General features: G+C 38.8%; 1 long non-coding RNA gene across 1 annotated transcript; it reads left to right on the forward strand.

Annotated features, from left to right (window-relative positions):
- Window positions 1-9,152: 9,152 nt before the first annotated feature.
- Window positions 9,153-59,944, forward strand: LOC123630562. Its single transcript, XR_006732703.1, has 3 exons — window positions 9,153-9,577; window positions 55,310-55,359; window positions 59,279-59,944. It is a non-coding gene; the product is annotated as an uncharacterized LOC123630562 (long non-coding RNA).
- The last annotated feature ends 1,004 nt before the right edge of the window (window positions 59,945-60,948 follow it).

Consider the following 60,948-nt stretch of genomic DNA (forward strand, 5'->3'; position numbering starts at 1 on the left):
CTAGAGGAGACAATTCTCCATGTACCTCACAATTCTGTATCTCTTCTGAGCAAGAGGCCTTGGCATCTTTGTTCTGTTTGCACAGATGTCTCTATAGCTAATGTCTCCTAAGTCAGATGACTGATTTGTTGGTCGACCAGAGTGGTAAAGACAATTCTTTCCTTCCTGGAAAATAATAGGCAGGTTTTCTAGCATTCTCCCTATAAGATTGAGGGTTTCCTAAGCTAAGGGTTCTTCAGCTGTGACACAATTCCACTGTGTATGCAGCATCCACTGGAGTCCACATCTTCTTTGCCACATGGGACTTGGGAATAAGGGAAATCAATGTGAACATGAAGCTTATGTTGCCTGCTGTGCCCTGGGTAATGAAGTCTTTTGTCTCTGACCCAATAGTCTCATGTCTTCTGCCAGCATATGTGAAATGGCAGGCAGGCTAATGCATTAGCTTCAAGCAGAGTAAAATTTCAGACCTTTCACAATTCTTGACAGTCAATTTTCCTCTATGTAATTTAAGAGATTAGGGTGAGATGATTTCTAAGGTTTCTTTCATGTTAATCTTTCATATTCTAATGTGCTAATTGACTCTGTCATGTTCATCATTGTTGTAGAAGAACTCAACCATTTTTGTGCTTGACCTCCTTAAAGGATTGTTAACTAAACACTCCACAATATTCTGGCAATAGTTAAGATTATTTAAAATCACCTTTTGTAAATGAGAAAATGAAAATTATTTTAATTTTCTGGTACTGCCAATATAATGCATTGGCCATTTGGGAAATAAATCTGTTAACATACTGATTGGACTGGGAGTCATGTGTTTATCTCCCAGCTCATGGTTTGTTGTTTTTTTTTTGAGACAGAATCTCACTCTGTTGCCTTGGCTAGAGTGCTGCGGCATCAGTGTAGCTCACAGCAGCCTCAAACTCCTGGGCTCAAGCAATCCTCCTGCCTCAGCCTCCCGAGTAGCTGGGACTACAGGCATGCACCACCATGCCCGGCTAATTTTTTTCTACATATTTCTAGTTGTCCAGATAATTTCTTTCTATTTTTAGTAGAGACAGGTCTCACTCTTACTCAGGCTGGTTTCGAACTCTTGACCTTGAGCGATCCTCCCGCCTCGGCCACCCAGAGTGCTAGGATTACAGGCGTGAGCCACTGCGCCCGGCCCCAGCTCATGTTTTTACTGTAGATTTTTGTGTGTTTTTTTTTTTTTTTTTTTTTTTTAAGAGACAGGATCTCACTTGGTTGCCCAGGTTGGAGTACAGTGGTGTAATCATAGGTCACTGCAACTTCAAACTCCTGGGCTGAAGCATCCTCTTTCCTTAGCCTCTTGAATAGCTAGGACTATAGGTGTGTGCCACCATGCCTAGCTAATTTTTTTTAAATTATTTTTTTGTAGTGAAGGGGTCTCACTATTGCCCAGGCTGGTCTCAAACTCTTGGCCTCAAGTGATCCTCCTGCCTTGGCCTCCCAAAATGCTGGGTTTACAGGTGTGAGCCATTGACTCTGGCCTGTATTTCTTTAAGTTGTGTTTATATATAAGTGGCTGAAATATCCCACATCCTGTATTTTATTCAAACTTTTCCTATCTCACTTTAAAACATTAAATTTTCTATTGTGAATTAGCATTTATTAATTGATATTTTTTGTTTTATGAAAAAATGAAGTGATTTGGCAGGAGACAGAATTGCAGTCAATGGGGTAGGGAGCCTGAGAGGGTATCTGAAACTAACTCACAGGGCAGGCGAAGTGCACAGATGTGACAAGCAGCATTTCCACGAAGTTAGCAAAAGGCCACAAAACTGCAGAAGAGCCTGATTTTGCTACTTTACTATTTTCTTCAGCTATAACTGCAATTAAAAAACTCAAAAGTAATTTTATTGCATATGAAAAATTTACAGAGACTTCAGAAATAGCTAATAAATATTTTTCACAGAAAATTATATTTGGCTTAATCCTTTAAAATGAAAGCTTCAACATAGAAAAAAAATCTTAACATTCTAACATCAGAATTTGTGCCGCGTGTAAGCTTTGTGTGTGTGTGTGTGTATGTGTGTCCGTGCAATTCAAGTCAAACTACAGTGAAAAGGTGCCTCTACCTCCACCTGTGGGGACAGGTTTTAGGCAAAATGTCATTTATTTGGAGCCACCCTTTTGCCTCCTTTCTCAGCCTCATAGGACAATGATGATGATGATGAAGATGAAGGTGACTGATGATGACAACAATAGCCACAACATCAGCTGAAATGTATTGAGTCCCTAATGTGGATCAGGCATTGCTCTATGTGCTTTACTCATGTTTCATTCAAGTCTTAAAACAGTTTATGGGTTAAGTATTACTATTAAAGCCACTTTTGACCGCATAAAGAGATTATGTAACTTGTCCAAGTTCAAACCATTTTTAAGTAGGGTCAGAACATTATCCCAAACCTAAATAAATGACATCTCAGTGCACTGGGAAATTTTTTTTTTCCAGTTAAGAGGCACACAAGAGAGAGAGAGAGAAATCAATCAATCAGGAATCTAATTAGGAAAAATGAAACTAATTTAGATTTTGATAAATCTATCAAATGTTCCACTCATAATTAATTTAGCATGATGAGCAAAATAAGAAAAAGATCATCAGTTAAAAGAAAGATAGAGTTGAACAGAGAGTGACAGAGACTAGGAGCTAGAAGATTCTTTTGGGGCCCCAAAGAATCCTGCATCTCAGCCTCTCTGGCTCTGTCAGATCAGGCTTAGCATCATTTAACACATGGCAGATTTTTTTTCTTTTTTCATGATGTAAAGCCTTCTCTTAACTACACATTCCTCTTCAAATACCACCCTATTTCTCTGTTCCCCTTGCCAGACAAAATGCTCCAAAGAGCTACCTATGTTTACCATCTCTGCCTTCCTTAGCTTCAATAGATATCTCTGGTTCTTGTCTTACTAATGCCTTTCAGCATCATCTAACAAAGTTGATTATCTTTTCCTTCACAAAACACTCTTCCTTTTTTGCAACACCACACTTGTCTGATTGGCCTGCTTTCTTACCGGCTTCTCTTTCCCAGTCTCTTTTCCTGGCTTCTGCAGGAACAAATTCGACGAAGCAAGTTTATTCTCTTCATCTCTGTGCTAGCCCGTGGCCTGTGAGGGTACTCAGTAAATATTTTCTGTATATGTGAACTAATGAATGGATGGATGGATGAATAAATTAATGAACCATTCCAGTATTATAGAAGCACACAGGTGACAGAGTTTAACTTTGCCTGCAGCAGTCAGAAATTTTTCTGGAGAAGGTAAAAATTGACCTGTCTTGAGAGATGAGTCAAGATTTGTCTGGTGAACAAATAAGGAATTCATTTCTATACATGAACATTCTTAGAAAATTATCTTATAGTGTACCATATACCAGGAAACTATGGGAAAAGGTACTATTCCAGAAGGAGACAGTAAACTGAGAAGGAGAAAGATATGACCTTCAGGAGATCCAGCACAAATGAGAAGTAAAGGGAGCCCCACGGAAGATGGGCAAGAGAGAGGCTGTGACCTGGCCAGGCAGCAGGCCTAGAGATGAGCAGTCCAGATTGGATCAGGAGGGCAAAGTGCTGCAAGAAAATGAAACTGATGGAGTACACGTCTGCCAGGGGAACTGAGTCTGCTAGGTCCGCAGAAATCCAGGTGATATAGGCAAATCTTAGGCAAAATAAAAAGTTATACCAAAAAAAAAAAAGAGCATCATGACTCAGGTGTGAACAGTGTTTAACGTAGTCCTAATAATGCAATACTGAATATTTATTTGATTAAGATTTTTACCTTTATTGGAAGGATGAAAGAAACGGGAAAAAAGTCTGTCCTTTGGGGAAGGATAAGCATGAAAGGGAGCTAAGTTTTCATGCTCTACAGAGGAAATTCAACAAATAATGGCTAAATTTGAAAAATTATTATAGCATTATGAATATATTAGTTAGAGATAAAGAGTTAAATGCTAAAAGAAAAAGCCAAAATAGTTGGAAATGATTGTCTCTTTGGAAGAGAATGGACAAGGGAAGGGGTCAAGTGATTACTGCTTTTCATAATAAACGATATTGAAGTGTTTTGCTTTAAAGTATATGTTAAAAAGAATAAAATTAGGGAGAAGAGAGATTAAACAATGTAATTAAAATAAACAATTCAGTATTCCACACTAATTTCTGGGTATGGATGCCAAAACCTTTACTTTAATGTTGGAAAGTTTTAAAAAGAATTGGTGGAGAGGTTGAGAGTTTTTATTTAATTAATCTTTATGAAAATAAACTTTGGTCAGTTGATGTGATCTCAGAATTTCTTCTTAGAAGGTGATGATGTGACCACAGGCAGACCTAACTGGAAGAATATCATGGCCCTCACCTGTGTCAAAATTATATTCCTAAATGTCAGTTGGTGAACACAGTATTGCTTTCAGGGGTATTTGCATTTGTATCTTGTTGGTAAACTCAGAGATCACATTCTTAGTCCAATCTGGTTCATAAATATAATAAATGTTACTAAACATATTAAACATTGTTGAAGTCAAGCTTGTGGGATAATGTGTTTTCTTTTAATAAAAACCCTTTGGAAAAATCATTCTTTCTGTGAAGAACTCTGTAATTTCATAGCTTTTATGTTACAAAACTCATTTTTAATGAGGGAAAAAGTCATTCAGCAGAGATGACCTATTAAATAAAAGTATAATATCATTCTGTGAATAAATATCCAGTAGTGAGATAGCTGGATCGTAGTTTTTATATGGTAGTTCTTTTTTTTTTTTTTTCTTTTGAGACATGGTCTCACTCTGTTTCCTGAGCTATCACGCAGTGGTGTCATCATAGCTCAGTGCAAACTTAAACTCCTGGGCTCAAGCCATCCTCCTGCCTCAGCCTCCCGAGTAGCTGGGACTACAGGCATGCACCAAGATGCCCTACTAATTTTTCTATTTCAGTAGAGATGGGGGTCTCACCCTTGCTCAGGCTGTTCTCAAACTTCTGACCGTAAGTTATCCTCTCTCCTCGGACTCCCAGAGTGCTAGGATTACAGGTGTGAGCCACAGCGTTTGGCCCCTCCCTGCTCTTTGTCCATTTCTTTTCATGAGAGAGTGTAGGCAACAAACAGGTTACACCTTCCTAAATATTTGTGTGACCACAAAAAGTGTTTTGTATTTTTTAACTTTTCTCCCAATTTGATAAAGTTTATTTATTTAACAAACATCTGTTGAACTGACCTCCTCATTCAAGGAATAAGCCAGATCCCCTGAGAGCTGAGGCTAAGGCAATGAGTGTCTAAAACCACAAGGACAGGTCACTTATGCCCACTCAACTAACATTTGTCACGCATCTGTGATGTACGAGGAACCACGGAAGATATAAGGTTGAATCATGTGTAGTCCTTGCCTTCAGGGTTAAATCTATTAAGGAGGCAGTATACTTACAATCTTAAATAACCTGCAAGGCAGCTGAGGATTAACATTCTCAAGGATAAATAAGTTACTATAGGAAAGATATTTCTGGTGGAGGTCATTAGCTGCTTCATGGAAGTTTTGTTTTATTTTTAATTTTAGTTGTTTCTTTAAGATTCAGATCAATCACCATATCCACTGAGAAGCCTTCCCTGATCCCCCTACTCCTGGCCACCCAGTTTTCTGTGACCTGAGATATCGAGGTTTATTTCAGCAATTAGCACATTTAATCATAAGGATTTATTTGCAGGTTTTACTTCCCTCACTAGTCTGTGACCAAGCTGTGAGTGTGAGTGTGTGTACGCAGTTATTTTAATAACACAGTGCTTGGCACCCACTTGCTACATTAACAAATAAATGAATACATGCCAGCAGAAGTAGTAGGGGGAGAGGGCAATCCAGATGGAAGGAATGGCATGAACAGAGGCAGAGGGAGACAGAGGAAATACATGCCCATGTTGAGCACTGCCTTCTTCACAAATTCACTGGACTTTGTTCCCACTTTAAGATATACCATTAAGGATGCCCTTCAGCTGCAGGTGACAGAGCCCAATCCCAGTGTTTCAAAAAAATAGAGGGTATTTTCCCCCCTTATCAAAGAATCTAGATGTAGGCAGCCAAAGGCTGAGTCATCAATGACCCAGTCTCCCTTCCTCTTTTTATTCCACCATCCTTATTAAGTAGCTTTATTCCCAGGATTGCTTCATTGTCACAGTCCAAGTTCATATTTGCATTTTAAGCAGGACAAAGAGGCAAAAGAGGGCAGCAGGAAAGAAGAGTTATGCCTATATCAGGAAAGCAAAACTTTCCTGGGAATACCAACAGATTTCTGCCTATGTGCCACTGATCAAAACTGTACCTATGGCCATCTCTAGCTGTAGGGGAGGCTGGGAATGTTGATTTTTTTTTTTTTTAGTGGGACACTTTGCTGTCATAAACATATTTGGAGCTCTGTTAATAAAGAAGATGTGGGCCAGACACGGTGGCTCACTTGCCTGTAATCCCAGCACTTTGGGAGACCCAGGCAGGAGAACCGCTTGAGGCCAGGAGTTCAAGACCAGTCTGGGCAACATAGCGAGACTTTGTCTCTACAGAAAATAGAAAAATTACCCAGGCATAGTCATGTAAGTCTGTAGTCCTAGCTACTCAGGAGGCTGAGGCAGGAGTATCACTTGAGCCTAGGAGTTTGAGGCTGCAGTGAGCTATGATGGTGCCACTGTACTCTAGCCTAGGCAACAGAGCAAGACCCTGTCTTAATTTCAAAAAAAAGGAAGAAGAAGAAGAAGAAGAAGAAGAAGAAGTGGAATATGAACATTGAATAGGACTAACAGAATCTGCTACAAAGAAAAAAGAAGATAGTGAAAAAAGTTCATTACTGACTAGAGTCCAGGGTCAGAGGCAGCACTTATTTTCCTGTCCCATCCTAGTTCTGGAGGTCACTTACCAATGGCTCACAAACCCACTGGGTTCACTTCCACACATTCAAAGTTCTTTGTAACTGTGTGGCTATACACCTGGTCTAAAAGTCATTATGGAGGGATTAAAAACTCTGCACTGTCTTCAGGGAGTAGTTTGAGGGTTGGCTCATTGGAGCCTCTTTTTTAATTCAATATCATACATAATGGGACAGAGTATTTGTGTTCCTTTTAAGGAAGTTATTTCTAAGCTCCTACACCCCTGAACAAGAAGCAGCACACAGACCAAAGCTGGAAGAAAGAATAAAATTCCATGAACATGATATTTCTCCAATTCAGGGCATGAGTCACACTAGGCAACCATTGACATTTTCTGATTACAATTAGACTTCCGTATTATTCAAGAAGCTGGGTCATTATCCTAACTTCCAGAATGGAACCTAAAACAATTCCTTTTTCAAATGTGATATTGTTAGTCTGGGGTAAAACTAGTTTGTCTGGCTTCTTGGTGTATATCAGCACTTTTTCTAAATTCAGAATATTTGAGACCCCCTAGGACTTTCGATTATGACACTGCAAATTATTTCAGTGTTCAGATTCTGGACAAATCCTAAAATAATTATAAACTCTGAAAAATGTCACAATACAATGAGTGGACATATTTCATTTCACATGTGTGGATTCTTGCCCCTTGGACTCTATTATTCTTTAAGTGTTTCCTGTGTTTCTAGACAATATTTATGGCCCTTTGAACCCTCCTAAGGAAAACATTTATTTACAGCAGGAATAGAGTAAAAACAGGTTGCATTGTATTTCTTTTTTTTTTTTTTTTTTGAGACAGAGTCTCGCTTTGTCGCCCAGGCTAGAGTGAGTGCCATGGCATCAGCCTAGCTCACAGCAACCTCAAACTCCTGGGCTTAAGTGATCCTACTGCCTCAGCCTCCCGAGTAGCTGGGACTACAGGCATGTGCCACCATGCCCGGCTAATTTTTTCTATATAGATTTTTAGCTGTCCAAATCATTTCTTTCTATTTTTGGTAGAGACGGGGTCTCACTCTTGCTCAGGCTGGTCTCGAACTCCTGACCTTGAGCGATCCACCCGCCTCGGCCTCCCAGAGTGCTAGGATTACAGGCGTGAGCCACCGCGCCCGGCCCATTGTATTTCTTTTGAAAGTGATGCAGTTCTCAGGATGCTACTGAAGCATCATGAAAGCTTATCAAACGATTGTAAAATGTATTTTATATGATATTTTGAACGATTACCACACTACTTAGTGATAATGCCATGTACAATTGCTTTTTGAATCTGTTCTAAACATGTGCCGTAGATTTTTTCATAAGATACTGCTCAATATGTATTTTTGGGCAAAAAGAAGTATTTGTTACACTACTCCCTCCAAACAGAGCCTGAGAATGAAAAGCTGTTAACTGTCTAAGCAGTGTGTGATTTAGCACCTAGCTTCAAAATGCCTGGGTTTAAATTCCATCTCTAATACTTATAAACTATGTGACCTCAGGCAGGTTTCTTAACTTCTCTGTGACTCAGTTTTATCCTTGTAAAATGGAGGAATTAAAAGTACTGATGTCATTATGTTGTTTGAAGATAAAAACTGGAATAGCAGATGGCACATCATAAGTGCCATATAAATTTTTGCTTCATAAATGTAGCGTTATTATTGGAAAGTATGGAAATGGACATGACTGGCTTATAGCGGTCCTTGACTCTTAGTCCTAGCCACTGTGGGGGAGCAAAAACCATCTCCCACGCTTGCCTGGCAAACATGCTGGAAGCTGCCAATTTCTGCCTCAGGACAGGCTCAGGCTTCACTAGAATGTAGTCTCCCACGCAGTCTTCTGAAGGTAAATTTGGAGAGACGTACATGGAAAAAGGGAAGTAGGGATCATGTCAACAGTTTAGTTGAAATCCAGCATGAAAGAAATTCCAGCACTTGATTCTTGCCTTCAAAGTTGGAGACAAATGATTTAGACATCTCCATTATTCAGATATGAGTATGAGAACACAGAGCTAACAGTGGCTTAAGCCATAGCCGTCTTTTGTTATCTTGCATAATCAGCAGTCTGGAGGAAGATAGTTCCCTATTAGGGGCAGAGGCTTAATGAAACCATCAAGGTAGCAGGGTGTTTTCTCTTTCTGCTCTGCTACTCTGGGTATGTTGGCGTTGGCAAATGACATTATACTGATAACTTGGCTCCTACAGCTGTAGGCGTCATATCCCCACTACTGGCATTCTAACCAAGAGTAAGGGCCAAGTTGGGGGAAAAGGATTTCTTTCTTACTTGAAAGGAATTTTTTTTCTAGAAACCTCCCAGTAAACTTAGCTTTCAACTTAATTGCAGGAAAACGGTCCCTTGGCCGTGGCTAGCTTCATGGAAAGTTGGGAAAATATATGGCAAAGCGCAGTGAAACTGACATGATTGGCATCTATCAGTCACAGTTGATCATGTGTGCCTGGACACATCATCGTCCCTAATAAAATAGGTGTTCTGTTAGCAGGGAAGCGGGGGCAGCTGTCAGTCGGTCAATGACCTTTCTGTCACAGAGCCTGGAACACTTACAGAACTATATACGAAAATCACATCCAAGTAGATAGTCAATTGATAAAATCAGGAATAACTCTTAGGCATCTTAAGAAACAGAGAGACAAACGGAACATTGTGGAATCACAGAGAAGACAACAAGGAGCAGGTAAGACTTGCATTTAGTCTTAAATAATGAAGCTAGCCTACTGCTGGAGGACCTTGCAAGCCTCCAATGTACCAATTCTGACCATATGCATTTGGTTATCCTGTGTGCTCAGTGGATGTTGCCTCTTTCAACTCTGTAGACTAAGCCAGCAGCCTGTGGCCATCCTTGAACTCTCCCTTATCCCCCCATCCAGTCAGTCACTCCCTTAAATAAGGGGCTCATATCTTGTCTGCATTACAGGCTTCCCTATGTCCAATGTTTTCCTCTTCAACACAACTTCCATTCTCTACCAAGTGATACAACATAGTGGTAGTCCCTAATTACATCTTTCAATCATCCTCAGGACCTCTCAGATAAAACCCAACACTCCTTTGTTGTTGTTGTTGTTGTTTGTTTTTTGCTTGGAGTATTTTTTTTTTTTTAAGAGACAGGGTTTTTGTCACCCAGGCTGGAGAGCAGTGGCATGATCATAGCTCACTGTAGCCTTGAACTCGGGGGCTCAAGCGATCCTCCCACCTCAGCCTCCTGAGTAACTGAGACTATAGGCACATGCCACCTCACCCAGCTAATTTTTAAAATTTTTTGTAGAGACAAAGTCTCACTATGTTGCCCAGGCAGATCTCGGGCTCATGGCTTCTAGTGATCCTCCCACCTGGGCTTCCCAAACAACTGGGATTACAGGTGGGAGGCACAGCACCTGGCCAGCCAATGCTCCTTTTGCTCTTGCCCTGTCTCTCCTCCCCTCTGTCACCGTTTATCCAGCCATACCAATCCTCTTGAAGTCGCCTCTAGGTGTGGAGTGCTCTCTCGCTCCACCTCTAGCTCATGCCACTCTCTTTCTGCACCGAATGTGGTTTGTGAACTTCTTCACCTGGTAAATTCCTATGTATTCTTGAATATTTGTCTCATGTGTCATCTTATCCCTTAGATTGTTAGTTCTCTTAATTCCTTATTGCCCTGTTTCTAACCATAACTCCTAGCAAAACCCTTTATTATAGGAAAAAGAGAGTTTTGTTGAGAACCTATGTGCCAGATATTAGATGGGGTGCTTGTACAGATTATTTCATTTAATCTTCACCACTGTAAGGATTTTACAGACAAATCGTATGTAGCAAAGGGTGATCCCGTTTGAAACAGAAAGGGTAACTGGACTATTTGAGATCCGTACAGCAAAAGGTCATGGGAATGTTTTTCCCAATAACATATGCTGACAATCACCATTTACTTTTTTTCAAGTCAGAAGTTGTGACATACTCCAGGCATAATTTCTGCAGGCTATACAAACAATTGTTGGTCACTTTCTCTAAGTCTGTTTTCAGTTGATCTTCATATGTCAAAGGACCTCTACTAACCCCTTTATTGACTGCTGAACTTGATTGTTAATTACCTCCACCAGTTTTTTGAAGGCACTCACTTACCATCAAAGGTGCATTTTAACACTTGTGAAACTCCACAGTGGTGCCTTGCAGCGTCTCCAACACTATCAATTTCGGTGCTATTCATCAGCCTTTAAAATTTGTCCAACTGCTCGACGAAACATGGAATAATGGCAGAAAGAAAGATCATGACAGAGTAAGCAGACTAATTGGCTGGGAACATATGATATTGCTTACTCTATGTGCTGGTTGATGGATCATGAGAAAAATATATATTACTTTTACTGCTCAGTGGAGTAATAAATGCATTGTTCTCTTTAAAAACCCTATTTTTGAAACAGCCTATAACAAACCAACACTATATAAGACAGAACTAAACGAGGAATGTTGTGCTTACAGGAGATACAACTGAGTCAGAGAGGCTGGGAGCTGGCCCAAGGCCACTTTCCTAGGAATCAGTAGAGCCAGGCTTTGCCCCTAGGTCTGCCTTGCTCTGCAGTAAATATTCTTTTGACTACACCACACTATCTCAATATGGCATTTGACACATGCTGTTGTAATCACTACTTTCTTTCTTTCTTTTTTACTGTCTCTTCCCTTTGGGGTTGATCAAGGAAATCATGACTGTCATTATCTTTATGGTAACCCAGAGGTGCATTCTTTAACATCTGATCCCTCTGTTAAAACACATCTTAATATACATCATTATTGCACCATGTTTATGTTTTACTGTGACAGAATTAATTAGAGAAACTATCTTGCACTAGTGCAGGAAGTAGCACTATGGCCAAGAGAAGCAAAGGAGAGTTTCTGCACAAGTCTGAAAAAAGACTCATATTTTAGGCTACTTGATACCTGAATTGCCAGTTAAGTCTTTCAGTTGCAACTAGTATATTGAAGCAACCTACAGGATGTAATCCTAATTTATCTTCAATTAATTTATTAATTTATCTTCAATTGCTTCATTAGATTTATTCATTGGAGTTACTCCTTTCACTTTCCCTGAATGAACGTAATGAAATTTTTTTCTTTTTGAAACTGAGTCTCACTCTGTCGACCTGGGTAGGGCACAGTGGCGTCATCGTAGCTCACTGCAGCCTCAAACTCCTGGGCTCAAGGGATCCTCTTGCCTCAGCCTCCTGAGTAGTTGGGACTACAGGCACGTGCCATGACACCCAGCTAATGTTTCTATTTTTTCAGTGGAGATGGGTCCTTTCTCTTGCTCAGGCTGGGCTTGAATTCCTGAGCTCAAGCAATTCTCCCACCTCAGCCTCCCAGAGTTGTAGGCGTGAACCACCATACTGAGCCCTTGAATGAAATTTTGCTTGCACTAAAATATTTCTGTCCACCTGTAGGTAATCCAGTCCGAATATATCTCTTTAATCTCATTTAATGCAAGAAAAATCTCTTATCATTTTTTCTTGATATTGATTTTTTAAAAAATTTTAAGTATTATGGGCACACAATAGATGTATGTCTTTATAGAGTACATGTGATGTTTTGATACAGGCATGCAATGTGTATTAATCAAATCACGGTAATTGGGGTATCCATAATCTCAAGCATTTATCATTCCTCTGTGTTAGGAACATTTCAATTGCATTCTTTTAGTTATTTTAAAGTATATCTTAATTTATTGTTGATTATAGTCACTTTGTTGCACTGTCAAATATTGTTCATTCTAACTATGTTTTTGTAACCATTAACCATCCCCATTTATTGATTTTTTGAAGAGAGTAGACCAGTTGTCTTATAAAATACCCCTGTATTCTGGATTTAGGCTGATTCTTTTCTTGTGCCATTTAAAGTGATCCTCTATTTCCTGAATTTGCTATAAACTTGAAGTTACTTCTAAAGGCTTTATTTAATTTTGGATAAACCTTCTGGGCAAAAGTAGTTCGTAGGTGGTGCTCAGTGCTTCACATTTCACCCCCTTAGGAATACATGCTATTAGACGATGCTAAGTTTAATCACTTGGTTAAGGTAGTGATCTCCATTATAAAGGTTCATTTTTTTCCATTTTCAATGAGCAAATAATCCGCAGAATGCTATACAAGTATCCTGTTACCGAAAATCATTTCACTGAAAGATTTTAACATCTATTAACAATCATTTTCTGTATCATTTATTTTATGGTTGCTTGGATTGAAGATTTTCCATTTTTATAATCTTTTTTAAAGTTATTAGCCAGTGTTCTTCAGAAAAAAGAATTTTCCTTGCTCCCAAAAAGTCAAGATAGATGTTTAATTCTTTTGGTTTAACTACCAATTTTCAGAAAAAAGAGTTGGTATAATAACCACCTCCAGTGATGGTAAACAAACTTCTTTCCTCTTCCTCTCTCTTACTTTTTCTTTCTACAATTAATTTCACCCATTATAATTTATAGGTAAAATCATAGGCTAAAAATTTCCCAAAGAACATCTCAAGCTGTATACTTTTGACAGGACTCATTGATAATTAAATCCTCCTTTGCCTCCAGCATAATATATCCCAGACTGATTTTATATGCTTCCTGCCCCAGACTCTAAATCCATTAATCTTCAAGAAGACCAGGTTCCTTTTAGTAAATTAATAATAAGGTAGAAATTTTAAAAACTGCCTACAAATGAGGTATTTATTTGGGCAAGTAATACGGATATTTGGGCATTAGTTGCATTAGTTGTTACTAGGATGTCATTGCTTCTTGGCTTTTTCATGTGGGTGTTTGTGTGTGTGTGCATGTATTTTTTCCCATGATCCAACATTCAGTATGATAATTTAACACGTGCTCCATTTTTGGAACAATAAAGCCAATTGTTCTGTACTTTAACTGAAAATACATTTTAAAAATATTTACTGTTTCCTTTAAGAGTTTTCTAAATTAAGAAACGAAAAAAACGAACATTATATATAATGAAATACAATTAGTTTCCAATATTATTACCTTTCTAGGTAACAAACTTAATCTTTTTAGTTGCTTTAGTATCTTCTGTTAAATCTACAAAGCTGTTTTCAGTGATGGAGGAAGGATTGCTTTTTTTTTTTTTAACTCCAGGCATGCTTACAATATGCAGCTGTACAATTCTTCGAGATGATTGGTCACTTGTTCATCAAGATGCATCTCTCTGTAAGAGGATTCTACATGATAGGTGATGTCAAGAGGAGGCCTGGTGCTCAGATTCTCCGAGTCTCCTGGAGCTCCCTGATCAATTTGGTGATTCCATGAAGTTTCCTCTGTAGCACTTCAGTGTCTTCCCTCAAAACTTTCACCTGGAGCTCTGTATCTCACTGTACTCAATGCCATGAACCTGTCCTGATTATTGGGAGTTTGAACAACTTGGATCAATTTCTGTAACCTCCATGTCTTTTGATATTTTGTGTCCTGTTCTGGCCTTCGTCTTTAGGTGATGGTTTCTCCAACTCCTGGAACATTCTAGAGTGCCTGTTATTAGAACATGCACTAAATTATCTATATAGCATATGGGTAATCTTGGCATGTGGCCCAAACTCATGAATAATGAGATCTCTCTCCCTCATAAATCAAGGCGATTATATCAAAATGATCGCTATTGATATTTTCAAAGACAGTATCACTGTGTGCTTCATAAAAACTGAATATCACTAGAGTATCACTTTCCTTCTTTCACCTTCTTGCAAGTTAGTCACTCCAGATTGAAATCTTCCAGTTGTCATTCCCAGCCTTACAGAGCAGGAGCCTGGTTCTCCTACTACAGGATTCACAGAATGGAAAAGTCCCATTGTCTTTACCCCATCTGTTTCTTTTCCTTCCAACTCTGACTGTTAGGAAGTTTTTTTTGCCACTTTTCCTCCACATTTCTTAACAATGTGTTCAATCTGCTCCTGTTCTTTCCTAAATTATTGCCTATAAATTTATCTTCAAGATATTTTTGTCCTTTTTAATTTATTTTATTTTAGTTTGTTTTCCTTACTATAAATTCTGAAGACATTGACATCAGTATCTTCATTATCTCCTATCCTCCCTGGTCTGCTGGGTGTTCCTTTATGTTTCTGCTTTTGAGTTCTCTGCCAGTTTGCCATGAAGTCTACACTCTGTATTCTTTGGTTAAGAGCTTTTATCTCTGCTTGCAATAGTATCTTGCATCTTTATAATATATGTTCTCTGGTTTGTGGTAAACCAATTATTAGTACACATTAATTCGAAGTTATCCTTTAGTTCCTCTATAAGACATTGTTCTTTATCTTCTCTCGTTAGGAACTAAAATCCAGTGGCTATTTTAATGATCATGGAGTAATTAGGAACAATAAAATCAGTACCAGGAAATGAACAGAAATAAACAGAAAGTAGGGTCCTTTCTTTGCAATGCACTCATCTGTTAATTCAAAGCTTCTAGAAGGGATTTTGCTCTCACTGCTCTGCTAAGGAGTCTTACTGGAGCCTGGCAAAGAAGGTCTTTCCAGCCTCGTGGTTGTTGTTGTTGCATATGCAATTGTTCTCCTTTCTGTTTATGCCCCTGCTCTTCTCTCCAACCCTCCCCCGCCCCTCTTCTTCCCCTGAGACTTGTCTTTTTCTTTTTCCTTTTGTGGGCCTGGATGTGTGTCATGATTATTTTTTTGTCATCAAAGAAGCTTGAATCATGTGCTAAGCTGCAATTGTGCCTTCTTTTTCTTTCTTTTTTTTTTTATTTTTTACTTATTTAAAAATATTTTTTCTTTGTTTTTTCTTTTTTATTTTCACAGCTCATTCAGCATCGGAATGTGTCTTCTTTTTCTTCAAAGTTTAGCAACGTGCCCACTCCCATGCTCCAAGACAGAGTGGCATATATTTTAATTAGGACCTCATGGCAACATTTCCAATTCAAATTTAATAATATAGATTTTTTCCTTTAACTCCTTTGATTTTATAATTGTATTTGCCTTTTCTCTTACATTGTAAATCTTAGTTTCTAATTAAATTAACACATTTTATTATTTTCTTTATCCTATGATATACAGAAAATTGTTTCAAAACTGCAAAACCAAATTTTCTCCCAATAACAAGCCTATGGAGTGAAGTTTAGAGTTTATTTCTAATTCTTTTTTTTTTTTTTTTTTTAGAGACAGGGTCTTGCTGTGTTGCCCAGTCTAAACTGGAACTCCTAGGCTCAAGTGATCCTCCAAGTAGCCCAGCTTTTATTTCCAGTTCTTTTTGTCCTTAGGCTATACCCTGGCATTAAATATCAGAGGCCTTTTTTTTTTTTTTCCCAAAGTGACTTGGAATAATTATTTCTCGGTGTGGTTCTTTCATCAATTTGATATAAAGTTAGGTTCATTCACTTTACTTTGTTTTCAGTTGTAAGGTTTGTTTTTTAACAGTGACTGATTTTGTGAATATATAAAATCTTTACATATATCAAAGATCAGAACTACATTCAAAGGCATCCTCAGAAAAGTCTTGCTTCCATCCTTATCCCCTACACCCCATTCTCCCCATTCTTATATGTAGACATTTTTAGTGTGGTTTGTTCCTCTAGCATTTGCTTGTTTTTCTCCTCCAAAATTAGATGCGTAATAGATATTCTTATTTCCCCTCTTTTCTTACACCAGCAATATGGTATTATCTGCATTGCTTTGCAACTTTAGCAAAGATGTAAAGCTTACTCCTTTTTTTCTTCTAAATTTTATTTTGGAAAATTTCAATCACATACATAAGTAGAACAGTATTTATGAACCCTAGTACACTTTTTATTCAGCTTTAACTATTATCAATTAGTGGCCAATCTTGTTTTTCCTATCTCCTTATCACCAGCCCTGTATTCTTTTGTTTTTAGGAGATTTCAAGTACCTTTTTTAAAATTAACTTTTTATTTGTAAAACAGTTTTAGGTTTACAGAAAAATTGCAAAGACAGTACAGAGAGTTCTCACATACTCCACATAGTTTCTCTTATTATAAATATCTTACATTAGTATGGGACATTGGTTACTTATTTTTAAGACCCTAGAAACCACCATTCTACTTTCTGTCACTGAAATTTTAACTACTCCAACTACCTCATAGAAGTGGAATCATACAGTATTTGCCTGGCTTATTTCACTGAGCAAAATATCCTCAAGGTTCATCCATGTTGCATTATATGTCAAAATTCCCTCCCTTTTTAAAGCTGAATAATACCCGTTGTATGTACATACCACATCTTGCTTATTCATTCATCCTTCAATGGACACTTGGGTTGTTTCCATGTTTTAGCTATTGTGAATAATGCTATGAACACAGATGTACAAATATCTCTGCAAGAACCTGTTTTCAATTTGTTTGGATATATGCACAGAGGTGGAATTGGTATATCATATGATAATTCTATTTTTAAATTTTTTTAAGGACTGCCATACTATTTTCCTTGGTAGCTCCACCATTTTACATTATCACCAACAATGCACAGGATTCTAATCTCTCCATATCCTTGCCAACACTTGTTATTTTCAGGGTTTTTTTGATAGAAGCCATCCTAACAGGTTTGAGGGTATGAGGTAGTATCTCATTGAAAGTTATGAAAAATGCAACTTAATGACATATATACATTAAGTTGCATTTTTATAATGATTTGTGATGTTGAGCATCTACTCATGTTATTATTGGCCATTGGTATATTTCTGAAGAAATATTTATTCAAATCTTTTGCCCATTTTTTTTTTTAGCTACTTTTTTTTTTTTTTTTTTTGAGACAGTCTCACTCTGTTGCCCAGGCTAGAGTGCCGTGGCATCAGCCTAGCTCACAGCAACCTCAAACTCCTGGGCTCAAGCAATCCTTCTGCCTCAGCCTCCCAAATAGCTGGGACTACAGGCATGCGCCACCATGCCCGACTAATTTTTCTATATATAATTTTAGTTGTCCATATAATTTCTTTCTATTTTTAGTAGAGACGGTGTCTCGCTCTTGCTCAGGCTGGCCTTTGCCCATTTTTGAATTTTTTTTTTTCTCATTGAGTTTTAGGAGTTCTCTATGTATTCTGGATATCAGTCTTTTCTTTCTTTCTTTCTTTCTTTTTTTTTGAGACAAAGTCTTGCTCTGTTGCCTGGGCTACAGTGCCATGGCGTCAGCCTAGTTCTCAGCAACCTCAAACTCCTGGGCTCAAGTGATCCTCCTGTCTCAGCCTCCCTAGTAAGTGGGACTACAGGTGCACACCACTACTCCCAGCTAATTTTTACTGTTTTTAGTAGAGACGGGGTCTCACTCTTGGTCAGGCTGGTCTCAAACTCCTGAGCTTAAGCAACCCTCTCACCTTGGCCTTTCAGAGTGCTAGGATTACAGGCATGAGGCACTGCACCTGGCCTCAATCCATTATTAGATAAATGATTTGCGGCCGGGCGCGGTGGCTCATGCCTGTAATCCCAGCACTATGGGAGGCCGAGGCGGGTGGATCATTTGAGCTCAGGAGTTTGAGACCAGCCTAGAGTGTGACTCCGTCTCTACTAAAAATAGAAAGAAATGATTTGGACAGCTAAAAATATATATAGAAAAAAAAATTAGCCAGCCATGGTGGCTCATGCCTGTAGTCCCAGCTACTTGGGAGGCTGAGGCAGGAGGATCGCTTGAGCCCAGGAGTTTGAGGTTGCTGTGAGCAAGGCTGATGCCACGGCACTCATTCTAGCCCGGGCAACAGAGTGAGACTCTGTCTCAAAAAAAAAAAAAAAAGAGAAGAAAAAAAATAGATATACGATTTGCAAATATTTTTTCTCATTCTATGGATTGTCTTTTTACTCTGCTGATATGATAGTACCTTTTGGTGCACAAAATTTTTAAATTTTCATGAAGTCCAATTTGTCTATTTTTCTTTGTTGCCTGTGCCTTTAGTGTCATATTCAAGAAATCACAGCCTAATTCAGTATTGTGAAGCTTTTGCCCTATGCTCCACCCCTATGTATTAATATTTTTTGAAGTAAATCCCATCATTTTAGATTTCATCTGTAAATATTTTAGCATCTCTAAAATTTGAGGATTCCTTTTCAATATCTATTGCCTATATGTCTATATCTATCTAAAAAACCACAACCCCTTTAATACACTTAAAAATTAGTCATTTTTTAATATGATCAAACATCTTGTAAACATTTGAATTTCTAATTATACAGCTGACTCTATCTGTTTGGGATCCTTCAGTGGCTGTGTTGCTGAAGCTCTCTCCCGAGCAGTCTTTGAAACAGGCAAGTGCATCTACCTCACTGTTGGATACTCTTTCCTCCAGCCACGTGGGATCTGGTGATGCCTCTAGCTTCTCTCTCCTGAGGTCCATTAGCACCTCTAGAGACCTTTATTGACAGATTCCAAGATGACCTCACACTGGGTTTTTTACACGCATCCTACATCGGGCTTACAGGAAACACCCTTTGCACATTTTGCCCTGAAAATTCTGAGCTTTTAGGCTACCCAATGCCATATTCTCCCTTTTGGCTCTTCTCTAAACAATGCTCCTTTGGATTTCTCAGGTGACAGCACTCGTCCCCAGGACCCCCACACACCACTGGATCACACAATAGGTTCTCCAGGGGGTTCCATGGGGCTCTCTCGCCAGGATTGAAATGAGAGCACCAGTTTGTACCTTTCATGCGAGAGGTTTAAAAAAGTCTACACAGATTTTATTCTGAGTTCTAGAGGATGGCCTGATTTATAACTGTCTTTGTTGTGCAATATCTCTTGTCTGAGTTCTCCGCAGAAATTTCCATTTTAACATCTTCTTACATACTCAACCGCCCATATGGGCAAATCAAAGCTTGTTTGAGTTGCATGAAGTGATATCTTTATTTTTCACAGTTGTACACTGAGGTGGCCAAATCTGATGACTGATAAATGTTACATGCTCTTTAATTTTGCACTCTTCAATTTATGGTATGTGAATACTATGAATTTGCAAAGAGAATACTTAGCATACATTAAAGCATCTGTTAGGTGGTTTTACATTTGATTTTGCACTTCAAGCAGATTTTTCTCTTTCAAGTGAGCTCAAAGCCTGGCTGCCGTTTGTCCAGACGTGTAGGAACTTCAGTTCTCCCATCCTGTGCCTCATTCTTACACCTTGAATTTCTGATCTCAGGATGATAGAGTTTTTTTGTTTGATGTAAAAGGGGGAGCCTCATATTTTTCCCTGTTGCATCTAAATATAAATATTTTATTTATTTATTTATTTATTTTTGAGACAGAGTCTCACTCTGTTGCCTGGGCTAGAGTGAGGGCCGTGGCGTCTGCCTAGCTCACAGCAACCTCAAACTCCTGGGCTCAAGCAATCCTCCTGCCTCAGCCTCCCGAGTAGCTGGGACTACAGGCATGTGCCACCACGCCTGGCTAATTTTTTCTATATATATTTTTAGTTGTCCAAATAATTTCTTTCTATTTTTAGTAGAGACGGGTGTCTCGCTCTTGCTCAGGCTGGTCTCGAACTCCTGACCTTGGGCGATCCACCCGCCTCAGCCTCTCAGAGTGCTAGGATTACAGGCATGAGCCACCGTGCCCGGCCTAAATATTTTATTTTATAAGAGTATGATTACTTTGTGCCTAGATGCCTCTCAAGTGTACTGGTTACTGTTCTAGGTAATTCGTGAGGCCTCTGTATTGACAGAACGAGTCACTGATTGGTTTGACATTCTTATGGTGTAAAGTTTACTGTTTCCACAGTGTATCATTACAAGTACTTATTAGGAGTATAAGTACCTTTCACTTTCTTTCATAGAAACACTCCAGAATTTGCTTTTTCTGTAATAAGAATTAGTGATTGCTTAGAAGAATTTTTGTCTTCAAGCAAAAGCTTTTAACAGATTGCCCACATGGCAAGAACTGGATTAGGACTCAGAGACCTGAATTAAACTAAAGAATGTTTGCAAGAAACTAGAAAACTATGATTTTATTCCATTTTTTAATATTATCATTTTTAATAGTTTTAATTTTTTTTTTTGAGACAGGATCTCATTCTATCACCCAGGCTGGAGTGCAGTGGCATCATCATAGCTCACTGCAGCCTCAAACTCCTGGGCTCAAGTGATCCTACTGCCTCAGCCTCCCAAGCAGCTAGGGCTATGGGTGTGCAACACCACTCCCAGACAATATTTTTTATTTTTTGTAGAGACAGAGTCTCACTATTTCCCAGTCTAGTCTAAAATCTTTTTTTATGGATAAGCATATTCTTTTCCAGAATGCTTCAAACTATGCATTATTACCGATCATTAATACAAAGAGATGGCCGGGAGTGGTGGCTCACGCCTGTAATCCTCTGGGAAGCCGAGGCAGAAGGATCACTTGAGATTAGGAGTTCGAGACCAGCCTGAGCAAGAGTGAGATCCCATCACTACTAAAAATAGAAAGAAATAGCTGGACAACTAAAAATATATATAGAAAAAATTAGCCAGGGATGGTGGTGCATGCCTGTAGTCCCAGCTACTCGGGAAGCTGAGGCAGGAGGATTGCTTAAGCCCAGGAGTTTGAGGTTGCTGTGAGCTAGGCTGATGCCACGGCACTCTAGCCCAGGCAACAGAGTAAGACTCCAAAAAAAAAAAAAATAATAATACAAAGAGATAATCCAATAATTTGTCTAAGGCTTTATAGTTTTCAATGAACTTTCATAAATATAAAAATCTGGGAAGTTAGCCAGGCACAGTGGTTCATATCCCAGCACTTTGGAAGACCAAAGCAGGAGAATTACTTGATGCCAGCAACTCAAGACCAGCCTGAACCGCATAGAGAGACCCTGTCTTTACAAAAAATTAAAAAGTTAGATAGGCACAGTGGCCCTCACCTGTAGGTCCAGCTACTTAGAAGGCTGAGGCAGGAAGATCACTTGAGCCCAGGACTTCAAGGCTGCCACTGCACTCCACCCTGGGTAATAAAGTGAGGCCCTGTCTCTAACAACAACAAAAAAATCCAGAAAGTAAAAAAAAATTTTTAAAGACAAAGTGTTTATAGATCATATCAACTTAGTGAAACATTCTCTTGATTTAAAAAAATTCCAGTCCAACATTATAGAAATATATAACATAAAATGAAAATTATCTGTAGCCATTTTATAACCATTGTTTATAGTTTGGTATATAATTTCTCTGATATTTATTTTTTCAAACATGTACTTGTGATATTTTTCTCTTTTTTTAAACAAAGATAGGACTATATTATCCATTTTGTTTTACACCTTTTTTTGCATATATCAATAGGTCTTGGATGTCGTCCCATGTTTACATTATGTCAAATCTACTTTATATTTTAAATTCCTGCACAATTTATGGAATTCCTGAATTCCACAGTTCAATCAATCAATCACTTATTGATGGACATTTAAATTGCTCCCAGGGTGTCTCTAATATGAATAATACTGCAAGAATATTCTCAGACACATATCTTTGAATCTTCTGCATGCACATCTAAAGGATAAATTCCTGTTTAGGATAGCTGCATCAAAAAATAAGAACACTTTCAAATTTAAAATGTATTACCTATTGTCTTCCAAAACAAGTTATACTGATTTCCATTCCCACCAACAATGGATAATGAGAGTTTGACAAACTACTTATTTTCTTATTCTGTATTTCCACATGTATAAAATGAGTGGGCTGGACTCTATGAGTTTGTGTTCTAATTGCCTGACTGTCTCCTAAGGTCAGGTACTATAACCCACTCAACATTAAATTCTTACTGGGCAGCACATTGCCTGGCACATAGTAGGTGACCAATAAATATCTGTCACATGAATGCATCTGCGGATCAATGGTAATGATGACATTGAAGAAACACCTTAGTGTTCTTTCATGGATAGCTAAATCTGAAGCAGCATGAATGGCTACCAATAGGTGATTAGGATGCTCCCAATTTCTTACATCGACTTTTTCAAGTGGAGAATATAGTAGGTTGAAAACAAAACTGTTCCCTAATTCTTCCACAAAGGTAGGAAAAGGATCAAGAAACTCCTGTTGTTTTTGCACTATCATGAACAGAAGTAAGTAAACTCCTTATTCCAGTAGATCTTTAGGCTGCGGCCCCTCCCTCTGATTAAATTTGGGATTATTTGTTCAATTAGAGGAAAATTTTCCAGACACTTATTATGAAGATTTTAATAGAACTTCCTCTGTTCTTACTGACATTTTTAGATTTTCATACCTATTCTTCTCTAAAACAAATGGTATATGTTGGGTTTTCATGAGCATTTCTAAGAGCATATGGTAGAAATGCAAGCCAGCAATTAAATATATTCTCTTAGCTGAACATGGGAAAAATTGTAGGAAGGGAATGTTGTGCTGGAATTGCTTGGTGAGATCAGCAACGTAAAAAATTTTTATGACTTGGAGATATACACAGAATATATTTCTCCACCTTTGAATTTTCTCTATCAGAGGCTAAAATATGGTACATTGGAAAATGTATGCCATTGGAATCAGGTAGACTTGGGTTCAAAATCTTGGCCCTGCCACTTAGCAGCTCTGAGTCGGAATATATCCATTTCCTCATCTATAAAACAGAGATAATTATGCTGCCTACTAATGAGGATTATTATTAGATTATTATAAAAGTCAACCCTGGTTCATCCTTGAGGTCTCAACGTGGTCATCACCTCCTCTAAGAAGGTACTCTTGACTCCCTTCTCCCACAACATAAAGTAAAATGTCTTTTCTCTGTATGCATCTCCCCCACCTCCACTTACTTCCCACTCCACACTAGAACCCTGTGCTATCATTGCATTTCTTATTGCATTAAAATTTCATCTGTATATACCTGCCACTCCCACTAGTCTATGAGAAATTTATAATTTATATTTCTAACACTTCATAGGGTACCTGCCTATCAAATAGTATAGTTGCAGTCATTGTTTGTTGAGTGAATGAATGACATATTTCACGTGCTTGCACAGTACTTAAAACATTGAATGTATGCAATAATTTGTTATTTTCTGACTTCTATTGTAAATGGGGACCCCAAAGTTTTATTAAAAAAATTCTTCTCTTGCCCATGATGCTTTAACTAAAAAAGTAAGGTTAGAACTGTTTTTTGATTCATTCTGTGTAATTAGACACACTGAGGGTCACAGTTCACGAAAAGTTAAGATTTATCAAACTTGATGAATAACAAGATGAAAATTACTTTGGACCTTTAGCCATAGCCTATGCACATGCATCCAGAAAGAAAATTAATTGTTTGACCCTTTGTCCATATTTTTTGTAAATATATAACTTGGCAGTGTCAATTTAGATCATCAAAGCTATGTATTGGAGACCTTTTTGCATTTGTCTCAGCTGCCTTATTTCATTGCATTACAAATGATGTTAATTCTGTGTTTAATTATGCTTAGCATAATTTATATGCAATCTGATGTTTATCAGTTGGACACAACAAAAATGCTGTTGTTTTCTTCCCATCTTCCTTTTGCTTATCATTTGTTGATTTTTGAAAGCAGCTGGAGTTGTTCCATATGAATGGAAACAATTATAAGGCTGTATAACAAATGCATCTCTCTCTAGAAATCATCTTATGCAATCTTTGATTTTCAAAGAGTTGATGTACTTCCTTATGCAAATTTTTATCCTGATCTTTGGTATCCTCTCAGATCAGAGAAAAGTCTCCCCTTAGATTAAAAAAAAAGTCCACTTACCCAGCATGCATATTTCATCCATTGAAATGGATCCTCTGTCTATCCAAACTGACTACTACAGCCAGTCAGACATGTGTTGGTGTTTTTATATAAAAGCTTATGTTAATATAATGATTGGATATTTGTATCGTAGGTTCTCATATTTTCAATTATTACATGTGTCTTGGGAGTCAAAAAGAAAGTAGCTTTTGGTTAGTGTTTACTTTAAAGGGACCAATTCAGCTACTTGTTCATAAGAGATGAATTTATTTTCAAAAAATGTTCTTTCTTATTTTTTTCAGTGTAGTCAAAGCTACAATTAGCATAAATATAAGTATTGAAAAGCATTGTAATATGTGTGATTCTTTCCTATAAATTATAAGGTTAAAATATTTATGAAAAACATTTTTGGTGGCTATCAGTAGTTATTAAAAATTAACATCATTTCTGAGAGTAGTTTTGTAGGTCATTATAAAACATGTCGTTATGTTCTGATTTTTTTTGTTGTTCTAATGTTAATAGTTTATTTAGCAAGTGACTATTCTGGGTCAATTGCTTTACATACCTTACAATTAACTCATTTACTCCTCAGAATAACCCATTTAAAAGGGGAGGATCAAAAAGGTAAGGACTTTGTTGAAATTTAGTAAGTGGAAGATGCAGGGCGGGAGGGCACGATTGCCTGCGCTAAATCCTTACGTGTCTGTTGACGGTGCCCAAGTCCCTTCACGCATTCTGCCACCAGGGGGACCCAGGAGACAGGGCCCAGGGGCTCCAGCCAAGCGTCCACTCTGTTCTGAACATTACTTCCACCCAATCCTTGCTACGTTTCCTTCTCAGTAAACTAAACACATCTAGAAAAAGGAACTTTTTCTTTCACTTTGATTCTTCCCCATAAAACTCTATTTGTTCTAGCAAATTCTAAATGCCAGATTCTCTTCCATTTTCTGATGCCATCACGTTGGCCCCTCTAGGTCTCCAAAGGTGCCTCTCAGATAAAAGATAATTTGGTCAAAGAAAGAGAGAAGAAATAATACATTAAAGGTCTCAACAATTCCTAACTCTAAATATTGTATAGGCCATATTTTGAAAGTTATAAACTCTCCAGAATTTTATAACCAGAAGGTTATAACTAGAAGGCTATAAAATCTTCCCCCTACCCCAAAGCCCTTAAAATGACTGGGGGTGGGGGAGAATACTTCCAATATGCACAATATATTATTAATAAGTATATCTAATATTATTATATAATATTTAATAGCGATGTATATCATTAATATATAAATTAATAAATATATTAATTATATATTTAACTGGAAGGGTTATATTATAATATTATGCTTATAATAAGTATTAGTTCCCACTTATACTTACACTTTCTCTGCTGGCTGGACAGATGAGGAACATACAAGATAATCAGGGAACAAGCAGCTACTCTGAAAGCCTGGCAGGTATAAGGTGCTCTGCAAGGATGATCTGGAACATAGAATAGTCATCCCCAGGAACCACTGAAGGACATACCTTTAGTAGTTTTTACCCCTGACAGGCCAAGCTGGGGTATAAAAATTTTAAAAAGATTTTAATTTAAGCCACTTGAGGCAAAGAGGTCTTATAATTTGTTTTTTTTTCCTTTATATATATTTTTTTACTATTTAACATTACTTATTGAATGCATCCTCTGTGCCAGCCAGGAAATGTGCTAGGTGATAGGGATACAAAGATAGGCAAAAGATAGACATGGCCCCATCTCCAGTGAATTTTAGTCTAGTGAATAAGGCAAATATTAAACAAATAATTGCATGATAATGAATGCCAAGTCTCAATAACAATTTGAAATCAAGGACAATTCCTTCATTTATTCAGTGTGCAAAAGGAGTGAGCTCATATACTGCTAATATTTATGCACCAGTCTCCATCCTAGATGCCCAGGGTATGAAGACATAGAACATGGGCATGCTGCCTTAAAGCAGTTTTCCCTATCTTTTTCAAGTCATGGCATGCTTAGCAGATGTGTTTTTTGCACAACGGGATAAATGGATGAAATTGCTTGTGGTCAGAGGCACCTGAATTCAGTGTCTGGCTACTCCAGGAGCTGAGAATAAAGATGAATCAATATCTTGCCATACTTATAACCCAACTGTGGCTCACTAGTTAAGAGTCTCTCAAGGTGTTCCATCATCTAGTGGGAGGAGGATGATATGCAGATGAATCATTATGAAATGAGTGCTTTTTTTTCTTTTTCTTTTTTTCTTTTTAATATGAAGGTGGGGGGAAGTGAGGTTCAATTTCCTTCTTTTTTTTTCCTTTTTTTGAGACAGAGTCTCACTGTTTTGCCCCAGATAGTGTAGTAGCATCATCATAGCTCACTGAAACCTCAAACACCTGGGCTCGAGGGATCCTCCTGCTTCAGCCTCCTGAGGAGCTGGGACTACAGGCATATGCCACAACCCCTGGTTAATTTTTCTGTTTTTAGTAGAGATGGGGATCTTACTCTTGCTCAGGCTGATCTCATACTCCTGAGCTCAAGTGATCCTCACGCCTGGGTCTCCCAGAGTGCTAGGATTACAGGTGAGAACCACCGCGCCCGGCCTAAGTGAGTGCTATAGCAGACATACCAACAAAAGGCTGTGAGGACATAAGGGAAGGAGACACTATTCCTAATGTGGAGGTGTCAAGAAAGTCTTCATGGAAGGGGGACTGACAGAGAATTTTTGTCAGGCACAGAGAGGTCAAAAGGCATTCCAGAGGAAGAGATCTGCACGCACAAAGATGTAGAGTTGTAAAAGTTAATATATGCTCAAGCAGCGTTTATGGTCTGTGCGTGGAATATTTGAGGAAGGGAATGTGATAGGAAGACATTGATAATAAGAGAGAGAATTCATATTTTGGAGCTCCTTTTACGCATATGCTTATAAAGGGTTCCATCCTCTCTTTCCTAATGTCTCATTCATTCATTCATTCTTTTGACAAATATTTATTGATTATTATGTACTAAACACTGTTTTTGGAGCTAACATTAGAATAAATACCTTGAGAAACATTAGTCCACTGCTCTGTTATTATATTATCAAGCAACGAATAAGGTGAGGCACAGAGAGTGTATTACTTGCCCGAGATATTATGGACCACTGGTTAGAAGTCATAGTTCTAAAGCTCACTCAAGTTTTCTGACTTCTGATTCTTTATTGATTCATGTGATGGCTGCAGAAATGTGCTGCTCAAATCTCCTTCAAGAGAAACTGCTTACGTGAAAAAAAAAAAGAGAGCGAGAAACTGCTGTGAGGAGCACAGTTGATGACAGCCTCCCACGGTCACCCTTTAAAATCCTCCACGGAGTTCATACCAAGACTACACTTCCTTCTGCTCTGCCCCCAGACGATGACTAAGTACGGTGGGGATAACAGTGTGGGATTATTCCAGGAATGGAGGGATTGATTCAACATTAGTAACTCTGTTAATGTAATTCACCTACGATGAGAACAAATAAGGGAAGTCATATAATCATCCCACTCAAGTACTGGAAAAAAATTCTTAATAAATTAGGGACTATAAGGACACATTTAAAACTAACAGTCATCATCTAAAAGTCAGCATCATGTTTAACGAAAACAGACTGGAAAAATACCCATTAGTGTCAAGAAAAATCCAGTGTCCACTGTCATGATTATTTTTTTAAATATGGTTCTGAAGGTACCTGACAATGCAACTAGAAAGGAGAAGAAATGAGACATGTATATTTGAAAAACAAAAGTAAAATTATCTTTATTTGCAAATGCTATACTTGCTTACATGGAATATACAAAAGCATCTACTAAAAATTGTAACAAACAATAGGGGATTTCATAACTAGTTGAATACAGTAATAAACAGTAATCAACAGCTTTTATAAGTACAGACAATAACCAATTGGAAGATATAATGGAATAAATGATTGTGCTTACAATAGCAACAAAAATTAATTTCTAGAAATAAATTTAATAAGAAATGTGCAAAATCTATATGAATAAATGAAAAGCATACATTTTTCTCAAATAGGAAGATGTAATATTATAAAGATACATTAGTTCTTCCTAATTTAAGTATTAAGCTTAATTTTATACCAACAAATACAGTAAAAGTATTATTTTTTCATTTGTTTCTGAAACTGGAAAGGTTGATTCATATGGAAAATAACAAAAAATAGTCAAGAAATTATTGAAAGAATAACATATTACAGCACCAACCCAAATCTTAAAATATGGAGCTCTTGGAATTACATTAATATAATAATAATTAAAATTATAATGTCAAACTTAGGAGGATATTCATTATAGCATTGTTTTAAGTAGCAAAAAGATGGAAGGAGTAGAAATATCTATTTTGGGGACTCATTAAATAAATTGTGTACATGCGTGGCATGAGATACTATACGAACTTCATAAAGAATAAAGCTCCTCTATATGTATTGCTTTGGGACAATATCCAATACACAATGTTAAAGAGTAAAGAATATTGTGTGTAATGCTTTTATTTGGGTTGTTTTACACACACACACACACACACACACACTTTCATATGCATTGAATATGTGTAAAACGCTAAACCCGTAAAGATGTTTATTCTAACGAGTGAAACTAGGAAACTAGAGGAAAGGAGAGAAGAAAAAGGCTAAATTTTTAATCTATACATTTTCATTAGAATTTTTTACTGATGTATTACATATATATAATTCTCACTGCAACATTAAGCATACGATTCAGTTTAGCTAATCCTTTCTTTGTACAAACTTTCTCTGTGAAGGAAGCAGTGTGTTTATTGCACCTGGCACAGCTCCTTATCTGGTCAGATTGGGAACAGTTTGCCGACTGGCTGCTTTCAACAGCGGTGGTCGAGGCTTTTTCTGAAGCAGGGAATCTGTGCCTGTACTTAATGGAACTCTGGTGACTTGACCTGTGTTTGTGATGCCAGCGATGAAAAACCAGAGAAGGATGAGTGTAAGACTAGGGATTGTGGTGTGTGGGGTGGGCACAACTCGTAGACTTCAGGATAAAAGGTAAAACTTGCTAGCAACTTTCACCCCTTTTATTAAAGTACTTATCTTTGCTGGAGAAAGGCATTCTGGATATCCACTTTGTATTCTGCAGAAGTAGAAAGAAAATCATGCCAGAAAGTTAACCAGAGCTTGAAGTTCTCTCTGGAGGAGCAAAATGGCTAAGAAAGCAAAGCAGTAATTTAATGTTTATAAAGACTGGACTGAAATAACTACAGTATATCAAAAGCAAATAACTGCTGAGGAAATTGGCATATTTTAATTTGGTTGAGGCTGTATTTTACATGTTCTGGGTATACTGTAATGTATGAGTTTGTGTGTAGAGCTTAAATGTATAATTAATATTCCTTTGAAGATAGTTCTATGCACATGATTAAAATTCATCATGGTATTAGCTTTCAAACAGAGACTTTTAAACAAGTTATAGTCAATGCTATAAATTAGATCTTCTCTGATGAGCTCTGAATAAAGGACTATAATTTATCTCAATGGTATTTTATGAGAGACATTTTAATTGCTGTGGCAGGTGAAAAGCACCACCTAGTATCTCGGCCAAACATTTCTTTTAATGAAATCATTTCCCCCCAGCCCTGTTTGTTGGTTTAAAGAATATTCTGTTTTATTGAAGATGATGTAAAAGTCTTTTTTTTTTTTACTCTTTTCTTTTTTTTAACATATCCACCTGACCAAGGCAAAAAAAGTCTTTATTTTATACATATGATTCAGCTTCACCTGGAATACCAGGCAAATCTACTTTGTGGAGAGTTTATTCCATAAAGGAGGCAAGGAATCTTTTAACATTTGTGAAGGGAGTGATAGGCTATTCCTTCTAAGTGGAAATCAAAGGGAAGAAATACCAAATTTTGTTTTCAATTATCTAAGAGTAAAGACCTGAGAATTGATTGCTGGTGAATAAATTATGGGTGTGGCATTTTTCCCGCTCTCCAATTATTTTCATTTTTTCTGATCATGTAAGTAATACATGCTTTAAAAAATCAAATTATAGAAATCTGTACTTAAAAAAAACCCTTCCAGTGATTCTTTCTCTAAGAGATAATTACTGTTAACAGTTTAGCATACATTCTTCCAGAAATGTTCTACACGAAATATTTTTTTTTCTCCTTAAAACTGTGTGTCTGATGCCAACAGGGTTTGAATTCTTCCTCCTCCGCCTGTATTTTATCAAATTTGCCCACCCCCGTAGTTTCAATCACTTTGTTGGAATGATATATTATGCAAATGGATCCAAAAGTCCCAGTTCCGGGGCCTAAGGACAGAATTTGTGCCAATGCATCTGTGCCTAAGAGCAGATTTTAGATCAGTGCCTGTGCCCAAGTAGGGACTGGGTGCCAACCTGTTCAAAGCTTAGGCGCGTACAGACCACCATATGAGTTAGGCTGCTGCTGGTGGTTCCATTTCCTCCATCCCAGCCAGGAGTATCTGCTTGAGTACAGCGCTGAAGGGCAGTGTCTTTATCACACTTCCTCACATTTAGTTCAGTGGATTAAGCAAGGTTTCTTACTTCAATTTCACCCTTGTCAGAATAATTACCAAGCTTATTCCATCTCGGGTTGTATGTTTCCCAGCTTCTAATGGGTGATTTTTATGGTTTAGTATTTGACCACTAATTCAGCAGACACTGCTGAGAGGCTTTAAAGAATGTCTCAGAAAACAATCTTTATTCAATGTGATAGGTCATTTGGAGTAAATATCCACCATGTATGAAGGGACTGAAATTAACAGTCTCAATGCCATGCTGTATTTAGTGTGTGATTGAATTTTAACATATCAAATAGATTTATGAAACCCTAATAAAAAATTCCACGGATGTTAGAATGTTAATTCTGAGAAACCTGGGTTAGAAGGCATCAGAAGCTGTCAAATATCTTATTGAATTTTGTCAACTTGCCCATCCTCCTTAATATACCATATTCAGCGCAGAAAAACAGAAAGTGTACGTAGTTAAGGAGGCCAAATTCATGTTTCTAATTTTTTTTCAAAGCTGTTTGTGATGTTCTGTCTTCAGACAGTATTGGGATAGAAGGTTTAAAAAGCCAGCTTTCCCTATTTACATGTTGGAAAATCTCGGATATCTTAGACAACATGAAATTTTTTGTATATATTTATATGTATAGAAAATCTATATATATATACCACCATTTATCAGAGACTTATCTTGCAACAGGTAATTTACTAAGTGTTCATATGGATTATATTGTAAACTATAAGCATCTCTCAGTCTTATTAGTGCTCACAAAGTAATGGTGAATCTCATATAGTACCCCCATTTTCATATAGAAATAGGCAAAAGAATATCTCTCAGTTTTTCAAATATTAATAGAATGGATGTAGGAAGATAACATTGTTATGATGGATTCCTGATAATCCTTCTACATCACTTCCAGGACTAAATTTGCTAGGAAGCTTCCAGACGCAGAGTCCAGACTTGTGACTAAACCTTCTCTCATTTAAATATTTATTTGTCTGTTGAGATTTTCAGGATGCTTAAAATTTAGAGCTGAAAAGAACTAAAAAAATGTTGTCTTTCTCATTTATTGATAAGGAAATAGAAGACTACAGTGGGTTACTCATTTATTTATTTATTCTTTCCATTGCCATTCACTAAAAGCAGACTACAGCCTTGATTCTCTATTGGATCCTGTAATCAAAAGCAAATAATTTGACTTAGTATAGTTCCTGGAATTTTAGAGTTGTTCCTTTTAGAGGAATACGGAGTTGAAGAAGCACTGGATCTATTGTCATGGGATTAGGTCGAGCCCTGATTTCACTTATGGGTAGAATCCATTAATTCACCATTAATTTTTTGAGCCCCTACTATATGTCAGGTATAGAGAAACACAGAGTAAAGAAAACGGATAAGGTCTCTGATCTCACTCAGTTTGCAATCCAATAGAAAGGATACTTGAAAAAGAAGCAAACACAAGAAATGAAAGAAAAACTACCAACTGTAAAACAAACAGGGTGAAGTGATAGAAGACTAGAGGGTGGGTTCTAATTGAGAAGATTTGTCTGAGAAGGTGTCATTGAAGAAGGCTGGGACCAAATGATGAAAAGGAGCAAGACATGACTTGGAATGGGAACTGGAGTCCAGGGAAAAGTACAGTGACCAAGGCAGGCAGAGAACAAAAGGCCATGGCATGGAGTTGAAATTATTAATATATTTGAAGAGCAATGAGAAACCAGCAAAGGGTGTTTAGCAATGGAAATGACATTACGAATTTTTAAAGGACACTCTGCCTGTTAAGTGGAGAATGCTTTAGAAGGGAGCAAATGTGGAAGTGGAACATGTAGTAAGGAGGTCCTTTGCACTAGCCCAGGTGAGAGACAACAAATGGATGACAGCAGCAGTGGTAAAGAACAGCATCTGGTCCAAGATAATTTGGGGAGCTGCTGTAGTTTAGATGTTTGTCCCCTCCAAATCACATGTTGAAATTTGATCCTAAATATTGGAGGCGGGGCCTATTGGGAGGTTGTTTTGTTGTGGGGACAGATTCCTCATGAACAGATTAAGGTCCTCCCTGGCGGTGGTAGTGAGTGAGTTCTCACTGTTAGTCCCCTTGAGAGCTGGTTGTTAAAAAGAGCCTGGCACCTGCTCTCTTGCTCTCTCCTGCTTCTTCCCTTGCCATGTGATCTCAGCACACATCAGCTCCCCTTTGCCTTTGGCCATGAATGACTTTCATGAGATGCCTGATCTTCTAGCCAGCAGAATTGTGAGCCAAATAAACCTCTTTTCTTTAAAAATTACCAGCCTCAGATATTCCTTGATGGTAACACTAAACAGATTCAGACAGGATCCATGTATCAAAACTTGTTCCTGGGATGAATGTGGGAAATCAGGGAGGTTACAAAGATGATAACCAGGTATGTGGCTTTGAACTTGAATGGATGATAGTGCTGATGCATTTCTGATATGTGGAAAACTGAGTGAGAATGGGGGCTGATTAGCCTCCTTAGAGGTCTTATACAATAAAAATATTGCATGACTTCATTTCTCTAAACACAATACAAAATGGCACCACCAAATTATAACATGCACGTAAAGATGTCATATCAAGTTTTAACCTTGATGACTACTTGTATGATTGTATTTTAAAATATTAAATATTAAATAATTTTTTTTTTTTTTTTGAGACAGAGTCTCACTTTGTTGCCTGGACTAGAGTGCCGTGGCATCAGCCTAGCTCACAGCAACCTCAAACTCCTGGGCTTAAGCAATCCTATTGCCTCAGCCTCCCCAGTAGCTGGGACTACAGGCATGCGCCACCATACCCGGTTAATTTTTTCTATATATATATTTTTTTTAGTTGTCCAGATAATTTTTATTTCTATTTTTAGTAGAGATGGGGTCTCGCTCAGGCTGGTCTCGAACTCCTGACCTCCAGCGATCCACCCGCCTCGGCCTCCCAGAGGGCTAGGATTACAGGCGTGAGCCACCGTGCCCGGCCTAAATAATTTTCTTAAAAAGTTATTGGAGGAGGAGTTTCCCTATTTTGTTGGTGCTTTATATGCAAAATCGGTCTTCTCATTTAATTACCAGGCCCTGGGAAAAATCAAGAGTTTTATTGTGATATGTTGTGTTTGAGCTGTGTGTAAAACTGCTAAGAAATGCCAAGTTCATCGTTGGTAGGGGCTAAGAGGGTGGAATAGATATATAAATTTGGGAGATATGAACACATAGATGGTTTTAAAAGCTACATAAATACATGAGATCACTCAAAGAAAATGGGCAAAGAGCCAGGTGAATTTTTAACATTCAAATGAGGAGTAGGTGAGTGAAATGGAATGGCCAGACAAGGAGAAGATGATGTCAGGGAAGCTGAGAGGAGAGCAATTCAAGAATGCAATGGTGTACAGCTGTGTCAGTGCTTCTGAGTGGTCAAGTGGGATGATGTCAGAGAACTGCATGTCATTGTTGACCTTAGCACAAAGGAGTTTCGGTTATTTTGGGGTCTGAAGTTAATTGAGAAGTTAATGGAAGATGAATAAATAGAAATGCAGTGATGAAAAAGAAAAGAGAATTGAGACAGTAATTGGAAGAAATTATTGTGTCAGGGGGATGGTTTCTTTTGGGGGTGGGGATTGTTTTTGTTTTCATTTTTAGAGACTGAAGTGCTGTGGCTAGAACATAGCTCACTGTACCACGAACTCCTTGGCTCAAGGGATCCTCCCACCCCAGCCTCCAGAGTAGCTAGGACTACAGGCATGTGCCACCATGCCCAGCCAATTTTTTTATTGTTTGTAGAGATGGGGTCTCTACAAACTATGTTTCCCAGACTGGCCTCAAACTCCTGGCCTCAAGGGAACCTCCCACCTTAGCCTTCCAAAGTGCTGGGATTATAGGCTTGAACACTGCACCTGGCCCCTGATTTTATTTTTAAGGACAAATGATTATGGTACATTTTTGCATAAGAGGAATGATTCAACAGGGAGGAAAGGTTGGTTGATGCAGAGGAGAAAAGGCATAATTCAGGAGCAAAGTTCTTGAGAAGGTGAGAAGGAATGTGTTTCAGAGCAGAAAGGTCAATTAAGATGAGGGAATTCTTGTTTGATGCTTAAGTATAGGAAGAAAATATCTTAAAATATTCATCCGTGTGCTCCACCCCACAACCAACATCCTCGTATGAAAACTTTCCCTTAATCAGAGCATATAGGTTGCCTTGAGAAATAAGAATTTTATAGTATAAATAAAATACTGGTAAGTAATAAAGCAACAAAATGGAAGCCCTGAAGAGGAAGGATACAGAATTTATGCCAAAAAGATGCACCCAGAGAGCAGATGATGTGCCTGAGCTACTCCATCTTCCTGCAGGGAGCCAGAAAAAGACTGAAGCCTGAGAGGGGTCTGAGAATAAGAGACAGGAGAGAAGACTTCAGATCATCACAAAGAAGAGGAGCAGGTTAGAACTGGGAGACTGCTGAACACCCTGTAAGAGTCAGCACCAAAGGGTTTTGTGAGAGCCTAGATGATGTGTACTAATGACGACAGCTCACGTTTATTTAGCATTTGCTGTGTGGCAGACATTTTTCTAAGTGCTTTACATGTAACTGACCTAATTCGGTTGTTTAATTCCAAAAACCATGTGAGATAGAACGAGTTATTTCACCATCTTACAGATGAATAAAGTGAGCTACAGTACTTATGTAACTTTCTCAAAGTCACACAGCTCTTAAGTGGGATCAAAGATTTAAATTCAGGCAGTCTGGCTCGAGAGCCTCATTTTAATCACTGTGGCAAATGTCTAGGGAGTATTTGTCACCAGTAAGGAAAATCACTGCATGGCTGGGAAGTTGGTGCTGGCTGTTGGCTGGCAGCTCAGTGGGTGCTGTTCCACCAGGGGCCTCAGTTCCTGTCCACATGGGCCTCTTGGGAATACTTGCCCTTCCTCACAGCATGGCGGATGGGTTCCAAGAGCAAGTGTTCCAAGAGACCTGAGTGAAAGTGACAGGCTTCTTGTGACCTAGTTTCACATGTCCTATAATGTCACTTCTGCCACAATAAATTGGTCATAAAGTCATTAAAGCCAGTCTACATTCAAGGGGAGTGGAACTAGACTTCATCTCTTAATGGGATGAGTAGCAAGGATATTGCAACCATTTTTATTTTACCATGGTTGGCTTTTTGAATTTTGTAATTGGCTGTGATTTCTTTCTCATTCTATTTTTTCTTTTTTTTTTTTTTTTTTTTTTTTTAATATATATATTTTTTTATTTCAGCTCATCATGGGGGTACATAAGTTCAGATCATATACATTGTCCCTGTCCCGCCCATCCCCCCGAGTCAGAGTCCCAAGCGCGTCCGCTCCCACTCTCCAGACAGTGCGCCTGGCACTCGCCATGTATTCATACCTCGATCCCCTCCCCCCCCCACCTCCCCGGGTCTGCACCCTCAAGCATGACCATTCCCCAGAGGGTGCGCAATGCACTCGTCATGTAGGCATACACCCATCCCCTCCCCCCACCCCCCCATCCCAGTCTGATATCCAATTGGTATCCTTCCCTGATGTACATTTAGGTGATGATCAGGGAAACCAGTTTTCTGGTGAGTACATGTGATGCTTGTTTTTCCATTCTTTGGATACTTCACTTAGTATAATGGGTTCCAGCTCTCTCCAGGAGAACCAAAGAGATGTCGTATCATCGTTATTTCTTATAGCTGAGTAGTACTCCATGGTATACATATACCACAGTTTACTAATCCATTCGTGGATCAATGGGCACTTGGGTTGTTTCCACATCTTTGCGATTGTGAATTGTGCTGCTATAAACATTCGGGTACAGGTGTCTTTGTTAAAAAATGACTTTTGTTCTTCTGGGTATATGCCCAATAATGGAATTGCTGGATCAAATGGTAGGTCTACTTGAATCTGTTTAAGGTATCTCCATATTGCTTTCCATAGGGGTTGCACTAGTTTGCATTCCCACCAGCAGTGTATGAGTGTTCCTGTCTCTCCGCATCCACGCCAACACGTGTTGTTTTGGGATTTTTTGATAAAGGCCATTCTCACCGGAGTTAAGTGGTATCTCATTGTGGTTTTGATTTGCATTTCCCTGATGATTAGGGATGTTGAGCATTTTTTGATACGTTTTTTGGCCATTCTTATGTCTTCTTTTGAAAAATTTCTATTCATGTCCTTTGCCCATTTTTTGATAGGATTGTTTGATTTTTTCTTGCTGATTTTCCTGAGTTCTAAATAGATTCTTGTTATCAGTCTTTTATCTGATGTGTAGTATGCAAAAATTTTTTCCCATTCTGTAGGCTGTCTGTTTATTTTCGTGACTGTTTCTTTGGCTGTGCAGAAGCTTTTTAATTTAATCAGGTCCCATTCGTTTATTTTTGTTGTTGCTGCAATTGCCTTAGGGGTTTTCTTCATAAATTCTTTGCCTAGACCAACGTCTGTGAGAGTCTTTCCTACATTTTCTTCTAGAATTCTAATCGTTTCCCATTTAAGGTTTAAATCTGTTATCCACCGTGATTTGATTTTTGTGAGAGGTGAAATCTGTGGGTCCTGTTTCAGTCTTCTACATGTGGCTATCCAGTTTTCCCAGCACCATTTATTGAATAGGGACTCTTGTCCCCAGAGTATTTTTTTGTCTATTTTGTCAAAGATTAGATGATTATATGAGGATGGTTTTATATTTGGGTTTTCTGTTCTGTTCCACTGGTCTGTGTCCCTGCCCTTGTGCCAATACCAAGCAGTTTTAAGCACCACAGCTTTGTAGTATAGTTTGAAGTCTGGCAAATCAATACCTCCCATTTTGTTTTTATTGCTTAAGATTGCTTTTGCTATACGGGGTCTTCTCTGTTTCCATACAAAGTGTATAATTATTTTTTCTAAGTCTGTGAAAAATGATGTTGGTAATTTAATAGGAATTGCATTGAATCTATAGATTACTTTGGGTAGTATAGACATTTTAACGATGTTAATTCTTCCAATCCATGAGCATGGTATGGATTTCCACTTATTTACGTGTTCTGCAATTTCCTTCCTTAGCGTTTCATAGTTCTCTTTATAGAGGTCCTTTACCTCTTTAGTTAAATATATTCCTAGATATTTTATTTTCTTTGTTGCTATTTTGAAAGGTATTGAGTCCTTAATTTGGTTCTCCAATTGAATGGTATTGGCATATATGAATGCCTCTGATTTGTGTGTATTGACTTTGTAACCTGAGACATTACTGAATTCGTTAATTAATTCCAGGAGTCTCTTGGTTGAGTCCTTGGGGTTTTCCAGATACAACATCATGTCATCAGCGAAGAGTGAGAGTTTGATCTCTTCTGTCCCTATTTGGACACCTTTGATTCTGCTCTCTTGTCTGATAGCTCTCGCAAGGACTTCCAATACAATGTTGAAAAGTAATGGGGACAGTGGGCAGCCTTGTCTGGTTCCAGTTCTGAGTGGGAATGCTTTCAATTTTTCCCCATTCAGTATGATGTTGGCTGTGGGTTTGTCATATATGGCTTGTATTATTTTTAGGTAGGTCCCATTTATGCCTATGTTGTTAAGTGTTTTTATCATAAAAGGGTGTTGAATTTTGTCAAATGCTTTTTCTGCATCTATTGAGAGGATCATATGGTCTTTATTTTTGCTTCTATTTATGTGGTTAATTACATTTATAGATTTTCGTATGTTGAACCACCCCTGCATCTCTGGGATGAAGCCTACTTGGTCGTGATGAATTATTTTTTTAATCAGCACTTGGATATGATTTGCTAGGATTTTATTGAGAATTTTTGCATCTACGTTCATGAGAGAAATTGGTCTGTAGTTTTCTTTTTTTGTTGCATCCTTTCCTGGTTTTGGTATCAATGTTATATTGGCTTGGTAGAATGTGTTGGGGAGAATTCCATCCTTCTCAATATTGAAGAATAGTTTATGTAGGATGGGCACCAGTTCATCTTTGTATGTATGGTAAAATTCAGGTGTGAACCCATCTGGACCAGGGCTTTTCTTTTTGGGAAGGTTTCTTATTGCTGTTTCAATTTCAGTTCTTGATATTGGTCTATTCAGGAATTCTATTTCTTCCTGATTGAGCTTGGGAAGGCTGTGTGTTTCTAAAAATTTGTCCATTTCCTCCTCATTTTCCAATTTGTGTGCATAAAGATTTTTATAATATTCATAGATAATGTCATGTATCTCTGTGGCTTCGGTTGTGATTTCTCCTTTCATGTTCCTGATGGAAGTTATTAAAGATTTTTCTTTTCTGCTCTTGGTTAGTCTAGCCAGTGGTGTGTCTATTTTATTTATCTTTTCAAAGAACCAACTTTTTGTTTTATTAATTTCCCTTATAGTATTTTTGTTGTCTTTTTCATTTAATTCTGATTTGATCTTAACAATTTCTCGCCTTCTGCTGGGTTTGGGGTCAGTCTGTTCTTCTTTCTCCAGCTCTTTGAGTCTATTCATTAAGTTGTCTATTTGTAAGTTGTCTGTCTTTTTGAAATAAGCATTTATGGAAATGAATTTTCCTCTCAGGACTGCTTTAGCTGCATCCCATAGATTTTGATAAGTTGTGTCACCTTTGTCGTTTAATTCAAAGAATGTTTTGATTTCTGACTTAATTTCTTCTTTTACAAAATTGTTATTCAGAAGAAGGTTGTTTAGCTTCCATGACCTTGAGTAGGAATGAGAGTTCCTGTTAGGGTTCATTATTACTTTTATTCCATTGTGGTCTGAGAAGATGCAGGGTATGATTTCTATTTTTTTAATTTTTTTAAGACTTGCTTTATGGCCTAGGATATGGTCAATCTTAGAGAATGTTCCGTGAGCCGATGAGAAGAATGTATATTCAGTGGATTTAGGGTAGAATGTCCTGTAGATGTCAGTCAGGCCCATTTGTTCTAGCCTTCTGTTTAAGTCTACTATGTCTTTGCTTATTTTCTGCTTGGAGGATCTGTCCTGTGCTGTCAGTGGGGTGTTAAAGTCTCCAACTATTAAAGTGTTGTTGTCTATCATTTGGTTTAGATCGAGTAGGATTTGCTTTATGAATCTGGGTGCACCTAGATTGGGTGTATATATATTAAGTATGGTTATGTCTTCTTGTTGAATTGTGCCTTTCACCAGTATGTAGTAACCGTCTTTGTCTTTTATTACTTTTGTTGGTTTAAAGACTAAGTTATTGGAAATTAAAACTGCCACACCAGCTTTCTTTTGGCTACCATTTGCTTGAAATATCAAGTTCCATCCTTTTATTTTCAGTCTAAATGCATCTTTGCCGGTTAAGTGTGTTTCCTGAAGGCAGCAGATACTTGGTTTGTGTTTTTTTATCCATTGGCCCAGTCTATGTCTCTTGAGTGGGGAATTCAGGCCATTGACATTTAGTGAGAGAACTGATAATTGGGACAGATTTCTGTTTATCTTATTGGGTAGAACTTCTTTTCTATGTTTTCTCTCTTGAGCCATTGTGGTGGCTAGAATTTGATCTTTAGTTCTTGGGTGGTTTTACATTCGTGGGTCTTTGTTGTGATGATCCGTGTGTAACTCTCTCGTTCCGTCACCTGGGCTAGAGTGCTGTGGCATCAGCCCAGCTCACTGCAAGCTCAAACTCCTGGGCTCAAGCTCCTGGGCTCTAGCAATCCTCCTCCTGCCTCAGCCTCCCGAATAGCTGGGACTACAGACACATGCCACCATGCCCAGCTAATTTTTCTATTTTTTTGTAGAGGTGGGGTTTTGCTCTTGTTAAGGCTGATTTTGAACTCTTGGCCTTAAGCGATCCTCCCTCCTTGGCCTACCAAAGTGCTAGGATTACAGGCTTAAGCCACCTAGTCTGGCCTCCATATTTTATTTTTTAGTCTTTCTCTTATAGAGAGCCCTCAAATTGTATAAGGTGATGCTCCTAAAAACCTGGATCCAGCCCTAATGGGGACTGGTGATGCTATCTCACAAGGCAGTGGCAGACAGTTTTGTGCCTGCATGACTTAAGTTCAGAGAATTACTCTTATATTGCTTTTTTTGTTTTTAATTTCAGACTAGAATTTCTCTCAGTGACTCTGGGATCATCTAGGAGGTAGATAATCTAGTATTATATACACCAATTTGGAAGGTCTGTGGAGTGTGTCATTACTCAGGAGAATGAATTTCAATCTTTTATAAAGGCAAGCCAGTAGTGTCAGCAGCAGGCAGACCTTGCATATTTAGGTATGCTTTTTTATTCATGTTTATTTTCTGCTACCTAAAAAAAGGGAATAGACCTATTGGCCAAACAGAGATACATAACATATGCTTGCTTTTCTAACCACAGTTGCATCCATGGGATCTATCAAATTGAGGCCAAAATGTTTGGATTTTGATTTCTCAGTGCCCAAGGGGAAGGAGGGACTAGGAAGAAAACTTTTAAGGCAGGAGTAATTTTTCTCCTTCCATGAATAAGAAATACATTGTGTTCAGCGTGAGAGCAAAGAATAGAATAAAAATGATCCATACACTTTCCAGAAGTATTCTAGATGGATTTTAAGGTCAGAGACCAAGTACATATGAGAGCATATTAAGGAGTTATTCACCAACCGCATTGTAACCAAATTCCAGAGCCTTACATATGGCCCATTATGGTGGTATGAAAAAAATATGGCAAACTATAATTACATGGACTATTGCATTCAGAATACATGCACTAAAACAGACTAATACCCTGTCCCTGAAGTTCAAGCCACCTTGGACTGTTTGCCAGGAAGATATTGAAGGTCACTCCGGGACTTGAGGAGTAAGAATGATTAAATACCTATGAGGCTTCAAGAGGATCAAGAAAAAAATGACTTTATTTGCCCTGTGTGTGAGAAGAGGGTGGAGTATCAATTTTCAAAGCTGCCCAAAAATGTTTCCAGAGCCTTTGCCAGTTTTCAGTGTTTAATGGAGAAGGTAATTGGGGGATATAAATTACCTAGAGGCATTTATCTATTTAGATGACATAATCATTTTTGGCAGGATTCTGGAAAAGCCAGAGCAAAGATTTAAAGTTAGGAAAGGGAGGATTGATGATGTCCCTTGATAAGTACAAATGCTGACAAACATTCATGAATTGTGATGGGCAAGGACAGACCCAGCATAGGGTGAATAGTGTTTCTGAAAAAAAATATCTGTTAGCACAGATGACATCAAACTAAAAAGTTTCTTTGGGGTTAGTGATGCACAGAGGAGACTATGAAGAGTATTCTCTAATTGCTCAGCCATTAACAACTTGACAGATGACCCTATCAAGACAGGTCCAAGGTAAGGAAGGCCACAGGACACACAGCTTGTGGCCATATGGCCTCTTCATCTTTTCAGGGATTGCTGATTGAAAGCCTGTGACCGGGCAGTGAAATCCAGTTGGGGAAACCTAACTTGGCCTTCACAGACTCTGTCTGCCTTTATTACCTATATGGATGCCAAAATTCGGGTGCAGGAGCTATTCTGCCCAGTAAAGCGGGGAAATAATAAGCCAACGGTGTCCACCAGCCATGGTCTGTTGGATTGCAACCTCATACACTCCTCACGCCTTAATATTTTCTGGCCCTAAAATGGGCCATTACTGATGAATTTCAGGGATATGTAAATAGGGTGGCTTTGAGGTATGGACCAACGGCAATACATTTGCATTCATGCTCATCCAGGCCTCACTAGACACCATGGTGGGTGGACGATCTGGCTGACATATTCCAGTGTTTATTATAGATCAGCCCACATTATCAAGGTAGGTGGATACACATCTCCACAGACTTTATATAGTATCAGAAAAGTATTGCTCAAGAGGAGTCAAAGTAATTTATGATTCAGGATGGGTAGGAGGCCCTCTTGAAGGACTTAAGGTCAAAATTTTGTTGCTCATCCCAATACAAGTGGTGTATTATTTCTGTTTTCAATTGTTCTTTAAAAAAGTGTTCACTGTTACAGATTTAGTATGTATGTGATGTAGAAAATTAATACAGGCAGGCAAACATTCAAACTTTGCATTCCCTCCCCCTGGAGATCCCCTCTGTAATACCTTAGTGCCAATCCTTCCAGAGCTTTCTCTGTGCATGTAATATGTACATATATAGACTCATATATATATATAAAAATACACTCATACTGTTAGTACCTGATACATATATATTAATATATAATTTCAAATTTACAGAAAAGTTACAAAAATAAAAATAGTCTAAATTTAAACACTCATATACGCTTTTACTAGATTCACCTATTTTTAATATTTGACTCCATTTTCTTTATCATTTGCGCTAGCTATCTAAATTTTTTTTCTCTGAACCATTTTACGGTGAGGTTTGTACATCATGGCCCTCTGCCCTTAAATACTTTTGAGTGTATTTTCTAAGACTCCTCCCTGGTTTCAAGAGGTCTAAATGGTAGGTAACTTGGATTATTGGAGGAAGGAAAGTACTTTAGAACTAATTTAGAACTGAGATAAGCTGCTACAGGACATTAAATCCAAAAGCAAGATTTGCACTCACTGCACGCAGCAAGGAGCCTGCCTGTGCTGACTGCTTGCTTGGATGGAGGCTACTCAAAGCAGGAAGCTACTGAAACTGTTACACATGGATCTTTCTGACCTTAGACTCTGGTACCTATAATATGATCTCATTACCTGTTTTTTTCTAACTGCTATCTTAACCTGAGAACAGACACTATGAACATGAGTGTTTAAAGTCCAGGAGGTTTCAATTTCCCTTCTTATATAAAAACTGAATAGTTTCTTTTCAAGCTTCTAGACAAGATGTGATCTAGAAAGCTAGATTGAAAAGAAAGAGGATGGACAGATTTACTTTGGGTAGGGAAAGATGGAAAGAAAAGGAGGAAGGAAGAAAGGGGAGTAGGAAAAGGAGGGTAATGAGATGTTATACAAGGTATATATAGCGGGTTTCACAGAAGCAAATTAATAATTCTAGAGGCAAATGGACATGGCTTTTGATTGCCTATACTCATATTCATCTCCAATAGTGCCAATAATCAGAAGCTACAGAATGAAAGGAAGTTCAGTTTCACCAGCTATAGAAAATAAGGCTGAAGAAAATGTAGCACATCAATTATAGTCTCATGGTAAATCAGTAATAAAGCTGGAAATTAAACTTTCATGTTCTAACTTCCAGTGTTAGAATTACTAACTTACACTGTTCTGTTTATAATGAACACTGATTATTTCAAATATATAGAAGTTCTGCTCTTTCACAATGCTGAGCACGCTACTGGTTGTGTGGTAGAAATGAAAAAGCCCGATTAGGTCATTTTGTCCTCTTCCTGGGGACAGGACTATGTCTTTTCGACTGCAATGACTCAGCTGATGAAAATTTCATTGTGGGCTGAGAACTGATTGTAGAACACAGACTGCAGTAGGAATCAGGCTGAATGGGATGATAGAATCGGTTTATTAAAAAAAAAAAGCAAATAGACTGGAACTGAAAAAAGCACCAGAGGGGTAGATCACTTGCAGCATCACAGCACAGCGAATGACTGTTAGAGCTCATCATTCATCTGTGGACAAGGCTAACAAATTTTGTCTAAATGCACCTGAAAAACATTGCATTTCTTCCTTAGGAAGGCTCTTCGACAAAGCTGAGTTCCTGGCCTTCCCAATTTTCTTCTGTCTTTTTCTCATAGCTAAATTTAAAATGAGGACAGAAATAAAAATGTCTGGTAGGGAATGGGCTTTTCTTTAACACATAAGAAATTTTAGCTCCTTGATGTTTTAGCAGCTTTCCGTGATTTCATCTTCTGCTTTTGTCACCTGGCAGGTCATTAGAAAAGATATTTTATCAATGTCTCTTCCAATCTGTGGGAGACCCCTCAGGTTTCATCTTTTGTTCCTCTTTAACTCCCCCCATCTCCACCCACCCTCTTCTCTCTATTCCAACTATGTTGGCCTGCTCCCTGTTTCTCAGACGGGCTAGGGAATTTCCCACCCCAGGGCCATTGTACTTGCTGTTCCCTCTGCCTGCATTGCTTTTCCCCCCAATATGAGCATCGCATCCTTGAGCCACTTCTTCCAGGCCATTACTCATCTTCTTGGTGAGATTTTTCCAGAACACCTCATGTAAAGTTTTAATATATCTCTATAATATGTACAATCCTTTTGCCCTATGTTATTTTTTCTCCTTACTATTTTTACATTCTAATCAGAATTTACTTGTTTATATTATTATCCATTTCTCCTCCTTTCTGCTAGACATTATAAGCTCCAAGAGGGTATGAATTTTTATCTTTCTATTTTCTATTCCATTTTTTAGAACCTGGAAGACTGGCTGACATTCAATAAGTATTATTGAATAAGTGAATATATGAATGGCGTTGGCTCTTGAGGAGAGGAGTAAATCAGGTCCCCCACAGCTTAAAGGACTTTTAACATCAACTCAGTGAATTCCCACAACTCACCCTCACCACTCACTTGTTATTCTTAAGAAGATCAGAAAACCCTTGCAGAACAATCCAATTTGAAATCCTGAGTTAAAAAAAATGCTACCTAAAAAAATAAATGCTAATTAAGGATGCTAAGATCTAGATTTGGGGGCATGGGTCTGAAAAAAGAGAGAGTTCAAAAGGTGGGCAAAAGAAAAAGTAATCTATAAAATTTGAGATAACTAGAAACCCATGCTAGATTTTTATATCAATTTTTTATAATAGAGGAATGATGTATGAAGATAATTTATTAATCTCCCTGACATGTACTTACACGATGTAATTTTCACCCAACCATATAGACTGAGCTAATTCATATTCTTTCTTAGATGCCTCAATCTCTGGAAAATAGACTAAATTTATCTGTTGGACGTATTCCATCTTTTTTTCCCTTTTGAATTGTATGAACCCATTGCCTATTTACTAAAACAAAAGGGAAGTGTATATATTTTTACCCAAGGAGAGGATCCACTACAAGTTTGTTGAGTAGTTCCTCAGATATCTTATGTGAGATCTCGCATTCTGTTACATGGAGGTGAATCAATAGCTCTGTTCCTTGAGATGTCACTTAACACAAAACTGTGGAAATTTAACTTTTGTGAAATGGTGAGGATTTTTTTTTCTTGTAAAAGCACTAGGGACTACTGAGTTCAGTTATTCCAATTTATTCCTTCTGCAGGTAAGACTCATAGAGGTTGAGTGACTTGCCTAAGGTCACAAAATAAATAACTAAGGCAAAGCTGCACTAGAATCTGCCTTCTGACTCATTTCTTCTACTGTGTCCTTGTGTTAACTAACGCTATGACCATCCACCCAAGCTGGAATCATGAACTCCATCTTCCTTATCCATTGGGAGGTCAAGCCTGTTAATTCTACTGTAGAACTATAATATCTTCTGATCTGTCCACATCTTTTCATTCTTTGTCATCTTTCACCTGGACTCTAGCAACAGTATTCTGAACGATTTCTTTGCCACATGTTTCTCCTCTCTCTAACCCACTCTCCCATACAATTTCCAAAGAAACAATTATGATCGGGTCCCTTTTGTATCCAAAGACATCCAAATCCCTTCATATGGACTCAAAACACTAATAAATCTGTTTCTGGAATTCCTATTCATCTTTATTTTTTGCCATACTCCTTGTTGAATCCTAACCTAATATTATGAACTTTACAGTCATTCTACAACCACACCATGCTCTTTAATTCTCTATGTCATTGGGTTCAGATTTGGATATATGTGACAGGAAAAAAAGTTGTCTATGTCTACCACAGGATACAAATTTAAATTTCTCTTATATAAAAAAAGTCAAGAATTAGGCAGTCCAAAGATGGTGTGGCAGCCCCACAATTATCAAGGCCCCAGACTCCTATCTTTCTGCTTTACCATCCTCAGTATATTGCTTACATTCTTAAGCACACCTCATAACCCAAGGTGGCTTCTAGAACTCCAGCCATCACATTTGAGTTCCAGGCTGACAGAGAGAGGAATAAGAAAAATATTCATTCCTTCTCCTTTAAAGAGATGAAGTCTCGCATTATCTACTCACATCTCATTGGCCAGAGCTTGCTCACATGACCATACTTGTGAAGATGCAAAATGTAGATTTTTAACTTGGTATAGCACCACCTCCTCATCCCTACAAATAGGATTTATCATGGAAAGGGAAAGTCTAACTGACAGTTTTATGAGCGAGTTCAAATGTCTTCATGTTTCCCTAATTTCTCCATGCAGAGGAGCTTACCAAACATTTGGTTTTTATGACAATGGATAGATAGATATAAATCAACAGCTAAATTAATATAAATATATGAAAAATATATACATTTGTAAACACTTCTGTTTCCCTTACCAAAGGAGATCATGGCTCACTCAACTTTTTATCTTGGCACCTAGCCCTGATAAATGCTTGCTGAATAAATGTATACACCATAAGTAAATCATGGTTTTTGAGGTCCTAGAATGAATGGCAGTTTATGTCAGTGATAAAACTTTGGCCCTATTTTTGTGTCAGTGGTGAAGACCTGAAGCAGACCAAACCCTTCAGGTAGGGCCTGGGCAGAATCTTGTGCTGGTTGTTCATGGCTTTAACGCCACCAAAGGGATGGCTGAGGTCTGAAATCTAGTCCTTGCTCCGCTTTCCATGTCATGTGCCCTGGAGAGGGGTTGCATTGGCCTGGAGAGGGCACTTTTTCTACTTGTCCAGAGCCCCTGGCAGCACTTGCCCATGGTGGTACCTAACCGGTTGCCAAGGTTCCTAACCAGGGACTGATGGTCTGCCTGGCCCATCGGTGGGCTACAGAGCAGTGGGAAAGCACAGAGAATACTCTTTTTTCCTTTTGCCTTCACCTAAGCACCCCTTTATTCACGTTTCAACTTCCGGAACATAGATCCTCCCCACCACTAAAGAATTGAGATTTATAATCTCCATTTGGAGGAGCCAGAAATTCAAGTCAAAAAGGAAAGCCTCTGGAGGCACACGGAGTAACCAGACTGGGGCTGCCCGTGGATCCGTGCAGCGCTGATTCTTAGCTCAGTGGCACAGAGGACAGCTGGAGAACCTGGGGACAGAGGCAAATGGAGAGGGATGGAGGATCCCATACAGTGTGCATGTCATCCAGCCTGCAATCCCGGGAGCAGAAAGGGCTTTCTGCATTCTCTGCATCTCCTTGGCTGTCATTCCCTCCCCTGTGCGTCACCCATACTGTCAGTGGGGTTGTGCAGTCCTGTGGACTCCTGGCCGCAGAAAGCTGTCCATTCCAGTAAGAGTACCGTGTGCATCCTGTGAGCTACGATGCTTGGGATTGTTTCCCCATCAACACTTGAAGATCTTCCTCCATCTCTCCCTTGGCACTGCACATGGCAAAACATGAGGATCTGAGTTATTTATCACAAGCACCTTCCTCTCCAGGCGGCGGATCAAGTTTCTTTTCTCCAGATGGCTCTCACAGGCCAGCCAAAGAGAGGACTGGGCTGGCCATCTGCTTCCTGTTGCCTTTTCAAGCTGGCTAACCACTCAGCAAGCCTGCCAAAGCCCAATGCACCAGCTGTCGGTGGGTCTAGGCTGCCCCAGCTTGGCCTTGCACCTTGTCATACTGGGCACGATGGGGCAGGGGCCATGCTGAAATCAGTGTTTGCCACTCATAAGGTGGGATAGTTTCCTCCCAAACCCAGGCCAGCCAGCTTCCCTCATGGCAAACATAAAAGATGCCTGCCATGGGACTGCCTCTACGGATGAGCTTCCACTGACTTAATATGCAACTAAAGGGCATGACTTTGGGGAGCTGAAAGGTGGTGTTTGTGGTCAACAGACAGGACAGAACGTAATATAAATCTGAATTTCATATATGATTTAATCATAATTTCCATTTACCCTCCCATTTTTGTTTTGCTTTCTGTTCTTTCTAATTGTATGTTTTTTTTTAAATTTACAATGACAAATTATGCACTCATTATAGAAAATCTGTAAAATGCGGCTGGAAATTTAAAATTTCACCTGTAATTCTATGAACCATAGAAATAACTGCTACTTATTTTGTCAAATAGCAATGAAGTCTTTTTTTCCTCCTAAAAACATTGAGGTCACATTCTGTATATAATTTCCTATTTTGATTTTGTGGCTTAATATCACAATATAAAATTTTTTAAGCTTTAGTAAATAAAAATAATAAATCTTCATAAAAATATTTTTGATGACTAATATTACAATGTGTGGTAATGCCTTAATTCACTTAAGTATTCCCTAATTGCTGGCTATTAAAGTTTTTCCAACTTTTTACTATTTTATATAATTCTATAATGAACATCTGTGCCTTACACTTACTTTAGATTATGCCCTTAGGATCATTTCCCTGAGGTAGAATGACTGCACCAATTTTAAGGACAATTTACTATATTGCTAATTTGCTTTAAAAAAAAAATTAGGAGTGCTAATATCACAGTTCCTTCAAGTCCTTCCTTTCTTCCTTCCTTCCTTCCTTCCTTCCTTCCTTCCTTCCTTCCTTCCTTCCTTCCTTCCTTCCTTCCTTCCTTCCTAACTTCCTCTCTCTCCATTCCTTTCTTTTATTTTTCAAATTTCCACTGATTTGGGTCATTTTCCCATCTCAAAAGCATAAAAACTAAGCGGTAGGTGTGGGGAGAGGCATTAAGCCTGGTACACTGTGCCAGATATTTGTTTCTGCCATGTTCCAAGCGATGGATCTAGGAGTTCAATCTGAGACTGATTCAGCAGTAGGGATGTCTGATGATGCATCACTCTATGCTCAGAGCCCCAGGGTGTTCTCCCCTTTGAACGACGCTTATCTCCATTAACCACCCTAGTGGGGGTCATTGATGGCCCTTGGTCTTTAATGGCTTCTTCCAGAGGCCAGGTGGCCCCACCTACAGGGAACAGCATAAGTGCTCTGCAGAGTGGTGGGGCTGTGAGTGCCAAGTTGGGCATGGTGGTTGGCTCCCAGAATAGAGCTTCAGCAGGAGAGCAGGAGTCCTGCTAGGAGGCTGGGCTGCTTCACAGGCACTGCAGAAAGAGGCCAGCACACTGGCCTTCTGTGGACTTGAGTCAAAGGGCTGAAGCGCCCAGTGGTGGTGATGTATAATCATGTTCTACTACTGTTATACCATCCATCATAGCCTCAGTTCTGTTTCTTTAGTACAGCTTTTCCACCACCACCCCTGTGGGAATTTGTGCCCTTTCTTCTCCTCTTTGACAAAACAAATCTTGTCCACCTCCTCAGGCCACCCCTCATCCCACTCCTTCAGGTATCCCAGTAATTCTGACTGCATTTGCCTTTCCCTTTTCTGTATTTCTATGGTTTTTTAAAATCATTATTGATGCCAAATATTTTGACATTTGATCACCTACCATCTTATATTTTCTCCTAATTTGTTTAAATAGGCAAATCTTGCAGCTTCAATGATACTATTTTTTTCAAAGAAAGATTTGAGTCTTTGTTTCATAGCTCTGCTCTGTACCTTTCCCCTGAGTTCTGGTCTCATGGAAAACTATCTACTTGATATCACTCCATGAGCATCACACAACTCATACTGTCCTACTCAAACTTGGATCTCTTCCAGTAATCCCTATTTGAACTGACATCCTTATTGCTTCCCTACATCTCCCCCAGCCACCAATCTAAAAGTCACATGTATCAGATCTTTCCACTTTGGTCTACCCCACTGCAAATCTAACTGGTATACTCATATCCATTTTGAATCCCATCCAATTCTTCTATACAATAGCTAAAGTGATCTTTGCAAAACCTAAATTAGATCATGTCGTGCCCTACATTTGACACAGCATATTTTAAATCTGTTAATACTTCTCTTCTTCTTTTTAAATTTTTTATTGTGGTAAAATATATGTAACATACAATTTGTCATTTTAATCACTTTTATGTGTATAAGTACATTCACGTGCAGTCAGCACTACTATTTCCAAAACTTTTTCATTACCCCAAATAGAAACTCTGTAACCATTAGGCAATTTTCCCTCATATCCCCCTCCCCCCATCCCCTTGTAACCTCTAATGTACTTTCTGTCTCTATAAATTTGCCTATTCTATATGTTTTGTATTAGTGGTGTCATACAATATTTGTCCTTTTTTGGAAAGTAAAAGAATATTCTTTGGAAGTAAAAGAATATTCTTCTACTTGGCATAATGTTTCCAAAGTTCAAACATGTTAGAGCATGTATTAGAACTTCATTTCTTTTTATGGCTGAATAACATTTCATTGTATAGATATATCACATTTTGATGATCTGCAGATGGGCACTTGGATTGTTTCTGCCTTTTGCCTATTATGACAAATGCTGCAATGATCACTGGCCTACAAGTATCTAAGTCCTTGTTTTTAATTCTTTTGCCTCCCTTTTATTTAATATTAAAAAACAAACTTTTTAACCTGGCCTATAAGGCTCTGCCTGGTCTGTTCCCTCCACCTTTCATTCCCAGCATCCTCTGCTCTCTGAATACTCTCTCTTCTTTGGGATCCTCATAACCCCGTGGTTCCTCCTTGCCTCAAGGCCTTGGAACAGACCCTCTCCCCTCTCACACTTAAGTGCTTTTTTTTTTTTCTCAAGGAAGCCTTTTCTGACCTCCTTGAGTTCATGCTAGTATTATAGTGTTTCAGAATACTGTATATTTCTCCTTTGTAGTTGTTATAAAAGTCCACATTTCCATGTATTTGTCTTCTTCAGAAGATTTTAAGTTACACATGGACAGGGTTCATGAGGTTTTTTTTCTCTCTCTCTCTTTTTTTTTTTTTTTTGAGACAGAGTCTCGCTTAGTTGCCTGGGCTAGAGTGCCGTGGCGTCAGCCTAGCTCACAGCAACCTCAAACTCCTGGGCTCAAGCAATCCTTCTGCCTCAGCCTCCCAAGTAGCTGGGGCTACAGGCATGAGCCACCATGCCCGGCTAATTTTTTCTATATATATTTTTAGTTGGCCAGATAATTTCTTTCTATTTTTAGTAGAGACGAGGTCTCACTCTTGCTGAGGCTGGTCTCGAACTCCTGACCTCAAGTGATCCACCCGCCTCGGCCTCCCAGAGTGCTAGGATTACAGGCGTGAGCCACTAAACCCGGTCGGTTTTTTTTTTTTTTTTTTTTTTTTAAGAGATCTTGCTATGTTGCCCAGGCTGGAGTGCAGTGGCTATTCACAGGCATGATCATAGGGCACTGCAGCCTTCAACTCCTGGGCTCAAGCGATCCTTCTGCCTCAGTCTCCCAAGTAGCTGGGACTACAAGTGCATGCCACCATGCCTGGCCAATGAGGGTTTTAATTCACCCTTGAATTCCTGCTGCACTGGTGAGGGGCACTTGGTATGTGCTCAATGAATGCTAATTAAAGGAAGATAGGATGGAAAAATGCATTTTTTTCTGAATCTCTCATCAATCTTATAATAGTCCTTGGTACATATCATAGATTTAATAAAATTTGTTCACCTCCAACTTCAAATTAGCCAAGTTCTATTTTATGCTGAAAGAACAGAATGTTGAACTTCCAAAGAAGAAAAACACAAAGTTTCTAGAACACAAGAGGTAATAATAACCCCAACATATTTAGAGACAGCTGTGCCTTCACAGCTGCTATATGAAATATCCTGTATCGGATGCCCGAGGGTGTAGTGATTAAGAAAAACCTCAAGAGGTGAGCACCAAGTTACCATGTGACCCAGCAATTCCATTCCTAGTTACATATCCAAAAGAAATGAAAGCACATGTCTTGCAAAAACTTATACATGAATGTTCACAGCAGCATTATTCATAATAACCAAAAAGCGAAAACAACCCAAATGTTCTTCAACTGATAGGTGGATAAATAAAATGTGGCATGTCCATACAATGGAATATTATTTTAAAACATGGAGAACTGACATATGCTACAACATGGATGAATAAAAGACCACATATTGTGTGATTCCATTCATTTGAAAGGTCCAGAAGAGCTAAATCCCTAGAGACAGAAGAAAGTAGGTTAGTGATTTCTTGGGGTTGGGGAGCTGTAGGAAAACAGGGAGTGATTACCAAGAGTATGGGGTTTATTTTGGAGTGATGAAAGTGTCCTAACCTTGATTGTAGTGATAGTTGCACAACTTCACAAATATATTAAAAATCACAACATTATACACTTTAAAAAGATGAATTTTATAGCATATGAATTTTATCTCAATAAACCTTTTATTTAAAAAAAAAGATGATGAGCTCTGGAACCAGATTATCTGGGTTAACTCCTGGCCCCCTCAGTTTCTCATTATGTGGCCAGGCTACGTAATCTCTCTGCCTTTTAGAGATAATAATAATATCTACTTGAAAAGGCTATGGTGAGAATTAAATGAACTAATATGCCTAAAAGGCCAAGGTAAGGACCTGGAACATAGCAAATGTTCAATAAATACAAACTTTTTTTTTTTTTTTTTTTTTTGTGACAGAGTCTCACTCTGTTGCCCGGGCTAGAGTGAGTGCCGTGGCGTCAGCCTAGCTCACAGCAACCTCAAACTCCTGGGCTTAAGCGATCCTACTGCCTCAGCCTCCCGAGTAGCTGGGACTACAGGCATGCACCACCATGCCCAGTTAATTTTTTCTATATATATTTTTAGTTGGCCAGATAATTTCTTTCTATTTTTAGTAAAGACGGGGTCTCGCTCTTGCTCAGACTGGTCTTGAACTCCTGACCTGGAGCGATCCTCCCGCCTCGGTCTCCCAGAGTGCTAGGATTACAGGCGTGAGCCACCACGCCCGGCCAATACAAACTTTTGTTAATGTTATTTTCCCGTTCTGCTAGAGGGATTCATTAGCAGGTGCCTAAATCTTCCAACCTGCACAACAGTTTTGACTTACTGTGGCTTGGGGAATAGTTTACACACAAGTGATTGCTTTTCTGTAGTTTATCTTGTTGATGGCCAGTCTCCTGTTCCCCCCTCTCCTAGCAGAAAATTTTCCTTTCTTCTGATTTTAATCTGTGAAATAGATTTTCCCTGTTGCCACTGTCCTCATTTATTAAGGTGTAGACCTCTGGAGGAAATTTCTCTTTTCTCAGAGCTGGTTTGTTTTCTTTGCACATAAGTACTCAACAACCTAGGCGATGGGTATCCAGAGATAACCCTGAGGCCTGAGTCGTGTGCATGTGGAGGCAGGATAGATAGCACAGTCAGAAAACTGCTGCTTAGTAATGAAATAAGTATCCTTGAGTGAGAATATGTTCTTCCTTCATCCAACCTTTGCTACTTTCCCAGCCATCCAGGACAAGTTGGATAAAGACTGAACAGACTTGGATGAAGATCCATTGCTACACCAGTGGATGCCATTAGCTAGACATTTTCAGATATGAGTGGGGTTTCATGGATGAATGGGAGGAGAGGATAAGGATTAAGGGGGGTCAGAGAAATGGGAGAGGGAGAGAAAGAGGAATGTGAGATCAAGAGAGTTTTTTCCCCTTTTTTTTTGAAGTAGGAGTAATATAGCAGGTCAATAGGCTGGCAAAAAAGAACCAGTAGAGAGAGCAAAAATTGAGATGCAGAAGAGAGAGGCTGTAGTAATATTTCTGAGGAAGCTGGAATCCAGGGCTGTCCTCAGATAGTTTATACCTTGACTAACAGAAGGAATGTGAGTATAGTGTATAGGGACACAAGTACAAATATGGTGGTAGTATGATTGGAGTATGTAGTTTTCTTCTTATCCATTCTGTTTTCTAAGAGAAGCAGAACTAAAGCCATTGGCCAAGAGTGAGGATGGAAGAGTAGCTACTGGAGGTTTGTCAAGGGGGAAGGTACCAAACGCTTGTCTAGCAGAGTGAAAGAAGGAAGAGACTCAGGGAATGTAGTGGACTTTCCTAGGCAGTGTCAAGGGCCCATGTGAGAGATTACTGGGCATGCACTTAAAGTGAGATCTGTCAGCATAGGGGTGTGTGTGTGTGTGTGTGTGTGTGTGTGTGTGTGTGTTTTCCAACCACAGCACAGGTGCAGGTACAGAGTAAGCAGAGAGCTGTATTAATCAGAATTGAGGGTTTTTCTAAGATAAGAAAGTGTGGCAGGAGGGAGCTCTAGGTGTATATAAGGAAGAGTTACAATGATGGACCATGACCTCTGAGCCCAGAAAAGAGGGAAGGAAGGACCTAAGTGGAGTGAAGCACAGTGAATAATGGTGAGGGCACTGGATAATAGACCCAGGTGGGGTCAAAGAATTTTTGGAATTGGAATACTAGGCAGGGTGAGCCAGAAAAGCAGGAAGAGCATAAGACTGCAGCGTAGCATACCAACTCTGCTTTATCCAAAGATGTTTAAACCCAGCAGTACAAAATGGCTTAGTAAAAACTCAAAGCTTGTTAAAATATCATTCACATGAACTCAAGTGGTGATATTCTAAGTTGTGAATTAAAAATAATCCTTTCACACATTTTTTTCATTATAGGTAACACCATTGAATGTATGTTATCATTGCTCAGAGGCAAGAAAAGAGCAGTAAGTAGTCTGTTTATGACTAAATTTGTCAGTGCTTAAAATGTTCCAGCAGTCAATATTTAATTAACAAATTTCCATGCTGATATCACAGATGGTACATATGAGAGGGTTAAGTATAGAATGAAGAATTAATGAATCCCTATTTAGGAAAATATGGGAATTTAAAACATATATATTAACACACACACATACACACACACACACACACACACGCACCCTGGTAATACAAACCATAAACTGAGGAAATTAAAAAGATTGAAGAGCCGTCTCTGAAAATATCCTTGTGTCAGAGTATCTAAAGAAAGCATCTCATATAGAATGCAAGGACTTCTCTTCTGTGCTTTAAATCTTGAGTACAATAAAATGTTTTATACCCAGTAAGCACAAAACAAGTATTTGTTCAATGAATTCAATGAATGAATAAATAAATGATGCTGATTAGTCAGTCACCTCTCCATCATGACATTTGTGTATAACAAAATCTTTCCCATTGCACCCCATGCAGATTCAATTTCTGGTTGGTAATTGGCGATGACAGAATGACTGTCTAGGATGAAGAGGCCTCTCTTTGCTCTTGCCCCATGATTTCCCAGCCAGGCAGTGCTTGCAGTTCACTAGACTGATCATCTTCTTTTACAGCCTGTGCTTCTGCAGATATCATGCATTTGGTCTGAAAATTCTTGTTGCCAATTCTCTATGATCCCCACTGCCTCTCACCCAATCCCCTGCTTGTCTACCTGGAAATTCCTTCCTTGTTTTCAGCTGCAATTCAAGCATCACCTCCTCTGGGAAGCCTTTCAACTCTGCCTTAGTCTTTTATGGCCCCAATTCTTTCACCTCCCCAGATTTGCTGGGCTTTATGTGCTTTCTGGGCTTGGGTCCCTTGCTCCGTGAAGGGTTTCCACCCTACCATTGCCACAACTCTTAACCCTGTCACCTTTCTCAGCCTTTCCCAGGTGAGGGCTGCACCCACATGGTGGGTGGGACTGCAGAGCCCTCATACCTGGACCCCTACTGAGCCCCCTGAAGTTCAGGTCCCCCCAGCACTCCAAGAGTCAGACAAAGCACCATGCAGTGTGGCCTGGGCTCTCATTTCCCCAATCCTGGAGCCAGGTCATACCATCCATACATGTAAGGGAGGGAATTCCTTCTGCAGTGTGAACTTTGACGGATGAGAGATAGGTAGACCCCTAGCCCCTCCTCCCCATGCCCTACCCCCACCCTTCACAGGCTGTTCTGGAGCACAGAGGGCTGCACACAGCTGTCGGGAGGTGTCTAGCGTGACTGAGATCTCAGCTGTGTTTTACTGAAGCACCGCCTTTGCTTCCGTTCTTCTCTCATTCTTGTTGCTCAGTAAAGTGTTAACACAGGAATTGTGGTCAGGTTCTGATTTCTGCGGCAGTGTCCATCCTCTGTGATCTCCCAGCAGCCCGGGCGTACCTCCACCCTAAATTTAACCTGTGTCATGACTGCCGGGTTACTATTACAGACATTCTCTTCCCTTCAGTAGTCTCATTACTCATCATCATGCTTGGAACATGGTAGGTGACTCAATAAATGTTAATTAATTAATGGCTTTAATATTAAACTATTGTAGAACACATTTGAAACAAGAAGGGCTCTTAGACATTTTGCTTTAACCCCTTATCATACAGAAGAACAACCTGAGACCAGGAGAATTCAAGGGCTTTTCCAAGGTCATGCAGTTGCCGAATAGCCTGACTCACACTGGCACATTGGTTTTCTGATCACACAGCACTGTGCTCTTATTTGAAAACTATTACTTCCATTTATGTGAGAGGAAAACAACACCAGGACCAATCTGACAAATTGATGTGAGCTGTGTTTCTCCAGGGCTTCTTTAAGCATTTAGATTAAAATATAAAATTGAGTTACACTAACAATAGGAGACAGTGTGTCTTTGGCTCTGTCTCCACCCTCTAGAGTCCCTGCTGCCTTTTTTCCTGGATGTCTCCGGGTGATGTCTCACAGGTGATTGCAAACACAGTCCTGCCAGCTCCCACACGGCACCTGCCATGGTGGTCTTTTTCTACTTCGATTTCTAGCTTGGCGTCCCCTGGCAGAACTTTCTGTGCTGCACACCCACTCCAGCACTGACTACTAATGCCCACCCAGGGCCCCATTTTCTTCCCCGGGATTTCTGGAGGCCAGTCAGTTTGCTGCTCAAGAGCCGCTGTGTGGAGTCCATGCTCCCCTTTTCTACACGTGAAGTGGGGAAAGCGCCCTCTGTCTCCCCAGCTCTAGCACCATGCACTAGAACACAGACCAAAGAGTACTGCTGCCTGGGGCTCCGGGAGTGATGCAGAATTATCCATTTATTTATTTTTTAATCACAGCTTGAGGTCTCAGATGTGAATATTCAGGATTTGTGAAAGAACTGGACAATTTAACTGAGAGTCATAATTGTGGCCCAGGGAGGGAGTAAGGTGGATACCAAGCCCCTCCACCCCCATCATGACATGCTCTGAAAATACCAGTGTAAGGCCCAAGATCCTAGAGCAGGGCTGGATAGGCTCACAGCCTGCTTTTGTTTGACCAGTGAGCTAAGAATGATTTTTACATCTTTAAAATGTCGTAAAAACAAAACAAAAAACCGAGAAGAAAATGCTAGAGACTCATGTGACACACAAGCCCCAAATATTTACTATCTATCTCTTTACAGAAAGAGTTTGTGCACCCTTGTGCTAGAGGCCAAACAAAATGCATCAATTGGAGGTGTGAAATGTGACAATGCAACGTATGACCTATGAATCATAGACTATAAATCAGTTCCATTTGTTCTGCAAGTATATTAAAATCTTGTGTTTTTCATCATAATGGGCACCAAAAGCACAGAGAACTGAGTGTCCTCTCATGTGACTTGTCACTTCCATATCTGATAGTGGATCTGCCTTAAGTCTTTGCCGCCTTGTGCTGCCCCTGGTCTTAGTGCCTTACCCTGCATTGGAGGGAGGTCCCATCCTCTCACATCCTGTCCCATTATTCTAACCAATTGGGAGCACATTACATCAGTCTTCCCTTAGGATGAAGGGCCCCCCACTCCCAGAATAGAAGCCCACAGGCTTGTCTATTTACAGACTCTTGGGAGTCTTGGGCCATCAGTTTCTTCAGCTACAAAAAGACAAATGAATCTTAAGATGAACATAGCTTAGACTCAAACTGAGGCCTCCGCTACACGTAAAAATAGATTTGATTTCTGATTACTTTTACCTTAATTTAGTTTAGAATAAACCCAAACTATAAATATTTGCTTCCTCTTTGATGAAACAGATTTCCTTCCAGGCCTAATGTAATTGCAAAATTTAATAAAAATTTCTTGGAAATGGGAGGATGATTATTTTTAGCTAGTGTTTTCTTTTCCTTTGAAATATAAATTTCTGTGCCCTTTTCAGCTAGTTGTTTTCTGGTTTGTCATCGGTAGATAAAGGTTTCACATGCCAAGAAATAATCTAGGGTGCCAGGAAAGCAATAAAAACCTATGTGCCACGTGCTGCTGGTTCATTTATTCATCTGAGCTTATCACTCCATTTCTGTTTTCCAAGCATCAATTCACAACAGCAACAAAGCAATATCTACTTTTAACATAGGAGAAGAAAAAAGTAGCTTTAGCATTAATTCAATAAACTCCTCTTATTTTATTAATACTAGATTAAAATGATAAGGATCTCACACCAATATCACAGGTGTGCTTAAGTTCATCCAAGCATTTATTTTCCCTTCCCTTTTTATAAGTGGAATGATAAAAGGAGTCTCCATAAAAAGTGGCAGCAGACTCTTGTCCGTCAGTCCTGTTGTCTCTGGGGAATGGTCTTTAATTAGCCAATTTCCTCCCTGAGCCTCAGTTTCGTTTCTTGTAAAACACAGCATCAATTTGTTATTTATTGATTCTTTTTCACAGACATTTTGAGGAGAGAATGAGATCATGTCTACAGAGCATTTTATGTTTCTTGGATCAAAGATTCTTTGTAGCATTTTAAGGACAAGATTTCTGGAAGAAGAAGAGGATTCACCTGAGATGGTACCGGCCCTCCACTGAGGATGCAGACTGGGAAAATGAACCTGCCTGTGTGGTTGATTGTAAACAACCCAAAGCCTTATGTTATTTGATTTTTGGTTCAAACATTTCTGTAGTTGTTCTTCAACCATGAGGCTATTTTCAATTTTAAGTACAAGAGGAGATTTGATTTGATAGAACCTTGACAGCACATATTTGGAATAAATACATCTGGCAATAACAGTACCTGTATCTTCCTTCCAGCTTCCCAGAGACCTACTTTTAACTCTTTCTCTCCTGGCTTGTTGTGGAGCCACTCTTCTTTAAGCACAACAGAACCCAGATAAATCAAACAACAATGACTTGGTGTGATAGGGTGTTTTCAGAAACAAAAAACTAGTGTTACAGTTCTTTTAGAAATTTTTAGCAGATTTTCCGGTCCTCACTGGAAGCTACCCCACCCCCCACAAAAGAAAACAAAAAACTATAGTAGAGGTTTTGTTCAATGACTCTCTGGATTAACCAATGCTCACTTTCTTTGTCTTTTTTTTTGAGGCAGAGTCCCACCTGTCACCCTTACTAGAGTGCCGTGGCGTCAGCCTAGCTCACAGCAACCTCAAACTCCTGGGCTCAAGCAATCCTCCTGCCTCAGCCTCCCGAGTAACTGGGACTGTAGGCATGTGCCACCATGCCCGGCTAATTTTTTCTATATATTTTTAGTTGTCCAGATCATTTCTTTCTACTTTTAGTAGAGACGGGGTCTCGCTCTTGCTCAGGCTAGTTTCGAACTCCTGAGCTCAAACAATCCGCCCGCCTCGGCCTCCCAAAGTGCTAGGATTACAGGCGTGAGTCGCTGCGCCCGGCCCCAATGCTCACTTTCATGTATAAAATATTCCAACTGATGCCTGTAGCCTGCTGAAGACTTGCTGCTCTCTACTGTGCTGGCAGACTTCTCCATGCAACTGTGTTGTATGTTTACCAAGAGTCTACTGTGTTTACCCTCAAACTGGATTAAGCTAGTTGTATTTGTTATTACAATGACTAGTTTAATTAAATTTGCCAAAACTTATTAAAATATCAATTTGAAAGAAAATTATTTTTCCAATAAAAGCTACGAACCCTTAGGAAGGGAACATATAAGTGAATCTCAAAAATAATTATGTTGGATTAGATGTAGGCAAGGTAGCTGTAAAAGATTGGGGTCAAGTAACAAAAGTATGGGAGAATTTTGCACTCAGATTGTTTAAAAAACATTTTCAAATTCTTGTTCCATTTTAGAAAAAACTAAAACAGGAAATTACAGAGCTGAATTATAGGTATGCTTTAAGAAAGAAAAATTGTATGTAACTCCTAATCAATAGAACCATAATCAAAGGAAATAGTAGTAAAGGAATATGAAAATATATATTTAATAAATCATTAGATGTGGGTACTGTAACATGGTTATATCTTAAAAACATGATGCTGAATGAAAAAAACATAAGAAATTGAATAAGAACACTAACATAATAGCATGTGTATGTTTAAACTTATATACAGAGAACAAAATAGATATTTTAAGAACTCAAACAAAA

This window comes from Lemur catta, chromosome 1 (assembly GCF_020740605.2).
Source record: "Lemur catta isolate mLemCat1 chromosome 1, mLemCat1.pri, whole genome shotgun sequence".
Lineage (NCBI taxonomy): Eukaryota > Metazoa > Chordata > Mammalia > Primates > Lemuridae > Lemur > Lemur catta.